Below are 71,750 nucleotides of genomic sequence, written 5' to 3'. Positions count from 1 at the left end.
AAAGAATATATAACAAAATATTGAGATGAACTTTTGTTAATGACTAGGGTTGAGCGACCTTTACTTTTATAGGATCGGGTCGGGTTTCACGAAACCCGACTTTCTCAAAAGTCGGGTCGAGTGAAATCGGCCGATCCTATAAAAAAGTCGGAGTCGGGGTCGGCCGAAACCCGAAACCCAATGCATTGCAATGGGTTACTATGGTTCCCAGGGTCTGAAGGAGAGGAAACTCTCCTTCAGGCCCTGGGATCCATATTTAAGTGTAAAAGAAAGAATTAAAATAAAAAATATTGCTATACTCACCCTCTGATGCGCCCTGGTACTAACCGGCAGTCTTCCTTCCTTAGAATCAGCGCTTGAAGGACCTTCGGTGACGTCGCGGCTTGTGATTGGTCGCGCGACGGCCCATGTGACCGCTCACGCGACCAATCACAAGCCGCGACGTCACCGAAGGTCCTTCAATCGCTGATTCTTAGGAAGGAAGGCTGCCGGAAAGAAGCAGGGCGCGTCCGAGGGTGAGTATATTCTTATTAGGCATATACTCACATATACCTAATAAGAATATACTCACCCTCGGACGTGCCCTGCTTCTTTCCGGCAGCCTTCCTTCCTAAGAATCAGCGCTTGAAGGACCTTCGGTGACGTCGCGGCTTGTGATTGGTCGCGTGAGTGGTCACATGGGCCGTCGCGCGACCAATCACAAGCCGCGACGTCACCGAAGGTCTTTCAAGCGCTGATTCTAAGGAAGGAAGACTGCCGGTTAGTACCAGGGCGCGTCAGAGGGTGAGTATAGCAATATTTTTAATTTTAATTCTTTCTCTTACACTTAAATATGGATTCCGATACCGATTTCCGATATTGCAAACATATCGGAACTCGGTATCGGAATTCCGATACCAGATTCAGAAGATCGCCGACCTCATGGCCGACCCCACACAGTTGCCAAAAGTCGGCAACTTCTGAAAATAAACGACCCGTTTCGCTCAACCCTATTAATGACCAAATACTGATTTTCCACCATAATTTGCAAAATAAATTTTGCCAAATGAGACAAGGTGATTTTCTGGATTTGTTTTCTCATTTTGACTCTCATTGTTGTGGTCTACCTATGATGTCAATTACTGGCCTCTCTCATCTTTTTAAGTGGGAGAACTTGCACAATTGGTGGCTGACTAAATACTTTTTTTCCCTACTGTATTTATAGAGGTCCACTCAGCTTCAGATTGTCACTGAACAATCTGTACAAGATTGTTCAGTGCACATGGGCTGTATCTAGAGATGAGTGAATCCGAACTTATGTGTCCGAACTTATGTGTTCGTTAGTGTCCAGTGTTAAACGTGAAACACAGACTTCTTTCGGAAGTCCTTTGCAATGTTTGGAGTTCGGTTACAGAGAGAGACAAAGAGAGAGATATTTCCAGATCAAAAGCTTGGATCTTCATTGTTTTCAATGCGGTTTGGGTTCTTGTTCAAGTTTGAGTAAAGTTTAGTGCCAGAACTGAACTTTGGAATAAAGTTTGGGTAGGGTACCTGAACCCGAACTTCCATACATAGCTGTAACTGATTGGGTAGTATGAATCACATTTACACAGGCAAAGATGCTAAAAACACTGATCTTTTGTGCAGCATTTCACCCAATGATTTTACTTGTTCGTCAGTCTACTAGCTGCCTGTTTAGACTGCAAGATTATTATGAAAGGAGCATTGCTCGAAGCTCGTACTCAATAATCTTGCAGCGTAACTGGACCTCAAGACAGCTCAAGGGGTTTCCAGTGGAGAAAGTGTCAATTTTTTAACTATATCGTTAAATATAACTAGTTACCAAGGTTCATTAAGTTCAACCTTTCTCCAATTAAATAGTTTATTATAGTTAGAATTCATTTGTATTGGTTTTGTTCATAAAAAACAACTTTCTAAAGAATCTTGAAGGCATAAGTGCTTGCCCTCCTGTTTGTTGGACATATTTAGCTTTGAAATTCTGCACCAACTATCCAGTGTCAATCAACATCCCATGTCAGAATAGGTGCAATATAAATCATGCTGCTTTGTTTGTCATCCATACATCATCGCAGCCAATTTACAGAATGAAAGACAAACAGCTGGAAACTTGTTTGTCCCTGTGAGTTCCCCTCACTTCATTGTTGTTTTGTATAAAATAACTAATTAGCTGACACATGCAGTTGGAAAGAATGGTACTTAGTGGTGTCTTGCAAGAAATACATATATTTTCATTGTCACCATTCGTGTTGTGATTTCTGTTTCCCTACTTTAGCTATTAGGTTGATGAATGAACCTTTCAAAACATATTCTCTCAGCATAATTACCATTTGTTTCAAACAAAAAATAACTTATAAATGGGTGTTTGTTTGTTTGCTAGGGTTTGGGATATGAAAAGAAGACTTATGTGGTTCATATTTCTCATTTTATACTAATAATTCTTGTTAGCACAATTAGATACACATGTGGTCAAAATTGTTGGCATCCCTCGTTTAATGACAGTAAAACCCACAATGGTCACAGAAATAACTTGAATCTGACAAAAATAATAATAAATAAAAGATCTATTAAAATGAACAAATGAGAGTCAGATAATGCTTTTCAACCATGCTTCCACAGAATTTAAAAAAAATAAAACTCATGAAATAGGCCTGGACAGAAATGATGGTACCCTTATCTTAATATTTTGTTGCACAATATTTTGAGGCAATCACCACAATCAAATGATTCCTGTAACTGTCAATGAGACTTCTGCAGCTCTGGAAAGGTATTTTGGCCCACTCCTCAAGAGCAAACTGCTCCAGTTGTCTTGTGTTTGAAGGTTGACTTTTCCAGATGGCATTTTTCAGCTCTTTCCAAAGATGCTCAAAAGAATTTAGTTTAGGTCAGGTCTCATAGAAGGCCACTTCAGAATAGTCCAATGTTTTCCTCTTAGCCATTGTTGGGTATTTTTAGCTGTGTGTTTTGGGTCATTATCCTGTTGCAAGACCCATGACCTGTGACTGAGACCAAGCTTTCTGACACTGAGCAGCACATTTGTCTCTAGAATCCCTTGATAGTCTTGAGATTTCATTGTACCCTGCACAGATTCTAGACACCCTGTGCCAGGGGCAGCAAAGCAGCCCCAGAATGTAACAGAGCCTCCTCTATGTTTTACACTAGGGACAGTGTTCTTTTCCTGATATGCTTCATTTTTCCGTCTGTGAACATTTAGCTGATGTGCCTTGCCAAAAAGTTCAATTTTTGTCTCATCTGTCCATAGGACATTCTCACAGAAGATTTGTGGCTTGTCAACATGTAGTTTGGCAAATTCCAGTCTGGCTATTTTATGATTTTTTTTCAACAATGTTGTCCTCCTTGGTCGTCTCCCATGAAGTCCACTTTGGCTCATATAATGATGGATGGTGCGATCTGACACTGATGTTCCTTGAGTTGGTAGTTCACCTTTAATCTATTTAGAAGATTTTCTGGGCTCTTTTGTTACTATTCATATTATCCATATCTTTGATTTGTCATCAATTTTCCTTTTGCGGCCACGTCCAGAGAAGTTGGCTACAGTCTCATGGCTCTTAAATTTCTGAATAATATGTGCAACTGTAGTCACAGGAACATCAAGCTGCTTGCAGATGGTCTTACAACTTTTATCTTTAACATGTTTGTCTATAATTTTCTTTCTAGTCTCCTGAGACAACTCTTTCCTTCGCTTCCTCTGGTCCATGTTTTGTGTGATACACACCACGTCATAAAACAGCACAATGAGTATCTTTAGCCCTATATACAGGCCCACTCACTAATTCCAAAATTGTAGACACCTGTGATGTTAGTTAGTGGACACACCTTGATTTAACATGTTCCTTTTGTCATTTTATTTTTTGGGGTACCATCATTTCTGTCCATGCCTATTTCATGTGTTTTATTTTTTTTTTTAGTTCTGTGGAAGCATGGTTGACTTTCATTTGTTCATTTTCACAGAACTTTTATTCATTATTACTTTTGTCAGTTTCAAGTTATTTCTGTGACCATTGTGGGTTTTTCTGTCATAAAACTAGGGAAATAATTTTGACCAAGTATGTATGTCCTTTCTGGGGATCTATGTTAAGACATATGTTTTAAATTTTATGAAACATGACCAGTTTAACTATGGGTAATATCTGGCTTATTTTCGCATTTAACAGAATTGTATCACAATGTTCTAAAAGGGTATATAGCATCATCTTGGGTCTTGGGGCTACCTTGATAAAAAGCTGCAAAGTTAGACAAAATGTATTCATGTTGTTCATGCTCTACATCATAGGGATATCTATTTTAATTATATAGGGCCCCATACTCTTTAAACTAAAGTTGACCAAACCTCCCAATATCAGAGGTATCGGCCTAAATTATAATGTACATGGGGAATTTAAAATGTACTCTGAAAGATGAAATTGTGGTGAAGAATGGATCTGGCCTGGTGAATCTTATGGCCAATACTTTTGTCTTACTTTGAGAAAAGCCACCGCTAGAGAAGTCTGACAGCAGCTCTTTCATAGAGAACCTGTAAACTCTCAGCTCAGCTTTCCTGTGTATGAGGGGATAAGAGAAATAGCTATCAAGTGTTTATGGGATCCTTAAATGGATTGTCCCAAATACAAAAGCAAGTTTGATTATTAGATCTTGGAATAAAAATAAGTTCCACAATTTGATGTGCTAGAAAATGTTTTTGTGCTGAGATAATCTTATAAATGTGCCCCTGCTATGTACTGTAAAATGGTTATGAAGAAACATGGTCTGAACTTACTACAGCTCCTGGTCAGAGGTGGACACGAAAGAGTATACAGACAGGACAGCAGGAGATTGCAGCAGATTCTTTCTGTGAGGTAAAACATTCTCATTTCTGCAAATTTATGTATTAAAACAATCTTTTTAAGGACACATTTAGAGATAATCAATCCAGGAGTTATATTTATCTATATAGATTCCTGTGTAACTCAGGACTAATAATACAGTAATTATACATACATTTTCAGAAATGAGAATCTCGCTATAATTATTAAAAGTTTTGGCACTAATCCTATTCTGCACATTACTTGACCCCTTAAAAGAGTACTTACATACTCACAATTTTGGATAGACTTGTATCAAATATACTCAGAAGCATTATTTCCCTGATCTTGACAGTATTTTGCGTGTTGACCCTAGACTCTTCTTACCCAAATCCATTATCATTAAAGGGAACCTGTCACTCCCAAAATCTGTCACCCCCATTGCGTTCCAGTCCGATGGGCGTTGTGGTCCGGTTGGGTCTCCCATCTCCTTACGATGACGTCCTCTTCTTGTCTTCATGCTGCAGCTCCAGCGCAGACGTACTTTGCCTGCCCTGTTGAGGGCAGAGCAAAGTAATGCAGTGTGCAGGTGCCGGGAAAGGTCAGAGAGGCCCGGCGCCTGCGCACTACAGTACTTTTCTCTGCCCTCAACAGGGCAGACAAAGTTTGCCTGCGCCGGAGCTGCAGCATGAAGACATGAAGAGGACTCTCATCGGATCTGACCGCCCCCCAGGTGAGTATAATGTAACCTCTTTTTCTCATCTTTCAGGATACATCAGGGGCTTATCTACAGCATTACAGAATACTAAAACCAAAATCACATGGGCCACCTGCATAGCGAACAAGTCTTTAGAAACTTGTTCACACCACCAAAGAACTTGAAGACATAAAAGCGCACAGAGAGGTCAAAAAATACTCTGCTGTAAAAAAAGTCACAGTAAATAAGCAAGTGCTAGTCAAAAAATGAAAAAAACAGGGTATTTAGTTAATATGTTTTTTTGCAAAAAAAAGTATGTTAAGCTGCTCCACCAATCGCCAAGGTATACCCATAATAGAGCAGTCCTGTCTAATGTGTATAATCCCTATCTGATGTATTTAAAAACCTGATCATCTGTATAGTACCTGTATGAACAGGGCTCAGAGAGAAAATATCAACGTAGAACATGCGAGATGGAACAGCTACAATGCAAATGACCCACAGAGGAGCGGTGAACTCCCCAGTCGTGTAGAAACAAGAGAACAATTATAAAACCAAAAACACATGGGCCACCTGCATAGCGAACAAGTCTTTAGAAATCTGTTCACACCACCAAAGAACTTGAAGACACAAAAGCGCACAGAGAGGTCAAAAAAACATTACAGAATGCTGTAGATAAGCCCCTGAAGCCAATGGGCTTAGCTCACCTTTGATTTTGGAGGTGACAGGTTCCCTTTAATCTATTTTGTCTTTGTACTGATATTTATTATTGCCTATGTCTAAAGAATATGTTGTATGATGAAATTAAAAATTCTTGTTCTTTTTACAGATAGACTATTTGACTTTATGTTTCTCAGTATTTAATGTTTAAAATAAGCATCAAATCAGCTGTGATTCCATGCTGTCTGTATACCCTCTTTTATGTCCACCCCTGGCCAGGGGATGTGATATCATCATACTATGTCCTTGAATGATCAGTACCAGCAATTGCACAGTACAAAGTGGGGCACATTTATAAGATTGTCTCAGAACATTAACATTTTTTTTCAACACATCTAATTGTGGAACTTATTTGTATTCCAAGATCTATTGATTAAATGTACATTGTTTGTTGGACAATGCTTTTAAGGATGATTTTAGATTCCCCAATGATAACAGGTTATTTCTATCGATTCAATACAGTGGAGCAAAAAAGTATTTAGTCAGTCAGCAATAGTGCAAGTTCCACCACTTAAAAAGATGAGAGGCGTCTGTAATTTACATCATAGGTAGACCTCAACTATGTGAGACAAACTGAGAAAAAAAAATCCAGAAAATCACATTGTCTGTTTTTTTAACATTTTATTTGCATATTATGGTGGAAAATAAGTATTTGGTCAGAAACAAACAATCAAGATTTCTGGCTCTCACAGACCTGTAACTTCTTCTTTAAGAGTCTCCTCTTTCCTCCACTCATTACCTGTAGTAATGGCACCTGTTTAAACTTGTTATCAGTATAAAAAGACACCTGTGCACACCCTCAAACAGTCTGACTCCAAACTCCACTATGGTGAAGACCAAAGAGCTGTCAAAGGACACCAGAAACAAAATTGTAGCCCTGCACCAGGCTGGGAAGACTGAATCTGCAATAGCCAACCAGCTTGGAGTGAAGAAATCAACAGTGGGAGCAATAATTAGAAAATGGAAGACATACAAGACCACTGATAATCTCCCTCGATCTGGGGCTCCACGCAAAATCCCACCCCGTGGGGTCAGAATGATCACAAGAACGGTGAGCAAAAATCCCAGAACCACGCGGGGGGACCTAGTGAATGAACTGCAGAGAGCTGGGACCAATGTAACAAGGCCTACCATAAGTAACACACTACGCCACCATGGACTCAGATCCTGCAGTGCCAGACGTGTCCCACTGCTTAAGCCAGTACATGTCCGGGCCCATCTGAAGTTTGCTAGAGAGCATTTGGATGATCCAGAGGAGTTTTGGGAGAATGTCCTATGGTCTGATGAAACCAAACTGGAACTGTTTGGTAGAAAAACAACTTGTCGTGTTTGGAGGAAAAAGAATACTGAGTTGCATCCATCAAACACCATACCTACTGTAAAGCATGGTGGTGGAAACATCATGCTTTGGGGCTGTTTCTCTGCAAAGGGGCCAGGAAAACTGATCCGGGTACATGCAAGAATGAATGGGGCCATGTATTGTGAGATTTTGAGTGCAAACCTCCTTCCATCAGCAAGGGCATTGAAGATGAAACGTGGCTGGGTCTTTCAACATGACAATGATCCAAAGCACACCGCCAGGGCAACGAAGGAGTGGCTTCATAAGAAGCATTTCAAGGTCCTGGAGTGGCCTAGCCAGTCTCCAGATCTCAACCCTATAGAAAACCTTTGGAGGGAGTTGAAAGTCCGTGTTGCCAAGCGAAAAGCCAAAAACATCACTGCTCTAGAGGAGATCTGCATGGAGGAATGGGCCAACATACCAACAACAGTGTGTGGCAACCTTGTGAAGACTTACAGAAAACGTTTGACCTCTGTCATTGCCAACAAAGGATATATTACAAAGTATTGAGATGAAATTTTGTTTCTGACCAAATACTTATTTTCCACCATAATATGCAAATAAAATGTTAAAAAAACAGACAATGTGATTTTCTGGATTTTTTTTTCTCAGTTTGTCTCCCATAGTTGAGGTCTACCTATGATGTAAATTACAGACGCCTCTCATCTTTTTAAGTGGTGGAACTTGCACTATTGCTGACTGACTAAATACTTTTTTGCCCCACTGTATATCGAACCCAAGTCTTCATTAGTAACCTGCCAGGCTCATTTCGTTTTAAAAAGTAATTTTGTTCTCTAGATAACTCCATATGTAAATTGTTGGACTAGATGTTGTGTGATCTAATGTTAGGTCAACTGATATATTGCGCATACAGAGAATGCTAATTTACATGAAATCATGGTATATGTTTAAGCTGGGTCATACTTGTTAAAGATGTGCTCATATATGTTTTCGCATACACTAGTGCAGCTCACTAACTTTCGTCTTCATGCAGGTATATTCTTGAGCTATAGGAGGGGTGCCATGTATTATTCACCAGCCTACTACAATTGGAAAATAAATAAAAGCTGAACATTTGATGAAAGAATTATGAAATGACAAAGTTGGGAAAACAGCTTCTATCTTTTTAAACTGCTTTCAGGATGATTATATTCCATCGAGAAGGAGAACTAAGAATACACACAATTGCTGGAATATATAAATGCTAAATGTTATATTTTAATTTTTTTTTTCCTTCATGTATGTACAACTTGCTGAAAATGTATAACTTACTGTAGCAATATTATGTATTTAAGTAGCATTAACTGGTGGAAAAGAGCTAACTAAAGGCTCACTTTGTGTTGGGGAGAATTGGTGGGCTAACGTGGGCTACATCAAGGGCAATGTTTATGTGTAAAATAGTCATACTTATTTTTTTATTAGGATTTGTATCTTCTCATTTGAATAGCATTGTGAAATACACATTTAATAGACGTTCTGATGTTTTTGCTGAAAGTACTTCACTACACTGTGTGCATAATTATTAGGCAAGTTGTATTTTAGAGGATTATTTTTATTATTGATCAACAACTATGTTCTCAATCAACCCAAAATACTCATAAATATCAAAGCTTAATATTTTTGGAAGTTGGAGTGTTTTTTTTTTAGATTTGGCTTGCTTAGGAGGATATCTGTTTGTGCAGGTAACTATTACTGTGCAGAATTATTAGGCAATTTAATAAAATCCAAATATACTCCCATCTCACTTGTTTATTTTCACCAGGTAAACCAATATAACTGCACAAAATTTAGAAATAAACATTTCTGACATGCAAAAACAAAACCCCCAAAAATTAGTGACCAATATAGACACCTTTCTTCATGATGACACTCAACAGCCTTCCATCCATAGATTCTGTCAGTTGCTTGATCTGTTTACGATCAACATTGCGTGCAGTAGCCACCACAGCCTCCCAGACACTGTTCCTAGAAGTGTACTGTTTTCCCTCCCTGTAGATCTCACATTTTATGAGGGACCACATGTTCTCTATGGGGTTCAGATCAGGTGAACAGGGGGGCCATGTCATTATTTTTTCTTCTTTGAGATCTCTACTGGCCAGCCACGCTGTGGAGTAGCTGGAGGCATGTGATGGAGCACTGTCCTGCATGAAAATCATGTTTTTCTTGAACAATACCTACTTCTTCCTGTACCACTGCTTGAAGAAGTTGTCTTCCAGAAACTGGCAGTAGGTCTGGGAGTTGAGCTTCACTCCATCCTCAAACCGAAAAGGTCCCATAAGTTCATCTTTGATGATACCAGCCCATACCAGTACCCCACCTCCACCTTGCTGGTGTCTGAGTCGGAGTGGAGCTCTCTGCCTTTTACGGATCCAGCCTCTGGCCAATCCATCTGGCCCATCAAGAGTCACTCTCATTTCATCTGTCCATAAAACCTTTGAAAAGTTAGTCTTAAGATATTTCTTGGCCCAGTCTTGACGTTTTATCTTATGTTTCTTATTCAAAGGTGGTCTTTTTTCAGGCTTCCTTACCTTGGCCATGTCCCTGAGTATCGCACACCTCATGCTTTTTGTTACTCCAGTAACGCTGCAGCTCTGAAATATGGCAAAACTGGTGGCAAATGGCATCTTGGCAGCTTCACGCTTGATTTCCTCATTTCATGGACAGTTATTTTGTGCCTTTTTTGCCCAACACTTGTGTTGAGCATTCCGATACCGCAAGTATCGGGTATCGGCCGATATTTGCGGTATCGGAATTCCGATACCGAGTTCCGATATTTTTGTGATATCGGGAATCGGTATCGGGATTAAGATTCATGTGTAAAATAAAGAATAAAAATAAAAAATATTGATATACTTACCCTCGGACGCGCCCTGGTTGTCACCGCTGCAACCGCCATGCTTCCGTTCCTAAGAATGAGCGCGTTAAGGACTTTCGATGACGTCGCGGCTTGTGATTGGTCGCTGAGCGGTCATGTGATTGGTCGCGTGAGCGGTCACATGACCGCTCAGCGACCAATCACAAGCCGTGACGTCATCGAAGGTCCTTAACGCGCTCATTCTTAGAAAGGGAAGCATGGCGGTTGCATCGGTGACAACCAGGGTGCGTCCGAGGGTAAGTATATCAATATTTTTTATTTTTATTCTTTAGTTTACACATGAATATGGATCCCAGGGCCTGAAGGAGAGTTTCCTCTCCTTCAGACCCTTGGAACCATAGAGGATACCTTCCGATATTTGTGTCCCATTGACTTGTATTGGTATCGGATATCGGTATCGGCGATATCCGATATTTTTCGGATATCGGCCGATACCATCCGATACCGATACTTTCAAATATCGGACGGTATCGCTCAACACTACCCAACACGCTTCTTGCAACCCTGTTGGCTATTTGATTTGAAACGCTTGTTCGGTGATCACGCTTCAAAAGTTTGGCAATTTCAAGACTGCTGCAACCCTCTACAAGACATCTCACAATTTTGGACTTTTCAGAGCCCGTCAAATCTCTTTTCTGGACCATTTTGCCAAAGGAAAGGAAGTTGCCTAATAATTAAGCACACCATATATAGGGTTTTGTTGTTATTAGACAACACCCCTCCTCATCACAGAGATGCCTATCACCTGATTTACTTAATTGGTACTTGGCTTTCAAGCCTGAACGGCTTGGAGTAGGACAACATGTATAAAAAGTATTATGTGATCAAAATACAACATGCCTAATAATTCTGAACATAGTGTATGAACAACCTGTAATAGATTGTCAAGCGTTCAAAGGCTGCCATTGTTCTCAGCAAGGAAGGTATTTACGCAGGATGATGTGCTGCTGAGAAACAATGATCTTTTTGGTTAACCAAAAGACCATTTCACCCAATGAACGTTTATTTGACTTGATTGTTGGGTGATTGGCCGCCTGTTTAGACTGCACAAATAAAATTACGTGAATGGTCATCATAAGATCACAATAATTGTGCAGTGAATATGCACTCAAGGTCCTATAGCCAACAGAGTGATGCAATGCTCTGTGTAAGATTCATTGCTTTCCATTGAACTTCTATAGAGGCTATAACAAAATAGCTCATCATCATGCACATACTGTTAGGGCTGGTGGAATGCACCAAATAATATAAAGGAAGACATAAGGTGCGTTCTCAGCCCGGGGTCCACTGTGCAGAGATGACACCTGCTGATCGGAAATGGCTGACAGTATATGGTGGTATAATGTGAACACACACAGGTTAGCTTTACCCGGTATGTAAGGAGGCAAACCCTGTTGTGTCACAGGGCCGCAATACCGCAAAGTGAACGCTAGTGTTTGGTCACTGGAATCTACCCCAACAACACAGGGTTAGAGTCCCTCTAGACCCACTAGTGGTCGGCACCGCAACTGCAGTGCCAGGAGAAAAATAAATGCTAATAGATTTAGCGCCACTATGGTGGATGCCACTAACCACCCTAACTAAGGACTGGTAAGTGCACTGGTTGCACATGGCGGTGCACTGGCGACCGCTGCTGAAATGACGCAGTATTTTGTGCTCTTGTGCTGGATTGCGCTATCTGGCGCTAGTCAGCTCCAAACACTCAACCACATACAAAAACACTAGGAAAGGGGTTCAATTAGGAGCTTTCATCAGATTGAATACACTCATCCACACATATGCGATTTTAGGTTTATACTAGCGCATGTCCGCTCGGCCATGCGGACCTTTTATAGCTATGTCCTTCCGGGAACTTCCTGGTGGTCCAATGAGGGCCGCTTCAAGTACTGAACATGTGACCCCTGACCTCCTTGAGAGGTCATCCCACGGGCATGCTCAGTTGACCGAAAGCAGGACTTATTCCCTGGAGCGTCTGCTCGCTGCTGATAACTGCTGGTCACAATAGCTGAACCTGGGAAGGCAGCAATAACCAGAAGCTCATCATCAGCTTGAGCAAGATGCTGGGAGTGACATCTCTGCTGAGCAGGTTTCTCTGCAGCTGGGTAAGAATAGGAGACCGCAGAGAGCATGGTTCGAGATTACCCCTGTGCAGCGGCAGGAACCTAAGGGTACCGTCACACTATACGATTTACCTACGATCACGACCAGCGATTTGACCTGGCCGTGATCGTAGGTAAATCGTAGTGTGGTCGCTGGGGAGCTGTCACACAGACAGCTCTCCAGCGACCAACGATGCCGAGGTACCCGGGTAACCAGGGTAAACATCGGGTAACTAAGCGCAGGACCGCGCTTAGTAACCCGATGTTTACCCTGGTTACAAGCGTAAAACTAAAAAAAAACAAACAGCACATACTTACATCTGGTGTCCGTCACGTCCCTTGCCGTCTGCTTCCCGCTCTGCGACTGCCGGCCGTAAAGTGAAAGTGAAAGCACGTCACCGCTGTGCTCTGCTTTCACTTTACGGCCGGCAGTCACAGTGCGGGAAGCAGACGGCAAGGGACCTGACGGACACCAGAATGTAAGTATGTGCTGTTTGTTTTTTTTTAGTTTTACGCTTGTAACCAGGGTAAACATCGGGTTACTAAGCGCGGCCCTGCGCTTAGTTACCCGATGTTTACCCTGGTTACAAGCGAACGCATCGCTGGATCGCATCACTAGATCGCTAGATCGGTGTCACACACACCGATCTAGCGATGACAGCGGGAGATCCAGCGATGAAAGAAAGTTCCATACGATCTGCTACGACGTACGATTCTCAGCAGGATCCCTGATCGCTGCTGCGTGTCAGACACAGCGATATCGTAACGATATCGCTGGAACGTCACGAATCGTACCGTCGTAGCGATCGAAATGGCATAGTGTGACGGTACCCTAACACATACCTAAATTAGATAGTGTTATAAAAAGCTCAACTTATTTACCACCTCTGTGTGCTGACACTAAACTGTACTTATCTTTTCCTGCTTCTATTGCATTCACAATCCACTCATTGATTAGCAGTTGGCTCTCTTTAGTCTGAAGTGGAGTCATCAGTAGAACTGAATAATCTCTGACTTTGAAGCAGACAAAGTTTTATCAGTGTTCCTGTGTTTTTCTCAATGTGTATAAGTCATGAGAGTGTCAACATTTTTATTGCCATACATTCTTTAGAGAAGCCTAACACAGACTTCACAGTAAGATTCAGAACATTACATTTCCATTTTAGTGAAAACAAATATAAATAGCACATCAATTTGTATCTTAATTATAGGGTGGAGAAGACAGGTTGAGCCTCACCTTGGTTCATCTGTTAACACATTGACTGGTTTTACACATAGTAATGTTGAAACTAGGACACAATCACAAAGTGATGTTTAAATTTTTTTGCTGATCTTTGAATTTCGCTTAATATATGATTTTATTAATTCACAAATTTGCTAGAAAAAGGAATGTAAATTAATATGTTATATGGAGAAGATCTATCCATGAAGTGTCAATTTTGATAAAAATTTCCTGAAATTCACAGGTCTCTGTAAATGTGAAAAATTTGAAAATTTGCAATTCGATACTTGAGGATGACAAAAAAATATCTGACTCCATTTCGCACACAGATGAAGAGTCATAGGGCGGACTAATAACATCAGTCATAGCCAGGTGCACTTCCAAATAATGTAATGTATGGTCTATTATAGCCAATAAATGGAGTTAGTTAGCACTGGTACTATAAGAGCTGAAAATCCACCTAGTGCCATTTTAGGCTGTGACAGTGTAGGGAGAGAGGTGCAAATATCATTCCACACAGGGACAGTAAAAAGCCTTACCTAACTGTTGTGTACTGTTGCAATGGTGAATCTTATTGAAAATATGTGTGTACCCTCAGTCTATGAATAATAATTCAAAGATTCAAGAGATATATAGCCAATTGCTGTCCTTGCATAGTAATAAACCATATTTGTGATAAAAGGGTTGTCTACTACTAGGACAACCCCTTCATGATCTAAATGTTTTCCTTGACAAAATCAAAAAGCTTATACTCACTTACCATGCATGCACTAGTCGAACAGTGTCAGCACTCGCGGTCTCGGGGCTCTCGTGTGGTTGTTGTGAGATGTGATCGCAATCACTGCAGGTGTCTCTGTCCCCACCTTTGAACAAATTGAACATTTAGAGGAAGTCAGAGAGCAGCCCCAGCCCTCACTTACTCTAGTTGTTCAATTTGAATGATGGTGGAGACAGTGACACCAGAGCTGATTGGGGACCGGGCTCATATGTCATAATAACTGCATGAGTGCACAGGAACTGCAAATGCCGACGCAGCTGGGATGGCAATGGCACATGAGGTGAGTATAGGCTTTTTTATTTTAGTAACGCCAAACATTAAGATCAAGAAGGGTTTGTCCTAGTAGTGGACAACCCTTTCAAAGTTCTCAAAAAGGTTCAGTATAGTCTTAGTAGACCTGAGGATGCTATACACATTTTTTTCCCAGCAATGACAGGATTTTCAGGACTGTAATTTCCAATTTATGGAGGAAAGCTTAGCAAAGCAGGCAAATTTGAATTTAAAATGAAACACCCAACTCTATCAATAAGTGTACATGTGTATTTCAGTGAGGGAAGGGAAAATCCCAAAACTACCATGGAAAAATAGACTTGGCCATGATGAAATATAGTATGTCAGATCTCCCTCCCATGAAACCTGCATGTAGTAGAATAGTAAGGAGGCCCCAATTATGTCTACTACATTTATATAAATATATATATATATATATTGTGACAGGGTCACTGGGGCCTTACATGATGGGAGATACTGCATGAGTCACAAAGGTTGCCTTGTGCAGGCATGTACTACGGAGGACAGAGAATGAACTTCAATCCAATATGCAGCCAGCGGGTAAGGAAAGAGTGAATCAAACACCCAAAAACCCCGCCTCTATGGCTGAAAATTGTTCCCTCCAAATTCAGGTGACAGAGTCCCTTTAAATGTTCAGCTAGCTTTTTTTTCCCTCTGTCTGTGTGTGCGGGAAGGAAGCCTCAGAGGGCTAGCTCCTGTAAAAGCTGCTACAGTATATGTGTTGTCCTAGAGGCACTGGACAGGACTGTGTATGAACTTTTTACTTTCTTTTGAGCCAGAAAGGCTGATTTTTGTCTGCTACCAGTTTGGGGTTTTGGTTTATGAAGTAATAAACCACCCAGATACTTTAACCAAATGTGGTCCTGTGTCTACCTCGAGGAACAGTTAAGTGAGCCGACCTTCCACTTTATATATATATATATACATATATATATATATATATTGTGACAGAGTCACTAGCACAGTATGTGAAGGAAGATAAGTGTCACTGCACATACTGCGGTCAACGATGTAAACCAGAGTGTTTTGCCTCTAGCAAGCAAAGTGAACATATGTTATGGGCTTGTTATAGTGGACATTTATAGAGCGGGTGGGTGGAGGTCCACCATTTCTCCACATGCAGAGTTCTGACAGGACCTGTGTGAGGTGCTTCCGCCCCCTACATTCGACAAACTGCACTCATCAAAGTGACCAAATAACCTTCTGACAGCAAAATGTAACGGTGACCACTCTGATCATTCTTCTTGACCTTTCTGCAGCTTTCAACACTGTTGACCACTGTCTCCTACTCTCTAGGCTCCAATCAATAGGCATTAAGGACACTGCTCTTTCCTGGTTCTCTTGCTACCTTTCTGATCGGTCCTTCAGTGTTTTGTTTGCTGGCACCACTTCATCTCCTCTTCCTCTCGCTGTCGGGGTACCTCAGGGCTCAGTCCTTGGCCCCCTTCTCTTCTCTCTCTACACGGCCCCAATTGGACAGACCATCAGCAGATTTGGCTTTCAGTACTATCTTTACGCTGATGACACACAACTATACACGTCATCCCCTGACCTTACCCCTGCTATACTACAGAACGCAAGTGACTGTCTGTCCGCAGTCTCCAACATCATGTCTTCTCCCTATCTCAAACTCAACATCAACCTCTTCTTCTGCTCCTGCCATCAACTAACCTCCCTAAATCTGACATTTCCCTCTCCGTAGGTGGCACCATAATAACACCCCGGCAGCAGGCGCACTGTCTGGGTATTATGTTTGACTCCAATCTCTCCTTCACATCCCATATACAATCTCTTGCCCGCTCGAGCTGCTTACACCTAAAGAACATTTCTAGAATCCGCCCTTTTCTCATTATGGCAACAACAAAAAACCCCACTGTTGCCCTGACCCACTCCCACCTGGACTACTGCAATGCTCTATTAATTGGCCTGCCCCTCACTCGACTTTCCCCTCTCCAGTCTATCCTTAATGCAGCAGCCAAGGTTGTCCATCTAGCTAATCAGTACTCATACGTGTCCGCTCTTCGCCAGTTGTTACACTGGCTGCCCATTCATTATAGAATCCAATTCAAAGTACTTGTTCTCACCCACAAAGCTCTCCACAGTGCGGCACCCCCTTACATCTCCTCTCTCATTTCTGTCTATCAGCCTAACTGACCACTATGCTCTGGAAACGACTTTCGACTAAACTCTGCACAATCCGTACCTCCCACTATCCACAATTTGCATAGTTTTAGGCGCTCCATCAAAACACATTTGTTCAGAGTGGCCTATCACATCCCCTAATCAAAGTCATTTAAGGTTTGTGTGTGAGTGTGTAGCCCATTAACTACTTCCATCTATCCCCATCCCCTGTAGATGGCTTGACCATGCATGATTGTAAATACACACCTGTACTTTGTATCTCCTCCACCTCATTGTAGATTGTAAGCTCTCATGAGCAGGATTGTCTTATTTTGCTTTAATTATTGTATTGTTAAGGTTGTTACTTATGACTGTTGTGTTTGAAACTGTTAAACTGTAAAACGCTGCTGAATATGTTGGCGCTATATAAATAAAAAATATTATTGTTATTATTATTATTATGTGACCATCTCAAATACCTGGCCAAGAGAGTCAGTGTGTGTTGTGTCTTGGGAAAACATGGAACTCATGTATAGTTCCTGGAGGTGCTAAGGACTGTGCGGGGTAACTGCAGGTGAACCTTGCAGGGAAGGGACTCATAAGGACGGTGTTTTTATTTGCTTTACCGTTATGCCAGCAGGGCTCTGTTTATTTTGCTGAAGCCTGGCAAGGTTTATGTCATCCCCAATAAACCAGCAGGTGATTTCTCTACCAGAACAGTTCCTGTGTGTACCTTAGGAAGCAGCTAAGTGTGCCAACCACTTACAATATTACAATATACACATGTGGTCAAAATTATTGGTACCCCTCATTTAATGACAGAAAAACCCAAAATAGTCACAGAAATAACTTGAATCTGACAAAAGTAATAATAAATGAAAAATCTATGAAAATGAACAAATGAAAGTCAAACATTGCTTTTCAACCATGCTTCCACAGAATTTTTAAATTATATATATATATATATATATATATATATATATATATATATATACACACATACGCACATATATATATATATATATATATATATATACTGTATGTACATTACTTGGTACTTTGTAGAATAAATGCTGCAAAGTAATACGTTTTACATAAGCATAGTTTATCTGTATCAATTAGAAAAATACAAAGTGATTGAACAAAAGCGAAGTTTAAGTCAAATTAATATTTTGTGTGACTACACTTTGCCTTCAAAACAGCATGAAAGCTTCAATTCTTCTAGCTACACTTCCATAAAGTCAGAGATATTGTAGAATTATAGTAAGGTATCTGAGTGACAAGTTATACCAAACAATAACAAACAGGTAATAAGGATAATAATTTTAATATTTTAAACAGTCATTAACTGAAACAGAAACAGTTGTGTAGGAGGCTTTAATCTGGTTCAGGAACAGCCAATCTCTGCAGTGGAAGACAGCTTCATATCTCATGTCATACACCAAGGCTGGGTAAAGCAACAAGACACAAGGTAGTTATACTGGATCAGTGAAGTTTCTCCGACTCAAACATTCTAAAGCAGACAGGGGTTAAGGATGTGCTGTTCAAGATCTTTGAAATAAGTACCAGGAAATGGGCAAGGTTGAGGACTGTTGATATAGTGTTGTTATATCCAGCAGTGCCATCAGCTTAAAACTGGAGTAAGCCAGTGGTACCACGCAACATCCAAATAATGTTCATTAAGTTCTGTCCAGAAGTGGCCTTCTGAAGGAATTGTGGCCAAAAAGACATACCATCGCCATGGAAAAAAGGCCTAATGACTCAACTATGGTAAACACAAAAGAATTGCTATTCAGAAAAATGGCAGCAGATGCTCTGGACTAATAAGTCAAAATGGAAAATAATATATGGCGGTAAAAAAGGCATGTGCTTGCCCAAGGGTTGAAGAATTGTAAAATAATGAATATATGCAGTCAACAGTGAAGTTGCTTGTTAGTTAGTTTAGGACTCATTTCTCTAAATAGAGTTGGGGATTTGGGAAATATCAATGCTATCAGTGGGGTACCGCAGGGGTCAGTATTGGGACCTGTTCTCTTCAACATTTTCATTAATGATCTGGTAGAAGGTTTACACAGTAAAATATCGATATTTGCAGATGATACAAAACTATGTAAAGCAGTTAATACAAGAGAAGATAGTATTCTGCTACAGATGGATCTGGATAAGTTGGAAACTTGGGCTGAAAGGTGGCAGATGACGTTTAACAATGATAAATGTAAGGTTATACACATGGGAAGAGGGAATCAATATCACCATTACACACTGAACGGGAAACCACTGGGTAAATCTGACAGGGAGAAGGACTTGGGGATCCTAGTTAATGATAAACTTACCTGGAGCAGCCAGTGCCAGGCAGCAGCTGCCAAGGCAAACAGGATCATGGGGTGCATTAAAAGAGGTCTGGATACACATGATGAGAGCATTATACTGCCTCTGTACAAATCCCTAGTTAGACCGCACATGGAGTACTGTGTCCAGTTTTGGGCACCGGTGCTCAGGAAGGATATAATGGAACTAGAGAGAGTACAAAGGAGGGCAACAAAATTAATAAAGGGGATGGGAGAACTACAATACCCAGATAGATTAGCGAAATTAGGATTATTTAGTCTAGAAAAAAGACGACTGAGGGGCGATCTAATAACCATGTATAAGTATATAAGGGGACAATACAAATATCTCGCTGAGGATCTGTTTATACCAAGGAAGGTGACGGGCACAAGGGGGCATTCTTTGCGTCTGGAGAAGAGAAGGTTTTTCCACCAACATAGAAGAGGATTCTTTACTGTTAGGGCAGTGAGAATCTGGAATTGCTTGCCTGAGGAGGTGGTGATGGCGAACTCAGTCGAGGGGTTCAAGAGAGGCCTGGATGTCTTCCTGGAGCAGAACAATATTGTATCATACAATTATTAGGTTCTGTAGAAGGACGTAGATCTGGGTATTTATTATGATGGAATATAGGCTGAACTGGATGGACAAATGTCTTTTTTCGGCCTTACTAACTATGTTACTATGTTACTATGTTACTATGTAATGCTGAAAAATACAGGCAGATACTTACCCATCATACAATACCATTAGGGTGGCAACTGACAGGCTCCATATTTATAATGCAGCAGGACAACGACCTAAAGCATACAACCGATGTCATCAAGAGCTATCTTCAGAGGAAAGGAAGATGAAGAGTCCTATATAAATATATGGTTTCTGCACAATATGTATAAAGTATTTACTATATATTCACAGTGTTGTGCAATTGTTTTAGGCAAGTATACAGTGCTGTAATTTATGTTTTTAAAAATAGAAGTGTTAATGTTTTGTTTTATCAGATAATGAGATGCAGAGTAAATTAAGAAATTTGAAACAAATCAATAATAATCTTCATTTTTATATAGCGCTAGCATATTCGACAGCGCTTTACAGTTTGCACACATTATCATCACTGTCCCCATTGGGGCTCACAATCTAAATTCCCTATCAGTATGTCTTTGGAATTTGGGAGAAAACCGGAGAACCTGGAGGAAACCCACACAAACACAGAGAGAACATACAATCTCTTTGTGGATGTTGTCATTAGTGGGGCTTGAACCCAGGACTCCAGCGCTGCAAGGCTGCTGTGCTATCCACTGCAACACCGTGCTGCCCATATATTTGATGTGAGCATGCTTTTTACTTTAAGACGGCATCAATGCATCAATTCTCCTAGGTACACATAAATACAGTTTTTTGTAAGAATTCAGTGGGGGTTGATTTAAACATTTTGTAAAAATGACACCAGATCTTCTTTGGATATAGGTTTGTACAAATCTTTCTTTCTGTTCATGTCATTCCACACAGACTCGATAATGTTGAGATGTTGAGATCAAGGATATGTGGGGATATAACTCCACTTCCAGGGTTACTTAATTCTCTTTCCTCTGATCGTAGTTCTTAACATTGGCTGTATGTTTGGGGGCATTATTCTGCTACATATACATTTTGAAAGTGCACCTGTCAGCCGGATTGTGCACAGTAACCTACAGACAGCGTCAGGTCGGCACCGTTAGACTGATTAAAATGATACCTTGGTTGATGAAATCCATCTTGTGGTTGTTCTTTAATCTTTATTTTAAGTTTTTAGTTAATGATATGCCTGTGCTGCGGGCGCAGTACCAGCTATCAGTGTGTATTAGAGATCCAATAGCGACTACACTCCCTGACAGAAGTTATGTCGCTTATCCATGTTATGTAAATAAAAGCTTATAACCTGATGTTAAATTCATCCATTGGTTGCATAAATTATTCTTTTGAAAGCTTAAACCCTCTGAAATATGGTTTAGGTTAAGAAAATAAATTGGCATCAATGACGAAATATTGATCAGTTAATGGACACAGAAGGGTCAGATTTTGGCAAGACAAAAGTTTTGTTGCCTGGTCATATAATGCACCCAATCCTAGTTTACATCCTGACTTGTGCTCAGTAAATGATCAGTTAATTAGTGTGCGTATAAAAAGAAACTCAACACCCCAGACCTTCACTTGAACTGCAACTTGAGCTCTGACAACATGCCAAAAATCCACCCTGCGACCAAAGCCTGGATTATCAAGAGGCTGAAGACCAGATCCACTGCAGAGGTGGCTGGCACCTTTAATGTGTCTCATTGTCAAGTACAAAGAATTAAAATGAGATTTGAAGAGATTGGAGATGTATTTGGGAAGCCCTGGTCTGGCACACCCCGCAAGACAACTGCTCAGGAGGAATGTTTTTGGTTAGAAAATCCAAACCAAGCCCCTCTTCCACTGCAGCAAAGTTCCAACAGGCATGGTCACCTTAAGTCCCTTTGTCAACTAGAACAGTTTGTAGGATTATGTCTCGAAATGGCCTCCATGGTCGAATCAGTGCCCAGAAGCCAGCATTAAACAAAAGGCAAATAAAAACTTGTGTGACATTTGCAAAGTCCCACAGCCTGCTAAATAGATGGACGCTGGAAAAGTGGCAGAAGGTCGATTTCTCTGATGAATCTTCAGTAGAATTACACCACAGCCGCCGCAAATACTGCAGGAGACCTACTGGAGCCCATATGGATCCAAAATATACCCAGAAAACAGTTAAATTTGGTGGTGGAAAGATCAAGGTCAGGGGTTACATTCAGTATGGGGGTGTGCAAAGTTCTCCAGGCAAAAAAGATCAAGGTGCTCAAGGACTGGCCAGCCCAGTCATCAAACATGAACATCATTGAGCATGTTTGGGGTAGGATGAAAGAGGAAGATTGGAAGACAAAACCAAAAAATCTAGAAGAACTCTGGGAGGCATGGAAGACTGCATTATTTGCTATTCCTAATGACTACATTAATAAATTGTATGAATCAATGTTGAAACGCATGGATGCAGTCCTTCAAGCTAATGGAAGTCACACAAAATGTTAAATATGACTCTAATGGCACCACAACTTCATTCACCAATGTTATGCAACATATATTTTTATTTTAAGTTAATTATTTGTTTGAATATCACATTACTTTCTGTGGGCAACAAAACTTTTGTGTTGCCAAAATCTAACCTTTCTGTGTCCATTAACTGATCAATATCTCTGCATTGATGCCAATTTATTTTCTTAATCTAAACCACATTTCGGAGAGTTTCAATTTTCAAAAGAATAATTTATACAACCAATGGATGAATTTAACATCAGGTTATAAGCTTTTATTTACATAACATGTATAAGCGACACAACTTCTGTCAGGGAGAGTATTGCGCAGACAGTGCAATTCTTGCTGGAAAAGAAAAAAATCCTCCTTTCTATGCCCCCATACTGGAGGAGGATTTTTTTTTCTTCAGCAAGATGGCGCTGCTGCTGCAGTAGCAGCTATCGGATGTCTATATGCACTGATAGCTGCAACTGCGCAGGGGCCATTTTCAAATATACATTTTTTTTTATACTTGCACAATAACATCTAGAATACTTATTAACTGGACACTAACTATGCGATTATGATGCAGCGCAGAAGCCACGGACGGCGCCTGCCTGCAAAAGCGTTTTGTTGGGTTTTTTTTTTCAGTATGTACAGATATTCATTATGTAAACCAGGGGGCAGGTCAGTGAGGGATTGGTGACCAGGCAGCAGTCTGCATTATGAATAGCTAAGCAGAGCACCACATGAAGACCCCCCCCACAGGCCGCCCCAGAGCACGGGCATATAATTAACTCAAAACTGCAAATAAGAAATAAACAACAACCACAAGAGAGATTTCATCAACCAAGGTGTCATTTTAATCAGCATAATGGTGCCAACCTGACACTGTGTGTAGGTTACTGTGCACAACCCTGCTGACATGTTCCCCTTAAGTATTTTTTTAATTAATATGATTTCCATGACAGTGCCATTAATTCAAAGTAATATGTTTAAAGTTAAAAAATTGTTAGGTCCAATGGTAGAAAGAGCCATCTTGACAGATAATAATATTATTAATTTTTATTTCTATTGTGCTAGAATATTTTGCATCATTTTACAATTCAGAGGTTACATGCACAAGCATTGTAAGACATTATAAAGTAACATATATTTCAACAAATGCTAAGAGAAAGAAAGTATATGAAGAAACAGAGGTGACACAAAAAGTAAAAAAGTGCTTGTCATGTATGGGCCAGCCATCAATAAAATATACAGGGATATTTACATAAAGCTGCATGAACCAGTTATCAGTCAGTATCTGTACAATTACAGAAACTGTGTGCTAATGAATGTATGGAGGGTCAAAAAACATGATTCAGAAGGAAAGTTCAGAAAGGAGAACAGGGAATAGTTATATCAGGGGTTAGACCAATGAAAAGTGCACACTTAAAACTAAGGATACTGGGAATTAACCCGATTGTTTGGGCTAGTGCATTCCAGAGCACTGGCACACCACAAGAGAAGTCTTGTGTAGACGGGAGTGGGAGGTACCACTTTATAGAGGATGTTAGTCTTAGGTCATTGGAAAGGAGAGCACAGCTAGAGTGGCATACAGAGATGAGGGAGATATAGTGGTTTAAAACTGTGAAAAGCTTTGTGGAGAGCATGATAGTGGAGATGACATGAGCGAGCTAATGATTGGATATAGGGAGTAAAGAAAGGATCTGAGTCAACTGAGTCTAACATAATACTAAGGTATTGAGTGTGCTGTTTGGGAGTTAAGGGGGAGACAACACAAGGAGTTCAGTTTTGGAAAGATTCAGTTTTAGATTCAGTGATGACATAATGTTAAAGAGCATACAGACAATCATTGGATTTTTTTAGTAATGTATTGGTAATATCAGGAGATGTGTATAATTGGGTACTATCAGCACAGAGATGGTACTGAAAGCCAAATCAGCTGGTGGTTTGCCCAAAAGTGGGGATGTATAGAGAAAAGAAGAATGGGCCTAGGACTGAACCCTATGGAACCCAAACAGTAAGGAAAAGAGGAGGAGAATATGAGCTAGTAAATTATACACTGAAGGATCTGTCAGTGAGGTAGAAAGAGAATCAAGGCTCGAGGAGTATTCTTTACATTGATAAAGCAGAAAATAGTGAGAAGGAGTTGGTGATCCACAGTGTCAAGCTGCAGAAAGTTCCATGAGAAAGTGATGAGAGTAGTATTGTCCGTTTGCTGTTAGTAGATTGTTAGAGACCTTAGGAAGAGTAGTTTCTGTAAAATGTTAAGAGCAGAATCTGTATTGTAAACGGTCAAGAAAAGAGTTATCTCAAAGATAGTGGATTAGATGAGAGCAGACCAAGCATTGCAGGATTTTAGAGATGAAATAAAGGTTAAAGACCTGTCTGCAGTTAGTAGAGCAGGGATGTTTGTTTAGGAACATGGCTATGATGGCATATTTGAAGGAGGAGGGAAAGATACTGGATAAAAGAGATGTTCAATATTTCACTATTTCACTAAGCAATCTCTGAAGCAGACCAGGTCCAGTATACCACTGTCTGCATATGCAGTATAGGAGAGTTAAGGTACCTTCACACTGAGCGACGCTGCAGCGATATAGACAACGATACGACCAAAAGGCGATCGCTGGAGCGTCGCTGTTTAGATCGCTGTAGAGACGTCAAACACACCAACGTTCGAACGATGCCGGAGCGATACAGTGACGTAACAGCGACTCACGGATCGTTGTCGCTGGTTGCTTGCTTCACGTCAAACAGCAGTGGTTAACGATCCGATGAATTGGCAGCGTAGTCAGATAGGTGTCACCCAGGTGGGTGACACCCAGATAGGTGTCACCCAGGATGTGACGTCCCGGCGTCTCAGAATATAAACCGCGACTCTACAGCGATTGATTCACATTGTTCGAGAGCTGCGTATGCCTGTTTTTCCTGCATTTCTAGCGTCCTGTCCGGAACGATCCTTCTCCAGCTACGATCCTCTTCTACCGTGAACGTTCTGTTCGGAACGCCGTACTCCACTGCCGGCGTCTTCATCGGTTCTTTTATTGCTCATCAACGGTATGTTCAATTTTTTTTTTTTTTTGTATAGTAATGGCTGTGTAGTAATGCTAGACGCAATGCTTATCTAAGTATATGGTATAGTAATGTATAAAACATATCTGGCAGCTATCTTGTGCATCTGGTAAGCGGACACACAAGATGGAGGCACTTTCAGATGCAGTTTGCAAACTATTTGGCGCTGTGTAGCATTTTTTGCGCAAACTATATGGTAAGGCCAACCAACTCTTTTGTGTCTACCTTGGCTTAGCTGTCCCTGGCCTGCTCCGCAAGTAAATAAAAACAGCTCACAACTGGTAAACTAATTTTTTTTTTTTCACAAACTGACCTTATTTTTTTTTGATCAAGAGACAATCACTGTCACGCTATCTATATTCATCAAGTACGGTGTCAGAAAAAATGAATTCATGATAAACATATACAGGCTCCTGAATTCACTATTTCTGACACCTGGCAGGTGAGCATAGATATGTACCGTGTGACAACCATTGTCCCCTCAATTTGTGTGATTATGGAGATGCATGTAATATTTTTGGCCCACCTCATATCTGTATACTACAGACACACCAAGCTGCAGTCTTTTCATTTTTAACTACTGGAGATATTATGTGGGCCAAAAAGTGTGTGTGGCGACGTTTCTTGGCGCACGGTGTGTTGCCGGTGGCTATAGACACAATAAACCAAACATAATTGTGTCAAATCAAACTTTTTTTATGTTGTTAACTGAAAAATAACAAGTAACAGAACAATATCCCAAACAATGAAAGAAAAAAAAAAAAAATCAGAACCTCCCACGCCTCAAGAGGTGTCGCAGCGTGCGGCCATGTTGCTGTACTTGTTGCAGCATGAGCGCTGCTGTCCGCTCCAGGCGGTCTTGCTTGGCCAGCAGCTCTCTCACGGTGTCCGGTTCTGTGATAGAAGAGGTTGGAGAATGGACAGTGATTAAGCTGCAACGGTGGCATGTGTTTACATAACCAGCAATTTTACGGTACCGTCAAAAATAACGATTTTTGTAACGATATCTTTGATTTCTGTGAAGTTGCAACGATATTGTTAACGCAATCGTTCTGTGTGACAGCGACCCAGCGACCACACAGTGACTTACCAACGATCACGACCAGGTCGTATAGCTGGTAATGATCGTTAGTAATTCGTTTATTGTAAAATGGTACTTGTAACTACATACTCAATTTTCTACTGCCCCAGAGGGCATTTTTTAGGTTCAATGTTTTAGGGTCCGTTTAGTCGTTGTCAAATGTGACATCCCACCGATAACCCCCTCCCACTTTCTCAATACTTACGGAAAAGGGACGCCTGTTGCTCATCCGCGGAGCTGCTGACCACCCATCCCCTGGCTCGGGCCACAGCTCCTGCTGCTGAAAGGAAGCAAATACATATCTGGTTAACAATTGAACTCACTGTGGTGAAGCGCTCGCTGGTTTTGTCACTTACGAATGCTTGTCGCTGGAGAGAATGACGCCGACCCGGGGGAGGAAGATGGGTGTTGAAAGGGCGGGGTTGTGGCCTGCGGTGGGGTTACTGCACCTGTAATGTACACAATATTTAACCTCCCTACTAATGGCCCGTATGGCGTCATTAAATTCTAAAAAAGGGTGGTTAACTTACGTGACGACACTGGCTGTGGGCTTCCGCTGCTAGCCGCTGTACTGCTGGCTGCAGTGGGTGCTGTCCTCTGCCGGCGGCGTCTCTCTACACCCCAAAAAAAGACACGCAAGGTTTAGACACCAGAAGTACAGAGCTGTAGACTTAAATAAAAAATTAAGTAGGCGCCATCGCAATTGCCAGACATGAGGGGTAACTTACGTGACGGCCCTGGCTGTGGGCGTACGCTGCTGGCCGCTGTAGTCCTCTGCTGGCGTTGTCTCTCTATACACAAAAAATAAAGAAACACAATGTTTACACACCAAAGTACAGAGCTTCCGACACCCCCACAAATAACAAACCTAGGCCAGTGGCATAAAGGAATAAAATTTAAATTTAACTCCCCAAATCGAGGTACATATATAGAAGGTGGGAAGCGCCACACGGCAGTGCGAGTGTCCCTATTCCCCCCTCCCGATACTGTGTGTCTCCCAATTACACTATACTGTTACTTGCCTTGCCTGGTCTCTGCCCGCAACGTTGCCAGATAAAGTGGCTGTTTGTACCGGAGGTCGGCCCACTTTTTGCGCAGCTGCAGCGCACTGCGCCGGATGCCGAACCTCCGCTCCATCTTCTGGGCAATGTGGCGCAACACCTCATTCTTGTGTAGATTTGGGTGTGCTGGGCGACTCTCCCGGCCCTCATAGTCCATGGCATCCATTTTTTTTTACAAAAAAGCGGACCTCTGTCTGCCCCAAAGGAGGACATCGCTGTCTCGCCGCCATTTTAGCAAGAGAGACGCTGTATGGCACCACCCAGCCACGCCCAGAGGAGGTCCTTGATTCTACCGTTCTGGCGCGCAATTCGCAACGCTATAGCGTCTCCATTTATGCACACCGTCGCGGGTGTGACGTCGGCTCCAGAAGTCACTATTTGGCGTTCCCGTTATAAATCAGCAGCGCTCATCGTCCTGTTTGTTTCAGTGGATGGTACATTTAATGGAGGGTATCTATGGGGTATGGCTGTTGTGTTAACGTTGCTTACAATTAGCCATGTATATCTCTGTGTATGTATATATGTATGTGTGTGTATGTATGTGTATATATATATATATATATATATATATATATATATATAGTACCTTACATCCTATGTTAACATTTTTGTCAAATGGTGCAGCATCGGTGACGCAACGGAGAATGCATTACAGTATTGGATGTCTTGTGTAAGTTTTGAAAATGATATGTAGTAATTTTTTTTTTTCTTTTTTACTTTCTCAGGTTGCCATGTCTCATTCGGATGTACCTGTGATTGTTGCGGCCGCGTTATTGGTAGAAGCTCACAACCAGCTGGAGGTTCAAGCGCGAAACAATCGTGTAAAGCGTCAGCGCCGCATGTGGACCAAACAGTGGCTGCAGAAGAGGAATCAATTGTCCCATATGGGCCTTATAAGGGAACTGCAGGATAACAACCCGCATGATTTTCGTAACTACCTGAGAATGTCGGAGGACTCATTTAATGTCCTACTTGCAGCTGTAGAACCTTATATCAGGCGGCAAAATACACAGATGAGAGCAGCTGTCCCTGTGGATGAGAGGCTGGCTGTCACGCTGCGTTTCCTGGCGACTGGCAGGTCTATGCAAGACTTGCATTACAGCGCAGCTATATCCCGATCCCTACTCAGCGTCATCATCCCAGAGACATGCAAAGCTATTGTCTCAGTTTTACACCGCAGTTACATGCCTTTCCCACAGACCCCGGATGACTGGAAAGAGATTTCTAGGGGATTTGAGGAGCAATGGCAGTTCCCTAATTGCGGTGGGGCCTTGGATGGCAAACATGTACGCATCACCCAACCACCACACTCTGGCTCCTTTTATTATAACTATAAGGGATATTTCAGCATAATTCTCATGGCCCTCGTAAATGCTAACTATGATTTCATAAGTGTGTCTGTTGGGATTAACGGGAGAGTATCCGATGGAGGAGTTTTGGAGCACACAGATTTTGGGGAACGCTTGAAAAATAATAAACTTGCCTTGCCGCCCAACAGTGACACAACAGAAAACATGAACTTTGTCTTTGTCGGAGATGAGGCTTTCCCACTGCATCCCAACCTTTTGAAGCCCTTCTCCCAGAAGACTCTGACACCGGAACGACGAATCTTTAATTACAGACTTTCAAGAGCTAGACGCGTTGTGGAAAATGCATTCGGAATTATGGCAAACCGATTTCGGGTTTTCCACACAGCACTAAACATGAAACTAACGTCTATTGACTCTGTGGTGCTTGCTTGTTGTGTCCTCCACAACTTTCTACGTCGCCGTGATGCCACTGCATACAGCCCTCCACAGTATGTAGACTCTGTGGACCAGGGTAACGGAGATGTAACCCAGGGCGAATGGCGTCTAGACGCGCACAGGGTTTGTGGTTTGGAAAGTCTGGGTTCTGGAAGGTACTGTGATGATGCAACTAATAGCAGGGACAAATACTCTGACTTTTTCAATGGGCCAGGGGCTGTCCCATGGCAGTATCAACAGCTGTAACGTAACTGTTGGCATAACTTATACCATGTATTATGGATGATATTGTTGGGGGGTTCAAGTGCTCTTGTGTAAAAGTGCTCATTTTTAACAATTTTTGGATGACCCATGATACTCCTTTTTCTGTAATAAATGTGAACATAACGATATATCTATTTGTTATTTCTTATTATTTTACATACATACCAATACATACCAATAAACATATATATCTATGAACATACTCTACTTCTGTATCAATCATATGAAACCTGTGAGTCTGCAGCATCCTATGCACTAGTGATTTCCTGATGTGTGTGTGTATATATATTAGTAGATGTTCACCATATTCTAAAGGTACCTTCACACTCATCGACTCTGCAGCGATACCGACAATGATGTCGATCGCTGTTTGGTCGCTGGAGAGCTGTCACACAGACAGCTCTCCAGCGAGCACCGATCCAGAAGTCCACGGGTAACCAGGGTAAACATCGGGTTACTAAGTGCAGGGCCGCGATTATTAACCCGATGTTTACCCTGGTTACCGTTGTAAATGTTAAAAAAAAATTACAATACATACTTACATTCACGCTGTATAGTCATGTCCCTCGCCTTCAGCTTCCAGCACTGACTCAGCGCCGGGCGTAAAGTACAACGGTGATGTCAACGCTGTGCTTTACTACCGGACGGCGCTCACCAGTCAGTGCGGGAAGCCGAAGGCGAGGGACTTGACCATACAGCGGGAATGTATGTACTGTTTGTTTTTTTAACATTGACAACGGTAACCATGGTAAACATCACGTTACTAAGAGTGGCCCTGCACTTATTAACCCAATGTTTCCCTTGTTTCTTGTGACGACATCGCTGAATCGGCGTTACACATGCTGTGTGTAACGCCGATTCAGCGATGTCAGCGGGAGATTCAGCAACCACAAAAAGTGCTGTACTTTCCCCAGCGACCAATGATCTCCCAGCATGGGCCTGATCGCTGGACGCTGTCACACAACAATTTAGTTAACGATATCGTTGCTACGTCACAAAAAGCAACGATATCGTTAACAATATAGTTATGTGTGACGGTAATGTATTGGGTATTCTAGCATTTGCATGTCCCCGTCGCATATTGCCCAGCAACGTAGTATATTGACCAGCGGCGTCATTTATTGCCAAGCCAAAGAGACACGTAGTACATACACAAATTTAAGAAACCAAAAATTTTATTATTTGTATTAAAAATTTTATTATTTGTTATTACAATACTTTTTTAATGTTGATGAGGCATAGGGGATTAATGACCGGGTGCCAGGAGGATGCCTGCAGGGGAGAAGGCATAGGGGATTACTTGTGGAGCATCTAAAACACAAGTCTCATTTATTTCAACTACAACACTACAAATTTTGGTAGTAAGTGTCCATCTCACTGTAGTGGTGCGTGGCCATAGGAGGTCCTTGTGATAAGTCACCAAAAGAAGGGGGTGCAGGTGGTGTCCGGAACTGAGAATTATGTGGCCCAGGTCTGCGGACAGGAGTGCTGTGCATGGGCTCCTGTTGGTGTCCCCAATAAAAATGGGCACTGGGCTGACGGACGTCAATGCTCAATGTTGATGTGTCGCATAGTTTTCCTGCGGCTGCCGCGTTCATAACGTCAAACATTATTCTCTCCGCGTGAGATCTTTGGGTATCATCCAGTCTGTTTAAACGTTCCTCAACCAAGGATGCGAATGGGGAGAGTTTGGTTGTGACGTGCTTGGACAAGATGCTGTTGGCCGCTGCCAGGAGATCCACAGGTGTGGCTGCTGTTGATTTTCTTTTTCTAGATGGGCGCAGTGGACATGTCTGCTCCTCGACAGACGGGCTACTGGAGGACTGAGGGGACTGGACATTGTTCGCTTCCGTTGTTTCCCGCTGTTGCAGAGGCACCTGCAATGACATGAAAAAGAAAAATTTAAAATAAATAACATACAAACGACTCTGCCACACAGCCCTAGAGAGCCCACACCTCCCCAAACACCTCTATGCCCATTGGAACCTATGAGGAACAGTTACCTGGGTTAAAAAACAAAGGGGTTAAAGAGCTGTGCTGAACTACATTGGCCGGCAATAGTGTACGAATGTGCGGAAGACACAATGTTAATTACGGACACAGGAAGTGGCAGCTGTTATCATCAGGGGGATTAAACATGAACGTGACTCACTATTACTGGAAGCCATGCAGTCTCATAAACATACAAGACACACGGCATGCTACAAGAAGGGAAGCTTGGGGCTACTTACATGGTCGTCAGGAGACTCAGGCAGGATATCTTCGGGCGATGGCTCACAAAGGCTAGTCACAGTCTGGCACGGGCGAGGGATCTCTTGGTCTCTAGTGAATGCCATCAGGTCGTAATACCACAGCCTGGGCACATAGACTTCCTCAGTTCCGGCCCCAGACTTCTTAGAATTTTCCACTTTGTTGACCTCTTTTTTGAAAACTGTGCGGAGAGCCTGGATCTTTTTCCTCACAATGTTTTCATCCACGGTCTCTGTGGGATGATACTCCCTGTAGACGGCCACCAGCTTCTCATACGCTTCTCTCTTCATGTAACGGTTGCTATAATCCTTAGATTTTATCTTCCACAAACAGGGCAGGGAGCGGTACATCTCTATGAGTGCCCGAACACAGTCCTGCTCATTTGTAGACATCTTTAAAAAATAAAAAAATAAAAGTTAAGAAACAGCAAAAATTAAAAGTTTGATGAGCCGTATGCCGTTCCTATTGTTATCAGTCATTTTTTGTATGAGATGGTCCGTGGGACTATTTCCACCATTTAGGGGATGGGATGGGGGCCGTTTGTGTGTTTTCCCCATAGCCACCATTTGGGGATGGGATGAGGGCTATTTTTATCCATTTTGAGCGTTGAAAAATTTGTAAATTCTATTGGCTGCTATTTTGTCAATGGCCAATTTCATGTTGGTGAAACACACCATACTACAAAATCGTTTGCATTACCACTTAAAATGGAAATACTACGACGCTAAAGCGTCTTTGGTTATAAACGTGAAAGCTCTAAAAAAAAATCACTGCTGAGATGTAGTATACATCTATTTCTAGACACATAAATTAGTATTGCTGCATGGCAAATGAATACAGCACAAGGATATACTCACCGTAGATGTACTAATTGAAAACGCTGCAGAGTTGAAGATCTACAAACAGGTCGCTCAAAAGTTACAGCCAAGACGCCCACGAGTTGATGGAGAAGGAACACGATGGATTTCGAACCAAGACGCACACGAGATGCTCGTGGATGGCAGAGTACGCACAAGTGATTGAAAAGTTGTAAAGTCGCGGTTTATATTTCGGAACGCAGGTACACATGACCCCGATGTGACCTATCAGCGTTCTCAGTGAGACGTAACAACAAAGCCATTTGAAATATATAACGTTATGGCGTCACCTTTTGTAATGTAATAATTTGATTTAAAGGGGTCTTCTTTTGTAATAGTAATGCATTGTAAATACGCCCTTACGTAAAGTTCACACCTACCTCCTAGGCTGTCGTGACAGTTGGCGTCACCTTTTGTAATGTAATGTAAAGGGGTGCCTTTTTCAATGTAATAATGTGATGTAGGCATCACCTTTTGTCTTTGGAATGCATTTGGGAGTATGGTGATAATTACATTACTATAATAATGTTCACACCACCTCCCAGGCCATTATGACAGATGGCGTCTCCTTTTGTAATTTGTAATATATTGGGATCTTCGAAATAATTGCGTATCTATCTACGAGCGACATTGCTAAATTTAAAGGCGTCTCCTTTTGTAATGCATAACGCCTACCTGGCCACAACAAGACGCTGCGACGGCCCCTTTCATCGTTGCTGACGTCGTTGCTTTTCATGTCAAACACAACGATTCAGGCTGATCTAACGACCAAATAAAGTTCTGAACTTTCGGCAACGACTAGCGATGTCACAGCGGGATCCGGATCGCTGCTGCGTGTCAAACACAACGATATCGTTATCCAGGACGCTGCAACGTCATAGATCGTTGTCGTTCTCGTTGCAATATTGCTCAGTGTGAAGGCACCTTTAGTAAATTGTGAAAGGCCTAGATAGGAAGTTCAAAACAGATAGGGAAAGTGAATTAAGAATGGATTAAGTGTGTGTTATATTTCTTCCTTGCAGACAGCAAATACATATACCTATGATATGTATAGTAATTTATTAAATAATAAGTATAATAACTGGCTTCCAAGTCTGTTTGTTTGCTCATCTTTGAATATTATTTGTTATTCCAAAGTATAGGGAAGTTTGTACTTAAATTCAGGTGTAGTATAACTTTTTTAAACAATAAACTGACTTTAGATGAGGAGGCGATACGCAAAAAAAGCAAAACAAAAAATCAAATTTGCAGGCCTGTAAACTAGATAAACTTAAAGCATCTTTTGAACAGACACCAGAAAATACATACCATAGCTATGATTAAGAGTTTTTCTACCTGAAACACGTAAGCATTATGGTTATTTTTATATTTGTACATTTTGCCAATATTTTATGTTACAGTGGGGACAATAAGTATTTGATACATTACCGATTTTGCAAGTTTTCCTACCTAACAAGAATGGAGAGGTATACTTTAACTGTGAGAGACAGAATCTTAAAAAAATTCCAGAAAATCACATTGTATGATTTTTACATAATTAATTTGCATTTTATTGCATAAACTAAGTATTTGATACAATAAAAAACAGAACTTAATATTTGCTACAGAAACCTTTGGTTGCAATTACAGAGGTTGCACGTTTCCTGTAGTTCTTTCACACATTCCAGTAGGGATTTTGACCCATTCCTCCATACAGATCTACTTTTCAGGTTTTGGGGCTTTCGCTTGACAACATTGAGTTTCAGCTCCCCTAAAAAAATTTCTACTGGGTTCAGGTTTAGAGACTGGCTAGGCCACTCCAGGACCTTGAAATTCTTCTTGTGGAGCCACTCCTTAATTGCCCGTCTCTGTGTTTCAGGTCGCTGTCATGCTGGAAGACTAAACCATGACCCATGTCGATGCTCTTACTGAGGGAAGGAGGTTGTTGGCCAAAATCTCGCTATACATAACCCTAACTATCCTTCCTTCAATACCATGCAGTCGTACTGTCCCCTTTGCAGAAAAGCACCCATATGAAGGGGTATATCGTGCACCCATAGCTGTATACCTGACTTACCTGTAATAGACCCGATCGAAGATGAAATAATTTTTGTCCAGTATAAATAACAGCAGATCCAATAGGAACGAATCATGTTTTCTGTCACCCGATGTATTTTGGTCCAAAAAAAGGGACACGTCCTGAATCCCCAGGTCATGTTGTATGCAAGTGTAGAGCAACTCTACATCCAGAGTGATGTACCAAGGGACTAGACAGAACGGATAGTAGGGGCCAAGCAGAGATCAATACTAAATGGACAAAGAAAGTACAGAGACAGAATCCAACAAACGGTATCCAGAGAACAGACCGAGTCAAAAACCAAGAAAAACCAAGGAATCAGGCAAACCAGCATGCGGCACAAAACATACTCAGGCAGGAGTCAACATACTCAGCCAAGGGCGAAAGTATCAAAGGAAATTCCCAAATGGAGGCTATAAAAAGTCCACTCAGGATCAGAGTGAGGCTACAGGAATTAATCCTAGAAGTACCGACTCAGACAAACCATGACACCCCTTAAGGGAAGAAAAACCAGTGTGTCGCCCCCTCGTATACACAGCTTAAGTAAGCGGTACAGAAATACAGCTTCACAACCACCATCAGTTCAGGAATGCATCACTAGAAGCACTAACAGTACAAGTATACAGCACCAGTTCTGACCCAAAAGCACTAGAAAAGTTATCATCATTATAGGATACAAATTTCATTTTTGTGAGATCCTGGTTTGCAGAATGGAATCCCACAAGACTCTTCAGCCTTCTTATTGGCAAAGCGCAGCATGTAATCTCAAGATTTCATGTTTTGAAATAAAATTGTCGTACATTACTTTCACAGCATTTATCAGACAGTAAGAAATATAATGATATAACTGAATAGAAATAATTGACAGCACCGTTTAAGTTGAGCTGGACAAGCTCTTGAAGCTCATTAAGAGAATGCCAAGAGTGTGCAAAGCAGTCATCAAAGCAAAAGGCGGCTACTTTGAAGAACCTAGAATATAAGACATAATTTCAGTTGTTTCACACTTTTTTGTTAAGTATATAATTCCACATGTGTTAATTCATAGTTTTGATGCCTTCAGTGTGAATGTAAAATTTTCATAGTCATGAAAATACAGATAAATCTTTAAATGAGAAGGTCCAAACTTTTGGTCTGTACTGTATATAGTGCTGGACAGCCCGCCTGCTAATACTATGGGTGTGATCAATAGGTTGTCCAGACACTGTGCATCACATTTATCTGTGTGAATAGTGTCTTATGCAAGCCTTACCTGTGTGCATTTATTCTACTAGGCAGTCAACCCCTCTAATTTTTGGGCGAGTGAGTGGTTGCTCTCATCAGTAGCTTGCACCTGTGCTGCTTTAGCATTTATTATCAGGGGCCTCCTGCACCCTGCGAGTGCATTTGTCACTTGACAAGTTTTGGTGAGTCTGCTCTTCATGTTGTGTTTTTTTGAATTTTTCTCTATTAGTTGTTTCTGATATTAGAGTAGGACTCGCAAGTTTATGAGGACCCTTGACGTTGGGTTGCAAGCTTATCCATTTTGGCCAAAATTGTAACTAATACCTCATCTAATGTATTATATACATTATTTAATTTTGCATCTTTTTTGCACTTTTTTTCATCTTTTGCAGGGTACGGCAGGGCCCCTTTATTTTGTCCCTTGTGCGTTGCATGTATATATATAGTGCTGGATGGCCCGCCTGCTAATACTATAGGCGTGATCAATAGCTTGCACCTGTGCTGCTTTAGCATTTATTATCAGGGGCCTCCTGCACCCTGCGTGTGCACTTGTCATTTGACAAGTTTTGGTAAGTTTGCTCTTCATGTTGTGTTTTTTTGAATTTTTCTAATTCCTTAATAACCAGCAACATTTTTTTAAAATCTGACCATTGTCACCTTATGTGGTAATAATTCTGGGACGCTTCAACAAGTCCCCCTGATTCTTAGATTGTTTTTTTTATGACATATTGTTCTTCATGATAGTGGTATATTTTGGTCCATATGATTTGTGTATATTTATGAAATTTTATGATAGTTATACCACACAAAATAATTAATTAATTACATTTACTGCATGTCTACTTTACATCAGCACAATTTTTGAAATATTATTTTTTGTTAGAAAGTTATAAGGGTTAAAAGTTGACCAGCAATTTCTCAATTTTCCAACAAGATTTACAAAACTCTTCTTTTAGGGACCACATCACATTTTGAAGTGACTTTGAGGGGTCTGCATGACAGAAAATACCTAAAAGGTGACACCATTCTAAAAACTGTGCTTAAAGTACTCAAAGCCACATTCAATAAGTTAATTAACCCTTCAGGTTTTTCACTGGAATTAATGGAATGTAGAAAGGAAAAATGAAGATTTAATTTTTTTTCACAAAAAATTAGCTTGAGCCAAAAAAAATTACTTTCACAAGGGTAATAGGAGAAATAGGAGCCCAAAATCTGTTGTGCAATTACTCCTGAGTACGGTGATACTGATATGTTGGGGGAAACTACTGTTTGGGTATTTGGCTCGTAAGGGATTGAGCGCTGTTTGGCTTTTTGAATGCAAAAATGGCTGGGATGGACAGCGGACACTGTGTTGCGTTTAGAGAGCCCCTGATGTGCCTAAACAGTGGAAACCCCCCACAAGTGGCCGCGTTTTAGAAACTGCACTCCTTAAGGATTTTATTCAGAGGTATAGTGAGGATTTTAAACCCAGAGGTACTACACAGAATGTGATAACATTAGGTCATCATATTGAATATGTTGTTGAATCGGAGTATTTGGGTATGTATCGTCGCAGGTGCTTGAGCGATCCAATGCAAACTTAAGTAGCGAGCACCGGCCCTAATAGTGTTCTTCAGAGTCTCAGCTACACCTGATTCCTGAAACCCCAGAAAATTTCCGCTATATGCTTATTTCCGATCGCTGTTTTAAAACAGTAATGAGGGAATAAGGCCCCTTATTGGCCGCCATTTTAATACGTATCAGCGGTCGGTAAGGCATCAAGCCTGAGTGGTTGTATTCACTAAGAGATTGTACTTTTGCTCTCTGTATGATTTACTATCTAATAACATTCACTTGCACTTAAAAAATAGTCAGCTAATTATGTGCCAATTGTTTGTTAATATCTCCGCAATGGAGAGGCTTAATAAAAAATATTTTGATAACAGTAATTGTTTTATTCAATTTTCCAGCCACTATAACATAGTGTGCCAATTCAATGTGAACAATTTGATGAAACTTCCTCTTTGAATAGGTAAGATCTCTCACTTTTCCAGTGAAGGGGGCTGCTGAGCGTTGTGCGATTCCGCTCTGCATGCCCAGATCTCCTAAACCCTAAGTTCAGACAAAACTTTGGCTAAAAAGTTGCATCTTTTAAAATGGCATTATGAGTACTTCTGAGCTTTGTTTCTGATTATTGTTAATTACTGTATATACTCGAGTATAAGCTGACCAGAATATAGGCCGAGACCCCTAATTTTGCCACAAAAAACTGGGAAAACATATTGACTGAGTATAAGCCTAGGGTGGGAAATGCAGTTGCTACTGGTAAATTTCAAAACTAAAAATAGATACCAATAAAAGTAAAATTGATTGACACATCAGTAGGTCAAGTGTTTTTGAATATCCATATTGAATCAGGAGCCCCATATAATGCTCCATAAAGTTCATGATGGGCCCCATAAGATGCTCCATACAAAATATGCCCCATATAATGCTCCATAACGTTTATGATGGGCCCCATAAGATGATCCATATTAAAACATGCCCCATATAATGCTGCACAAAGGTTAATAATGGCACCATAAGATGCTCCATAGAAAATGTGCCCCATATAATGCTGCATAAAGGTTGATTATTTCCCTATAAGATGCTACATAGAGACATTAGCCCCATGCAATGCTGCACAAATGTTGATTATGGCCCCATAAGATGCTCCATTGAGACATTTGCCCCATACAATGCTGCATAACGGTTAATAAGGGCCCCATAAGATGCTCCATACAGACATTTGCCCCATACAATGCGGCACAAATGCTGATTATGGCCCCATAAGATGCTCCATAGAAACATTTGCCCCATATGCTGTTGTTGCGATTTAAAAAAAACATGACATACTCATCTCTCGTTGCTCAGGGCCCCGGCACTTTCAATATTCACCTGTCCCCATTCTACCTCAGGGCGCTGCTCTGTCTTCCGCGTCCTCTGCTGTGACTGTTCAGGCAGAAGGCACGTACTATACATGTCATCGCGCCCTCTGACCTGAACAGTTACTGCAGAGGATGCGGAAGACGCAGCAGCGCCCGGCGGTGGAACAGGTGAATATTGTGCAGTGCTCACAGCACGATCCCTATTTCTTTCTTACAGATGGTCTCTGGGTGCTGATAGCTTCTTCCTACGTTCAGCGGTCGCGTGGTACTGCGCATTACAATAATGAATATGCAGCTCCACCCCTATGGGAGTGGAGTCCCGTCCATATTCATTACTGTAATGAGCGGTACCATGTGACTGCTCAACACAGGAAGAAGCTGTCAGTGCCTGGAGACCATAAGATGCAGGGACCTCACCGGGAGCAGGTGAGTATGTGAAAGCCACCGCTCCCCCTCCCCCGCCGACAATGACTCGAGTATAAGCCGAGAGGGGCATTTTCAGCCTAAAAAAAGGGATGAAAATCTCAGCTTATACGCGAGTATATGCGGTAATAAAATCACCTCTCTGTGGCTGCCAAAAGTTTCTTAAATAAAAAGGACAATCCAAATGTTGTTAAAATGCCTTTTGGAAAACAATTTATGTTGATTGTACAAGGAAAATAAGGAATATAAAGAAAAAATGACAGTATATTTTCCATACTTCAGTTTTCTGTGATTAATTATCCTTTAGATGTAAATTGTATGCATAGTTTTATTTCTTACTGTGTCTGGTACATTTTGTTGTTTTCACCACCCGGCAGCAAAGCGAACGTCACAAATGTCTCCATGTCAAGTTTTATGTACTTGTAAAAATATACAGTACTGAAGGTCTGTTTCTTCCATTTGTCTTCCTCCAGGACGAAAATATAATTAAAAATATAAACATCTGTCAGTCTTCCTTGAGCAGCTTTCCTTTCAAAAGGCACATTACAGTGTAAAAGTACTAATAAAATTGAAATGGCTTCTACTTAAAGATGTACCATATTTGCATTTTCACAGCTTAAGGGGGCAGAAGAGCAGCCATTATGAAGAAATAAGTTAACATGGTAAACTTGCAAGATCTATTGAATGTATAAAATTTTATTGGCTAAGTATACTACACAGCATAATGTAGTACTTTTTCCCAAATCAACTATAAAAAGTATTCAGAACTCATAAGTACAGTCAATTTTATGTGAATCGTTAACTTAATATGCTACACAGGAGATGTGCACTGTTAAAGGGAACTGAAATTGCTTAAGGGGATTAATGTATTTACATATGCTGTGCAGACCTAATTCATAAAGCATACTTAAAACATGACACTTTTAAGAGAAGAAATTTAAGAAATTTGCTTTGTTTATTAGAAGAAAATAGATCCTGCAATATTTTTTTAAGTGGTTTTGGAAAAGGTTAAAATGCTTATTGAGAAATTTGCTTGTCTTTCACTGCAGTAATATGATTCATGTAAGGCTGGTTTCACATTTGCGTTTAAAAACGCAGCGTTTTAAACCCAAACGCATGTGGTGAAAAAAACGCATGTGGTAAAATGCCGCGTTTTTTAGACGCATGCGTTTTTGCATGTTTTATTACAAATGTGGCGTTTTGACGCGTTTACATGCATTTTTTCATGCGTTTGTGTTTTTTAAACGCATGATGAGAAGTGTGTGACAGCTTGCCAATCATCAAAATCAACAAGAAAACCCACTATAAACAGAAATAGCTAGGGTTAGGGTTAGGGTTAGGGTTTGAATCCCTAGTAACCCTAGGGATCCTAACCCTAACCCTAAACCTTACCCTAACCCTAATCCTAAGGGATCTTAACCCTAACCCTACCCCTACCCCTAACCCTACCCCTAACCCTAACCATACCCCTAACCCTACCCCTAACCCTAACCCTACCCCTAACACTAACCCTAACCCTAAGGGATCCTAACCCTAACCCTAACCCTAACCCTACCCCTAACCCTAACCCTAAGGGATCCTAACCCTAACCCTACCACTAACCCTAAGGGATCCTAACCCTAACCCTACCCCTAACCCTAACCCTAAGGGATCCTAACTAGAGTTGAGCGACCTTGACCTTTTTAGAGTCGAGCCGGGTTTCGCGAAACCCGACTATCTCAAAAGTCGGGTCGAGTGAAATCGGCCGATTATGACGTAAAGTCGGGATCGACCGAAACACGAAACCCAATGCAAGTCAATGGGGCAGCATAGTCGGCAGTGAGTGGGGGCCAGGAAAACACCTAGAGTGCCCATTTTAATGTCAAAACCATCCATTCTTCTTAATGAAGCTTGTCAAGCGTAATTTACCTTATAATAATTGGAAGGCATTTGAAATTGGGGGTCATTTGGCTAAAGTTGTGGTGGGTAGGGCTGGTTCAAGTAATTAGTGGGCCCAGGAAATCTGGACCACGTCACGGCAGTGGAGCAGGGAGAGGTAAGTATTTCAACTTTGCAAGTGCTGTGAACCTGAGCAAGCAGGGGGGGCCCACTCGTTGGCAGTGGCACTGGCACAGGGCCCCTCAAAGTACAGCGGTGTGTTTGCACGGCGGGGGCGCCTCCCACCGGCAGCAACACTTCTGCGTACCATGAGAGGCCCTGTGCCAGTGACGTCGCCAACTAGTATTCCTCCCCCCACCTGATGAAGGAACCTGCACTTTCATCTGCACCTTCCTGTTTGTCCCCGTGTAAGGTGGTATGGTATGCGGGAAGGGGGACCTGACTTTCAGCAGGGTCACAATCTTGCAGTGTAGCGTGCACGGGAAATGTTGCGTTATGGGTAGTGTTGAGCATTCCGATACCGCAAGTATCGGGTATCGGCCGATATTTGCGGTATCGGAATTCCGATACTGAATTCCGATACTTCCCGCGTATCGGATACCGGAATCGGAAGTTCCCAGAATTCAAATTGAACGCAGCAGCCAATGAGGAATGAATGAAAGTGTGGGCACATCCTGTTTAGCATGGTGGGCATGTAAGTACTGGCAAGGCTTGGATTGGCTGCTGAAATGATGTCACTCTGCACTATAAAAAAGCGCTGCCGCCATTTTGCGCTCACTCTGCTGTGATTTCAGTTAGGGACAGGACGCTGTGTTCTAACTGAGGGCCAGTTGAGCTTGCTAATTGCTTTATTTTCCTTTCCAAAGGCTAATTTAGCAAAACGCTGTGTGTTCTTCACTGTTCACCTTGCTCTTGCCTTGCAGCGCTGTTTTAACAGCGTTCTGCAAGGTCTCTGTGTGTGTGTGTGTGTGCAGCTCACTCTGTAGTCTGTGTGCAGCCATATACCCGGTTGTATTCAGCTCAGGGGGGGTTCACACTGCCTCACACAGTTGTTCTTTTTTGCTCTTAGTGCAGCCTGCTGCACATTTTTTCTCAAATTTCCTATTAGTGTTTTTCCACCAGTCTCCAGCTCTATTGTGGAAAAACACTACATAGGATAACCTAGAGGGGGGATTTTGGGCCTTGCAGCGCCGTTTACGGCTGTCTGCACGGTCTCCGTGTGAGCCCAGCTCGCCCTGTAGTCTGTGTGCAGCCATAGCCGGTTGGATTCAGCTCAGGGTTCGTTACTGGCTCATACCTTGAGAAAAATTTTCCTTTTTTTCAAATAGTGCAGCCTGTTTAAAATTTGAAAAAAAAAAATCCTATTAGTGTCTTTCCACTCGTATCCAGCTAAATAGTGGAAGAACACTATATAGGATAACCTAGAGGAGGGTTTTTTGGCCTTGCAGCGCCGTTTACGGCTGTCTGCACGGTCTCCGTGTGAGCCCAGCTCGCCCTGTAGTCTGTGTGCAGCCATCGCCGGTTGGATTCAGCTCAGGGTTCGTTACTGGCTCATACCTTGCGAAAAATTTTCCTTTTTTTTCAAATAGTGCAGCCTGTTTAAAATTTGAAAAAAAAAAATCCTATAAGTGTCTTTCCACTCGTATCCAGCTAAATAGTGGAAAAACACTATATAGGATAACCTAGAGGAGGGTTTTTTGGCCTTGCAGCGCCGTTTACGGCTGTCTGCACGGTCTCCGTGTGAGCCCAGCTCGCCCTGTAGTCTGTGTGCAGCCATAGCCGGTTGGATTCAGCTCAGGGTTCGTTACTGGCTCATACCTTGAGAAAAATTTTCCTTTTTTTCAAATAGTGCAGCCTGTTTAAAATTTGAAAAAAAAAAAATTCCTATTAGTGTCTTTCCACCAGTCTCCAGCTCAATTGTGGAAAAACACTACATAGGATAACCTAGAGGGTTTTTTTGGGGCCTTGCAGCGCCGTTTACGGCTGTCTGCACGGTCTCTGTGTGAGCGCAGCTCGCCCTGTAGTCTGTGTGCAGCCATAGCCGGTTGGATTCAGCTCAGGGTGCGTTACTGCCTCATACCTTGAAAAACAATTTCCTTTTTTTCAAATAGTGCAGCCAGTTTAAAATTTGAAAAAAAAAATTCCTATTAGTGTCTTTCCATTTGTATCCAGCTAAATAGTGGAAAAACACTATATAGGATAACCTAGAGGAGGGTTTTTTGGCCTTGCAGCGCCGTTTACGGCTGTCTGCACGGTCTCCGTGTGATTTAAACTAGCTCTGTAGCCCGATCTGCACCAAAAAAAAGGTTAAGTTCACCAAACACAACTTAACACTTGTGTAGGCCACATTTGAAAAATAATAAAGTTTAGTCCACAATTTACAACATTAGTGTTTCTTACACCTGTTAGGAGGAGCATTACAGGAATAAGCACACTAAGGCCTTAGTACTTTTCTGCTTATCTTTATCTGTCAACCAAGATGAAGAGGGCAGGGAGTAAGGCACGTGGGCGTGGGCGCGGAGCAGGGAGAGGAGCAGGGAGAGGACGTGGTGATTCTGTGCCTGCTGCGGGCGCCGGTGACTCGTCGTCACTCAGTTTCAGCAGGGAACAGTCCTTCATGCGCAGCTTTGTCGGAGAGCGCCGTGCACCGCTGCTGCGTGAAGACCAAATTGAAGCCGTTGTCGGGTGGATGGCAGCTAACGCCTCGGCATCGACTTCAGTTAGTGCCACATCCTCTCAGGCACAGAGCACTGGAGAGCAGCCATCTGTCTCTTCACCACCTGCCAAATTGGCCAGGCAGTCAGAGAGCCCAGGACAGGAGCCGTCTCTACTTCTGTTCTCTGAATCTCTTGGCTTGGAAACAGGGGGCCAGCCAAGCAGCATTGGAGAAATGGAAGAAGAGGCAGTGTGCAGTGATGCCCAACACCTTTTTCTCTCTGACTCTGAAGAGGCAGGTGGGCCAGTGCCTCCGGTGACCACAGCGCAGTACGCATCTGATGATGAAACTCAGGTGCCGCTTTCTCGTGCGTACTGTGCTGCTGAGACTACCCAGGAGGAGCAGTTGGTGGCAGAGGGTAGTGGAGATGATGAGGTCCTTGACCCATCGTGGCGTGAGGAACAGGAAGGTGGTGGGAGCAGCTCAGAGGAAGAGCTTCCTCTTACGGGCCAAAGAGGGAGAGGGAGGGGGAAGACTGCGGAGCCTGTAGCCTCCACTTTGGCACCCGTTAGGAGCCTGTCTCTTTCCAAAGCCAAAAAGGGCGCTCCCAAGACTTGCAGTGCCTGGTCCTTTTTTGACACAGTTGCAGATGACATTTGTTTTGTCAAATGCAAGCTGTGTCATCATAAAGTAAAAAGAGGGAAAAATGTCAGCAACCTCAATACCACAAATATGTGGAAACATGTGCGGACCAGGCACGCGGTGGAGTTACAGAAACACACTGAAGATGTAGGCCAACCAACAGCGGCAGCTACCACCTCTTCAGCTCGTGTTGCCTCTTCCTCCAGCTCACGCACAGCTGGTTTGGCTTCCTCCCAGAGACCTTGTGTAATTCCACCCACAGCACCACCTTCCCAGTCATCCTCACACTCCCAGTCTACTCTACAGCCATCGGTAGTACAGGCATGGGAGAAAAGGCGGGCATTCTCGGCCAACCACCCCCGAGCACAGGCTCTGAATGCAGGCATTGCCAAACTGTTGTCCCTGGAAATGCTCTCGTTCAGGCTGGTGGAGACTGACAGCTTCCGTGACTTGATGGCATTGGCAGTCCCACAGTACAAGGTGCCCAGCCGCTTTTACTTCAGCAGGCAGGCTGTCCCTGCCCTGCACAGGCATGTTGAGGCAAACATAAAACATGCGCTACTGAACGCCGTCAGTAGCAAGGTCAACCTCACCACCGATGCGTGGACCAGTCAGCATGGACAGGGGCGATATGTTTCCCTCACTGCCCATTGGGTTAATGTTGTTGAGCCAGGTACAGATCGTGCGAGTGGCGCAGGACGTGTCCTGCCCACTCCAAGGATTGCAGGAATCCAGTCTGTACGCATCGACTCCTCCTCTTACACCAGTTCCTCTGATTCCTCTCTGCAGGATCCGTCACAGTCCACCCCCACATGGACCCGTGAACGTTTACCTATGACCGACATGAGCACAGCCGTGGCCAAACGTCAGCAGGCCGTCTTGAAACTAGTTTCATTGGGGCATCGAAGCCACACAGCGCAGGAGCTCTGGAATGCCATAAAGCAGGAGAGCGATGTGTGGTTACTGCCAGCGAATCTCCAGCCAGGCATGGTAGTGTGTGACAATGGCCGAAATCTGGTGGAAGCTTTGGCCCTTGGCAACCTCACTCACATCCCATGTCTGGCACATGTGCTCAATTTGGTTGTGCAGAGTTTTCTGAGGGACTATCCGGATCTTGATGCCCTGCTGCACAAGGTCCGCCTAGAGTGTGCTCACTTGCGGCGTTCCAGCTTGGCCAGATCCCGCATTGCTGCTCTGCAGCGCCGATTCCGCCTTCCGGAACACCGCATCATATGTGACCTACCTACCCGGTGGAATTCCACGTTACATATGTTGGAGCGGTTGTGTGAGCAGCAGCAAGCAGTTATGGAGTACCAGCTGCATCAGGCGCAAAGAAGTCGCAGTCAGCGCCGATCAGACTTCACAACCACAGAGTGGGCCACTATGAAGGACGTCTGCCAGGTTTTGCGTCCTTTTGATTATTCCACGCGGATGGCAAGTGCAGATGATGCACTAGTCAGCATGACTGTCCCCCTTATCTGCTTGCTTCAGCAAACTTTGCAAGGGTTAAGGGATGATGTGGTGGAAGAGGTGGAGGATGAGGAGTCACCTTTTCCATCAGCTTCTGGAGAGTCAGCGCCACGTGGTTCCTCACAAAGGGGTACGCAGGGGCCAATTTGTGAGGAGGATGAGGAGGAGTCAATGGAGGAGGAAGAGCTCCGTCCAGAGGAGGGAGCGACACAATTGTCCAGTGGTCAGTGTGTACAGCGAGGGTGGGGTGATGACGAGCGGTCAGAGATCATGTCTCAAGCAGGGGACAGCGTTTCTGGGCCAGTTGGCACTCTGCAGCACATGGTGGATTTCATGCTGCAGTGCCTGAGAAACGACCGCCGCATCGACCACATTCTCAACATGCCTGATTATTGGGTGTTCACCCTCCTCGATCCTCGCTACCGGGACAACGTCCAAAACCTCATCCCTGCGTTGACCCGGGAGCGTAAATTGCGGGAGTACCACGACACACTGGTGAATTCCATCATCTTCTCCTGTCCAACTGAGAGGAGTGCTGCTAGTGCTTTACAAAGCAGCTCAGTGCGTCGAGGCAGTGGGGGAGGCTCTGCCCAAAGAGGGAGCAGAAGCAGTGCCTCTGCCCAAGGCAAGCCCAGTATGGCACAACTCTGGCACACTTTTGTGTGCCCGCCCCAAATGTCTACACCATCACCGGCGGCTCCAGTCAGCAGGAGGCAACGGTTCCGTCAGATGGTGACAGACTACATGGCTTGCCCTCTTACTGTACTCCCAGACGGCTCTTCCCCGTTCAAGTTTTGGGTCTCTAAGCTGGATACATGGCCAGAGCTAAGCCAGTATGCATTGGAGGTGCTGGCTTGCCCTGCGGCTAGTGTCTTATCGGAACGTGTCTTTAGTGCCGCAGGTGGTGTACTAACAGACCGTTGCATGCGACTATCCTCCGATAACGTTGACCGGCTTACTTTCTTGAAAATGAACCAGGCCTGGATCTCGCAGGAATTTGCCACTCCTCTGCCTGATTAAGTAATTGGGTGTCATCCAGGTCTCCTGCTGTGTTCATCTTTCTACCACCTGAACTGCTATTCCTGGGCTCCAACACCGCCAGTTGCGGCTCAGAAGTGCAGGCTGCACAGTAAAAACATACGACCCAGTGTTATTGGGTTTCAGTAACGTCAGCTGATCCCCAGCTGTGTAGCCGGCAATGTGTCCTGCGACCGCCACGCTGGCACAACAACCTAAATGTAAGGGAACCTGTCCCCCCCCCCCCGTCATTTGTTATTGAAAGAGCCATCTTGTGCAGCAGTAATGCTGCACAAGGAAAAGGTAGCTCTTTTTTTTAGCTCTTTGCACACGCAGAACTTAACACTTATAAAATGTGTTCACTGATACCGTTATACCGTCCCGGAGCTGGGACTTTCCTTTGTAATGTGACGCAGCACAGCCGTCATTCCTACCCCCTTGGTGCCATGCGCTGCCTCCTCAGCGTTGTTTTAAGCTGTCACGGAGCCTGCGCTGTTCTGTTATCCCTTGGGCATGCCCTATTTGCGCTGCCTGTCTTCTGACAATTTGGTGTCAGGCTGGCTGCGCCTGTGCGGCCGCGGTGCCCGAGATCCCGCCTCGCAGTGTCTTCTGATTGAGTCACACTGCGGGCCTGGGATCCATGGGCATGCGCAGTGCATATCTTCCCCTCGGGCTCTCGCTCATTTCCCTCCGCCTTCTTTAGACTGTGCGCCGTCAGCTGATCCCTAGCATGCCACGGCCGTGACACCGCACAGTCTGAAGAAGAGGGAAGGAGGGGAGTGAGAGTCGAGGTTATGCACTGTGCATGCCCATGGTTCCAAGGCCCGCAGTGGGATTACGTTAGATGAGACTGCGAGGTGGGATCTGGAGCAGCGTGGACGCACAGGCACTGACAGCCTGACACCAAATTATGTCAGAAGACAGGCAGCGCTAATTGGGCATGGCCAAGGGCTAACAGAACAGCGCAGGCTCCGTGACAGCTTAAAACAACGCTGAGGAGGCAGCGCACGGCATCAAGGGGATAGGAATGACAGCTGTGCTGTGTCCCATTACGAAGGAAATTCGCACCTCCGGAACGGTTTAACGGTATAAAGGGACACATTTTTAGTGTTTACTTCGGTGTTTGCAAGGAGCATAATTAAAAGAGCAACCTTTTCCTTTTGCATCCTTAGTGCTGCACAACATGGCTCTTTCAGCTACAAACGTCTTGGGGGGGGGGGTTAAAGGTTTCCTTTCAACTTGCTCCAATCAGGCTTCGGCCTACACTCTGTTCCTCTGCTCCTCCTGCTGTCCCTGGGCTCTAACACCGCCAGTTGGTGCCTGGAAGTGCTGTGTGCACAGTCAACAGTCGCTCCTCTGTTATTGGGGTTCAGTAACGTCAGCTGATCCCCAGCTGTGTGTGCGGCAATACCTCCAATCTGCTCCTCCTGCTGTCCCTGGGCTCTAACACCGCCAGTTGGTGCCTGGAAGTGCTGTGTGCACAGTCAACAGTCGCTCCTCTGTTATTGGGGTTCAGTAACGTCAGCTGATCCCCAGCTGTGTGTGCGGCAATACCTCCAATCTGCTCCTCCTGCTGTCCCTGGGCTCTAACACCGCCAGTTGGTGCCTGGAAGTGCTGTGTGCACAGTCAACAGTCGCTCCTCTGTTATTGGGGTTCAGTAACGTCAGCTGATCCCCAGCTGTGTATCCGGCAACGTGTCATGCGACCGCCACGCTGGCACAACTAAAATGTAAGGGGACCTGTCCCCCCCCCCCCAGGCGTTTGTTACTGAAAGAGCCACCATGTGCAGCACTAATACTGCACAAGGGAAAGGTCGCTCTTGAAATTATGCTCCTTGCAAACGCTGAACTATACACTCATGTAATGTGTCCCCTCACACCGTCCAACCGTCCCGGAGGTGGGACTTTCCTTTGTAATGTGACGCAGCACAGCCGTCATTGCTACCCCCTTGGCACCGTGCGCTGCCTCCTTAGCGTTGTTTGATTCCGTCATGGACCCTGCGCTGTTATGTTATCCCTTGGCCATGCACAGTTTGTGCTGCCCGTCCTCTGACATCATTTGTTGTCGTCCTGGCTGCGCCTGTGCGTCCACGCTGCCCGAAATCACACCTCGCAGTGTCGTCTAATGTGATCCCACAGTGGGCCTGGTATCCATGGCCATGCGCAGTGCATATACTAGCCTCTCACTCCCCTTCTTCACGCTTCTTCAGACTAGGCGGCGTCAGCTGATCCCTAATAGCATGCTACGGCCGTGACGCCGCACAGTCTGAAGAAGCAGGAAGGAGGTGAGTGAGAGGCGATGATATGCACTGCGCATGCCCATGGATCCCTGGCCCGCAGTGGGACTACATTAGATGACACTGCAAGGTTGGATCTCGGGCAGCTTGGACGCACAGGCACTGCCAGCCTGACACCTACATGATGTCAGAAGACGGGCACCGCTAACTGTGCATGGCCAAGGGATAACATTACAGCGCGGGCTCCGTGACAGAACCAAACAACGTTGAGGAGGTGGCGCCCGGCACCAAGGGGGTTGGAATGACGGCTGTGGTGTGTCACATTACAAAGGAAAGTCCCACTTCCGGGATGGTTTGACGGTGTGAGGGGACACATTATATGAGTGTGTACTTCAGCGTTTGCAAGGAGCATAATTTTTGGAGCCATTTTCCATGTGCAGTATTACTGCTGTACAAGATGGCTCTTTCAGCAACAAATGCCTGGGGGGGGGGGTTAAAGGTTCCCTATCAACTTGCTCCACTGCAGGCTTCGGCCTACACTCTGCTCCTCTTTGATTCCCTGGGTTTCAACACTGTCAGTTGCCACCTGGAAGTGTTGTCTACACAGAAAAAACACTAGGTGATGTGTCAGTGGGGTTCAGCACCGCCAGCTGTTCCCCTGCTGTGTAGTCGGCAACGTGTCCAGCACAAGCCACGCTGGCACAACAGAACAAAAGCTGCCACCAGTGCAGGCTTCGGCCTACACTCTGCTCCTCTCCTCCTCCTGCTGACCCTGGGCTCAAACACCGCTAGTTTTTGCCCGGAAGTGCTAGCTGCACAGAGAAAAACACCAGCCAATGTGTTAGTGGGGTTCAGCAACGCCAGCTGTTCCCCTGCTGTGTAGCCGGCAACGTGACCTGCAAACGCCATGCAGGCACAGGAACTGAAATTAAAAGGGAACCTGGCCCCACCCCCCCAGGTGTTTCTATGTATAACAGCCACCTAGTACAGCAGTACTGCTGCATTTGTACAAGGTGGCTGACTTTTTCTCCTTGCCCACGTGGAACTCAACACGTACAAAATGTGTCTCATTGAGACCATTCCACTGTCCCTGAGGTGTGACTTTCCTTTGTAATGATATGCAGCACCCCCCTTGGTAGCGTTTCCCGTCTTTTGTCATCATGGTTAGCTGGCTGCGCCTGTGCATCCGCCCTGCTAGAAACAACGCCCCTCGTTGTCATATTTATTTTGTCAGCGAGGGTGTGGTTTATGGGCACGAGCAGTGCATATGTTCGCCTGTCTTAACTCATCTCCTTCCGCCTTCTTCAGACTGTGCGGCCTCCTGGCCGTGGTAGGCGATAAGGGATCAGCTGAGGCCGCCCAGTCTGGAGCAGGTGTAAGGACATGTGTAAGCGGCAAACCTATTTACTGCACAAGGCCACGAATCCCAGCCACGCAGTGTGATTTTTTGAAAACACACTGTGGGTCTGGGATTCATGTCCATCGCTAACCGCAACGGCCGACCTGAAATGAGGTCAGAAGACAGGAAGCGCTCACAGCGCATGGCCAAGGGATCACAATAGCGCAGACTCCTGTACAGCAAATAACAACGCTCAGGAATCTGCGCCCAGTACCTAGGTGCAAATTTTGACACCTGTGCTGCGTCTCGTTAAAAAGACAAGTCACGCCTCCACAACTGTTTGACAGTATAATGGGCTAAATAGTGTACGTGTTTTAGTCAGCGTGTGCAAGGAGCAAAACAAATAGAGCAACCTTTTACTTGTGCAGCATTAATGCTGCACAAGGTGTGGCTCTTGTACCTTGCAACACCTGAGGGGGGTTAAAGGTAACCTTTGAAATTGGTTCAACTAGGCTTCAGCCTACACTCTGCTCCTCTACTGCTCCTGCTGACCCTGGGCTCAAACACCGCTAGTTTTTGCCCGGAAATGCTAGCTGCACAGAGAAAAACACCAGCCAATGTGTTAGTGGGGTTCAGCACCGCCAGCTGTTCCCCTGCTGTGTAGTCGGCAATGTGTCCAGCACAAGCCACGCTGGCACAACAGAACAAAAGCTGCCACCAGTGCAGGCTTCGGCCTACACTTTGCTCCTCTCCTCCTCCTGCTGACCCTGGGCTCTAACACCGCTAGTTTTTGCCCGGACATGCAATCTGCACAGAGAAAAACACCAGTCAATGTGTCAGTGGGGTTCAGCAACGCCAGCTGTTCCCCTGCTGTGTAGCTTGCAACGTGACCTGCAAACGCCACGCAGGCACATGAACTGAAATTGATGGGAGCCTGCCCCCCACCCACAGGTGTTTCTATGTAAATCAGCCACCTTGTACAGCAGTACTGCTGCATTTGTACAAGGTGGCTGACTTTTTCTCCTTGCCCACGTGGAACTCAACACGTACAAAATGTGTCTCATTAGAGACCATTACAATGTCCCTGAGGTGTGACTTTCCTTTGTAATGACACGCAGCACCACCCTTGTTAGCGCTGCCCGTCTTTTGACATGATTGGTTAGCTGGCTGCGCCTGTGCATCTCCCCTGCTCGAAACAACGCCCCTCGGTGTCTTATTTTTTTGGACAGCGAGGGTGTGATTGATGGGCATGTGCAGTGCATATGTTTGCCTGTGTTCACTCATCTCCTTCCGCCTTCTTCAGACTGGGTGTCCTCATGGCCGTGGCAGGCGATAAGGGATCAGATGAGGCCGCCCAGTCTGAAGCAGGTGTAAGGACATGTGTGAGCGGCAAACATATTTAGTGCACCATGGCACGAATCCCAGCACCGCAGTGTGATTTTTTAAAAACACACTGTTGGTCTGGGATTCATGTCCATCGCTAACCGCAACGGCCAACATGAAATGAGGTCATAAGACAGGAAGCGCTCACAGCGCATGGCCAAAGGATCACAAGAGCGCAGACTCCTGTACAGCAACTAACAACGCTCAGGAAGCTGCGCCCATGCAAAAAGGTGTTGTTTTTGACACCTGTGCTGCTTTTCTTTAAAAAGACAAGTCACGCCTCCACTACTGATTAACAGTATAATGGGCTAAATAGTCTACGTGTTGCATTCAGCTTGTGCAAGTAGAAAAATTAATAGAGCAACCTTTTACTTGTGCAGCATTAATGCTGCAGAAGGAGTGGCTCTTGTACTTTGTAACACCTGATGGGGGGTTAAAGGTAACCTTTGAAATTGGTTCAACTAGGCTTCGGCCTACACTCTGCTCCTCTCCTCCTCCTGCTGACCCTGGGCTCTAACAACGCTAGTTTTTGCCCGGAAATGCTAGCTGCACAGAGAAAAACACCAGCCAATGTGTTAGTGGGGTTCAGCACCGCCAGCTGTTCCCCTGCTGTGTAGTCGGCAACGTGTCCAGCACAAGCCACGCTGGCACAACCGACCAAAAGCTGCCACCAGTGCAGGCTTCGGCCTACACTTTGCTCCTCTCCTCCTCCTCCTGCTGACCCTGGGCTCAAACAACGCCAGTTTCTGCCCGGACATGCTAGCTGCTCAGAGAAAAACACCAGCCAATGTGTTAGTGGGGTTCAGCACCGCCAGCTGTTCCCCCGCTGTGTAGCCGGCATCGTGTCCAGCACAAGCCACGCTGGCACAACCGACCAAAAGCTGCCACCAGTGCAGGCTTCGGCCTACACTTTGCTCCTCTCCTCCTCCTCCTGCTGACCCTGGGCTCTAACACCGCTAGTTTTTGCCCGGACATGCAATCTGCACAGAGAAAAACACCAGTCAATGTGTCAGTGGGGTTCAGCAACGCCAGCTGTTCCCCTGCTGTGTAGCTTGCAACGTGACCTGCAAACGCCACGCAGGCACATGAACTGAAATTGAAGGGAGCCTGCCCCCCACCCACAGGTGTTTCTATGTATATCAGCCACCTTGTACAGCAGTACTGCTGCATTTGTACAAGGTGGCTGACTTTTTCTCCTTGCCCACGTGGAACTCAACACGTACAAACTGTGTCTCATTAGAGACCATTACAATGTCCCTGAGGTGTGACTTTCCTTTGTAATGACACGCAGCACCACCCTTGTTAGCGCTGCCCGTCTTTTGACATGATTGGTTAGCTGGCTGCGCCTGTGCATCTCCCCTGCTCGAAACAACGCCCCTCGGTGTCTTATTTTTTTGGACAGCGAGGGTGTGATTCATGGGCATGTGCAGTGCATATGTTTGCCTGTGTTCACTCATCTCCTTCCGCCTTCTTCAGACTGGGTGTCCTCATGGCCGCGGCAGGCGATAAGGGATCAGATGAGGCCGCCCAGTCTGAAGCAGGTGTAAGGACATGTGTGAGCGGCAAACATATTTAGTGCACCATGGCACGAATCCCAGCACCGCAGTGTGATTTTTTAAAAACACACTGTGGGTCTGGGATTCATGTCCATCGCTAACCGCAACGGCCAACATGAAATGAGGTCATAAGACAGGAAGCGCTCACAGCGCATGGCCAAAGGATCACAAGAGCGCAGACTCCTGTACAGCAACTAACAACGCTCAGGAAGCTGCGCCCATGCAAAAAGGTGTTGTTTTCGACACCTGTGCTGCTTTTCTTTAAAAAGACAAGTCACGCCTCCACTACTGATTAACAGTATAATGGGCTAAATAGTCTACGTGTTGCATTCAGCTTGTGCAAGTAGAAAAATTAATAGAGCAACCTTTTACTTGTGCAGCATTAATGCTGCAGAAGGAGTGGCTCTTGTACTTTGTAACACCTGAGGGGGGGTTAAAGGTAACCTTTGAAATTGGTTCAACTAGGCTTCGGCCTACACTCTGCTCCTCTCCTCCTCCTGCTGACCCTGGGCTCTAACAACGCTAGTTTTTGCCCGGAAATGCTAGCTGCACAGAGAAAAACACCAGCCAATGTGTTAGTGGGGTTCAGCACCGCCAGCTGTTCCCCTGCTGTGTAGTCGGCAACGTGTCCAGCACAAGCCACGCTGGCACAACCGACCAAAAGCTGCCACCAGTGCAGGCTTCGGCCTACACTTTGCTCCTCTCCTCCTCCTCCTGCTGACCCTGGGCTCAAACAACGCCAGTTTCTGCCCGGACATGCTAGCTGCTCAGAGAAAAACACCAGCCAATGTGTTAGTGGGGTTCAGCACTGCCAGCTGTTCCCCCGCTGTGTAGCCGGCATCGTGTCCAGCACAAGCCACGCTGGCACAACCGACCAAAAGCTGCCACCAGTGCAGGCTTCGGCCTACACTTTGCTCCTCTCCTCCTCCTCCTGCTGACCCTGGGCTCTAACACCGCTAGTTTTTGCCCGGACATGCAATCTGCACAGAGAAAAACACCAGTCAATGTGTCAGTGGGGTTCAGCAACGCCAGCTGTTCCCCTGCTGTGTAGCTTGCAACGTGACCTGCAAACGCCACGCAGGCACATGAACTGAAATTGAAGGGAGCCTGCCCCCCACCCACAGGTGTTTCTATGTATAACAGCCACCTTGTACAGCAGTACTGCTGCATTTGTACAAGGTGGCTGACTTTTTCTCCTTGCACACGTGGAACTCAACAAGTACAAAATGTGTCTCATTAGAGACCATTACAATGTCCCTGAGGTGTGACTTTCCTTTTTAATGACACGCAGCACCCCCATTGTTAGCGCTGCCCGTCTCCTGACATCATTGGTTGGCTGGCTGTGCCTGTGCGTCCCCCCTGCCCGACACAACGCCCCCCGTTGTCTCATATATTTTGACTGCGAGGGTGTGATTGATGGGCACGAGCAGTGCATATGTTCCCCTGTTTTCACTCCCCTCCTTCCGCCTTCTTCTGACTGTGCGGCCTCATGGCCGCGGCATGCGATAAGGGATCAGCTGAGGCCGCCCAGTCTGAAGCAGGTGTAAGGACATGTGTGAGCGGCGAACATATTTACTGCACAAGGCCACGAATCCCAGCACCGCAGTGTGACTTTAGGAAAAGCCACTGTGGGTCTGGGATTTATGGCCATCGTTAACCGCAGCGGCCAACATGAAATGAGGTCATGAGACGGCCTGCACTAACAGGGTATTGCCAAGGGATAACACAAGAGCGCAGTTTCCTGTACTGCAAATAACAACGGTAAGGAATCTGCGCACAGCACCTAGGTGTAAATTTGTACACCTGTGCTGCGTCTCCTTAAAAAGACTAGTAGTCACGCCTCCACTACTGTTTGACAGTATAATGGGCTAAATAGTGTACGTGTTTAATTCAGCGTGTGCAAGGAGCAAAATTAAATAGAGCAACCTTTGACTTGTGCATCATTAATGCTGTTCAAGGTGTGGCTCTTGTACCTTGCAACACCTGAGGGGGGGGTTAAAGGTAACCTTTGAAATTGGTTCAACTAGGCTTCGGCCAACACTCTGCTCCTCTACTCCTCCTGCTGACCCTGGGCTCAAACACCGCTAGTTTTTGCCCGGAAATGCTAGCTGCACAGAGAAAAACACCAGCCAATGTGTTAGTGGGGTTCAGCACCGCCAGCTGTTCCCCTGCTGTGTAGTCGGCAACGTGTCCAGCACAAGCCACGCTGGCACAACCGACCAAAAGCTGCCACCAGTGCAGGCTTCGGCCTACACTTTGCTCCTCTCCTCCTCCTCCTGCTGACCCTGGGCTCAAGCAACGCCAGTTTCTGCCCGGACATGCTAGCTGCTCAGAGAAAAACACCAGCCAATGTGTTAGTGGGGTTCAGCACCGCCAGCTGTTCCCCCGCTGTGTAGCCGGCATCGTGTCCAGCACAAGCCACGCTGGCACAACCGACCAAAAGCTGCCACCAGTGCAGGCTTCGGCCTACACTTTGCTCCTCTCCTCCTCCTCCTGCTGACCCTGGGCTCTAACACCGCTAGTTTTTGCCCGGACATGCAATCTGCACAGAGAAAAACACCAGTCAATGTGTCAGTGGGGTTCAGCAACGCCAGCTGTTCCCCTGCTGTGTAGCTTGCAACGTGACCTGCAAACGCCACGCAGGCACATGAACTGAAATTGAAGGGAGCCTGCGCCCCACCCACAGGTGTTTCTATGTATAACAGCCACCTTGTACAGCAGTACTGCTGCATTTGTACAAGGTGGCTGACTTTTTCTCCTTGCACACGTGGAACTCAACAAGTACAAAATGTGTCTCATTAGAGACCATTACAATGTCCCTGAGGTGTGACTTTCCTTTTTAATGACACGCAGCACCCCCATTGTTAGCGCTGCCCGTCTCCTGACATCATTGGTTGGCTGGCTGTGCCTGTGCGTCCCCCCTGCCCGACACAACGCCCCCCGTTGTCTCATATATTTTGACTGCGAGGGTGTGATTGATGGGCACGAGCAGTGCATATGTTCCCCTGTTTTCACTCCCCTCCTTCCGCCTTCTTCTGACTGTGCGGCCTCATGGCCGCGGCATGCGATAAGGGATCAGCTGAGGCCGCCCAGTCTGAAGCAGGTGTAAGGACATATGTGAGCGGCAAACATATTTAGTGCACCAGGGCACGAATCCCAGCACCGCAGTGTGATTTTTTAAAAACAAACTGTGGGTCTGGGATTCATGTCCATCGCTAACCGCAACGGCCAACATGAAATGAGGTCATAAGACAGGAAGCGCTCACAGCGCATGGCCAAAGGATCACAAGAGCGCAGACTCCTGTACAGCAACTAACAACGCTCAGGAAGCTGCGCCCATGCAAAAAGGTGTTGTTTTCGACACCTGTGCTGCTTTTCTTTAAAAAGACAAGTCACGCCTCCACTACTGATTAACAGTATAATGGGCTAAATAGTCTACGTGTTGCATTCAGCTTGTGCAAGTAGAAAAATTAATAGAGCAACCTTTTACTTGTGCAGCATTAATGCTGCAGAAGGAGTGGCTCTTGTACTTTGTAACACCTGAGGGGGGGGTTAAAGGTAACCTTTGAAATTGGTTCAACTAGGCTTCGGCCTACACTCTGCTCCTCTCCTCCTCCTGCTGACCCTGGGCTCTAACAACGCTAGTTTTTGCCCGGAAATGCTAGCTGCACAGAGAAAAACACCAGCCAATGTGTTAGTGGGGTTCAGCACCGCCAGCTGTTCCCCCGCTGTGTAGCCGGCATCGTGTCCAGCACAAGCCACGCTGGCACAACCGACCAAAAGCTGCCACCAGTGCAGGCTTCGGCCTACACTTTGCTCCTCTCCTCCTCCTCCTGCTGACCCTGGGCTCAAACACCGCTAGTTTTTGCCCGGAAATGCTAGCTGCACAGAGAAAAACACCAGCCAATGTGTTAGTGGGGTTCAGCACCGCCAGCTGTTCCCCTGCTGTGCAGCTTGCAACGTGACCTGCAAACGCCACGCAGGCACATGAACTGAAATTGAAGGGAGCCTGGCCCCCACCCCCAGGTGTTTCTATGTATAACAGCCACCTTGTACAGCAGTACTGCTGCATTTGTACAAGGTGGCTGATGTTTTCTCCTTGCCCACCTGGAACTCAACACGTACAAAATGTGTCTCTTTGAGACTATTCCACTGTCCCTGAGGTGTGACTTTCCTTTCTAATGATACGCAGCACCCCCCTTGGTAACGCTTCCCGTCTTCTGACATCATTGGTTGGCTACTTGCGCCTGTTCGTCCGCCCTGCCTGAATAAAATGCTCCTCGTTGTCTTAATTATTTTGACTGCGAGGGTGTGATTGATGGTCACGAGCAGTGCATATCTTCGCCTGTCTTAACTCATCTCCTTCCGCCTTCTTCAGACTGTGCAGCCTCATGGCCGCGGCATGCGAGAAGGGATCAGCAGAGGCCGCCCAGTCTGAAGCAGGTGTAAGGACGTGTGTGAGCGGCCAAAATATTTACTGCTCAAGGCCACGAATCCCAGCACCGCAGTGTGGCTTTATGAAAAGACACTGTGGGTCTGGGATTTATGGCCATCGTTAACCGCACCGGCCAACATGAAATGATGTCATAAGATGGGCAGCGCTAACAGGGCATTGCCAAGGGATAACACAAGAGCGCAGACTCTTGTACAGCAAATAACAACGCTCAGGAAGCTGCGCCAAGCACCAAGGCGTTATTTTGGACACCTGTGCTGCGTCTCATCAAAAAACCAAGTCACGCATCCACTACAGTTTGACTGTAGAATGGGGTAAATTGTGTATGTCTTTCATTCAGCGTGTGCAAGTAGACAAATTAATAGAGCAACCTTTCACTTGTGCAGCATTAATACTGCACAAGGTGTGTCTCTTGTACTTTGTAACACCTGAGGGGGGGGTTAAAGGTTTCCTTTGAAATTGGTTCAACTAGGCTTCGGCCTACACTCTGCTCCTCTCCTCCTCCTCCTGCTTCAACACGGGCTCTAACATCGCTAGTTTTTGCCCGCAAGTGCTAGCTGCACAGAGAAAAACACACGCCATTGTGTTAGTGGGGTTCAGCAACGCCAGCTGTTCCCCCAGTGTGTAGCCGGCAAAGTGTCCTGCAAACGCAACGCAGACACAAAGCTGCCTCCAGTGCAGGCTTCGGCCTACACTCATCTCCCCCTGCTTACCCTTTGCTCCAACACCGCTAGTTGGGGCTCTAGGAAGACAATCTTTAATGGGCAAGGCAACGCATCTGGGTTCCAGCACCGCCAGCTGGTTCTCGGCAGTGTTCTTGTCACAGGTACTCCCTCGTGCCAAGCCTGGTTTCAGCACCGTCAGCTGTTTCCGGGTTGTGTCAACTTCACTGAGACGCCTATGCTTGCCCCGTCGTGGTGCGGTCGGGTTAGCCAACTCCAGGGTGCCTCCAGTTTAGGAGCTTCCTATGTGGGCTGCGTGAACTGGTAGTCAAGGCTGGTTCTGTAGTGCCAGTAGGCCCAGCTCCCCCTGTAGGACTGTTGGGGTTCGGTAACTGCGGCTGCCTCGCGGCCTAGCTGTTCTCTCCTCTCCTGTGGGCCTTGGGGTCCACCACCTGGTTCCAGCACCGTCAGCTGGTTCCGGGCCGAGCCTTTGGCTTAGGTGCCTCCTCCTGGGTATCCGAGTTCCGCCAACGCCAGGCGGTCCTTGGTAGTGCTTTTAAGCGCGGGCACCTACAGCTTAGTAACCGGGTTCCAGCACCGTCAGCTAGTCCTCGGTCGTGCCATTGGCTCTTGCACACTGGGGCAACGCATCCGGGTTCCAGCACCGCCAGCTGGTTCTCGGCAGTGTTCTTGTCACAGGTACTCCCTCGTGCCAAGCCTGGTTTCAGCACCGTCAGCTGTTTCCGGGTTGTGTCAAGCTCACTGAGACACCTATGCTTGCCTCGTCGTGGTGCGGTCGGGTTAGCCAACTCCAGGGTGCCTCCAGTTTAGGAGCTTCCTATGTGGGCTGCGTGAACTGGTAGTCAAGGCTGGTTCTGTAGTGCCAGTAGGCCCAGCTCCCCCTGTAGGACTGTTGGGGTTCGGTAACTGCGGCTGCCTCGCGGCCTAGCTGTTCTCTCCTCTCCTGTGGGCCTTCGGGTCCACCACCTGGTTCCAGCACCGTCAGCTGGTTCCGGGCCGAGCCTTTGGCTTAGGTGCCTCCTCCTGGGTATCCGAGTTCCGCCAACGTCAGGCGGTCCTTGGTAGTGCTTTTAAGCGCGGGCACCTACAGCTTAGTAACCGTGTTCCAGCACCGTCAGCTGGTCCTCGGTCGTGCCATTGGCTCTTGCACACTGGGGCAACGCATCCGGGTTCCAGCACCGCCAGCTGGTTCTCGGCAGTGTTCTTGTCACAGGTACTCCCTCGTGCCAAGCCTGGTTTCAGCACCGTCAGCTGTTTCCGGGTTGTGTCAAGCTCACTGAGACACCTATGCTTGCCTCGTCGTGGTGCGGTCGGGTTAGCCAACTCCAGGGTGCCTCCAGTTTAGGAGCTTCCTATGTGGGCTGCGTGAACTGGTAGTCAAGGCTGGTTCTGTAGTGCCAGTAGGCCCAGCTCCCCCTGTAGGACTGTTGGGGTTCGGTAACTGCGGCTGCCTCGCGGCCTAGCTGTTCTCTCCTCTCCTGTGGGCCTTGGGGTCCACCACCTGGTTCCAGCACCGTCAGCTGGTTCCGGGCCGAGCCTTTGGCTTAGGTGCCTCCTCCTGGGTATCCGAGTTCCGCCAACGCCAGGCGGTCCTTGGTAGTGCTTTTAAGCGCGGGCACCTACAGCTTAGTAACCGGGTTCCAGCACCGTCAGCTAGTCCTCGGTCGTGCCATTGGCTCTTGCACACTGGGGCAACGCATCCGGGTTCCAGCACCGCCAGCTGGTTCTCGGCAGTGTTCTTGTCACAGGTACTCCCTCGTGCCAAGCCTGGTTTCAGCACCGTCAGCTGTTTCCGGGTTGTGTCAAGCTCACTGAGACGCCTATGCTTGCCTCGTCGTGGTGCGGTCGGGTTAGCCAACTCCAGGGTGCCTCCAGTTTAGGAGCTTCCTATGTGGGCTGCGTGAACTGGTAGTCAAGGCTGGTTCTGTAGTGCCAGTAGGCCCAGCTCCCCCTGTAGGACTGTTGGGGTTCGGTAACTGCGGCTGCCTCGCGGCCTAGCTGTTCTCTCCTCTCCTGTGGGCCTTGGGGTCCACCACCTGGTTCCAGCACCGTCAGCTGGTTCCGGGCCGAGCCTTTGGCTTAGGTGCCTCCTCCTGGGTATCCGAGTTCCGCCAACGTCAGGCGGTCCTTGGTAGTGCTTTTAAGCGCGGGCACCTACAGCTTAGTAACCGTGTTCCAGCACCGTCAGCTGGTCCTCGGTCGTGCCATTGGCTCTTGCACACTGGGGCAACGCATCTGGGTTCCAGCACCGCCAGCTGGTTCTCGGCAGTGTTTTTGTCACAGGTACTCCCTCGTGCCAAACCTGGTTTCAGCACCGTCAGCTGTTTCCGGGTTGTGTCAAGCTCACTGAGACACCTATGCTTGCCTCGTCGTGGTGCGGTCGGGTTAGCCAACTCCAGGGTGCCTCCAGTTTAGGAGCTTCCTATGTGGGCTGCGTGAACTGGTAGTCAAGGCTGGTTCTGTAGTGCCAGTAGGCCCAGCTCCCCCTGTAGGACTGTTGGGGTTCGGTAACTGCGGCTGCCTCGCGGCCTAGCTGTTCTCTCCTCTCCTGTGGGCCTTGGGGTCCACCACCTGGTTCCAGCACCGTCAGCTGGTTCCGGGCCGAGCCTTTGGCTTAGGTGCCTCCTCCTGGGTATCCGAGTTCCGCCAACGCCAGGCGGTCCTTGGTAGTGCTTTTAAGCGCGGGCACCTACAGCTTAGTAACCGGGTTCCAGCACCGTCAGCTAGTCCTCGGTCGTGCCATTGGCTCTTGCACACTGGGGCAACGCATCCGGGTTCCAGCACCGCCAGCTGGTTCTCGGCAGTGTTCTTGTCACAGGTACTCCCTCGTGCCAAGCCTGGTTTCAGCACCGTCAGCTGTTTCCGGGTTGTGTCAAGCTCACTGAGACGCCTATGCTTGCCTCGTCGTGGTGCGGTCGGGTTAGCCAACTCCAGGGTGCCTCCAGTTTAGGAGCTTCCTATGTGGGCTGCGTGAACTGGTAGTCAAGGCTGGTTCTGTAGTGCCAGTAGGCCCAGCTCCCCCTGTAGGACTGTTGGGGTTCGGTAACTGCGGCTGCCTCGCGGCCTAGCTGTTCTCTCCTCTCCTGTGGGCCTTGGGGTCCACCACCTGGTTCCAGCACCGTCAGCTGGTTCCGGGCCGAGCCTTTGGCTTAGGTGCCTCCTCCTGGGTATCCGAGTTCCGCCAACGTCAGGCGGTCCTTGGTAGTGCTTTTAAGCGCGGGCACCTACAGCTTAGTAACCGTGTTCCAGCACCGTCAGCTGGTCCTCGGTCGTGCCATTGGCTCTTGCACACTGGGGCAACGCATCTGGGTTCCAGCACCGCCAGCTGGTTCTCGGCAGTGTTTTTGTCACAGGTACTCCCTCGTGCCAAACCTGGTTTCAGCACCGTCAGCTGTTTCCGGGTTGTGTCAAGCTCACTGAGACACCTATGCTTGCCTCGTCGTGGTGCGGTCGGGTTAGCCAACTCCAGGGTGCCTCCAGTTTAGGAGCTTCCTATGTGGGCTGCGTGAACTGGTAGTCAAGGCTGGTTCTGTAGTGCCAGTAGGCCCAGCTCCCCCTGTAGGACTGTTGGGGTTCGGTAACTGCGGCTGCCTCGCGGCCTAGCTGTTCTCTCCTCTCCTGTGGGCCTTCGGGTCCACCACCTGGTTCCAGCACCGTCAGCTGGTTCCGGGCCGAGCCTTTGGCTTAGGTGCCTCCTCCTGGGTATCCGAGTTCCGCCAACGCCAGGCGGTCCTTGGTAGTGCTTTTAAGCGCGGGCACCTACAGCTTAGTAACCGGGTTCCAGCACCGTCAGCTAGTCCTCGGTCATGCCATTGGCTCTTGCACACTGGGGCAACGCATCCGGGTTCCAGCACCGCCAGCTGGTTCTCGGCAGTGTTCTTGTCACAGGTACTCCCTCGTGCCAAGCCTGGTTTCAGCACCGTCAGCTGTTTCCGGGTTGTGTCAAGCTCACTGAGACACCTATGCTTGCCTCGTCGTGGTGCGGTCGGGTTAGCCAACTCCAGGGTGCCTCCAGTTTAGGAGCTTCCTATGTGGGCTGCGTGAACTGGTAGTCAAGGCTGGTTCTGTAGTGCCAGTAGGCCCAGCTCCCCCTGTAGGACTGTTGGGGTTCGGTAACTGCGGCTGCCTCGCGGCCTAGCTGTTCTCTCCTTTCCTGTGGGCCTTGTGGTCCACCACCTGGTTCCAGCACCGTCAGCTGGTTCCGGGCCGAGCCTTTGGCTTAGGTGCCTCCTCCTGGGTATCCGAGTTCCGCCAACGTCAGGCGGTCCTTGGTAGTGCTTTTAAGCGCGGGCACCTACAGCTTAGTAACCGTGTTCCAGCACCGTCAGCTAGTCCTCGGTCGTGCCATTGGCTCTTGCACACTGGGGCAACGCATCCGGGTTCCAGCACCGCCAGCTGGTTCTCGGCAGTGTTCTTGTCACAGGTACTCCCTCGTGCCAAGCCTGGTTTCAGCACCGTCAGCTGTTTCCGGGTTGTGTCAAGCTCACTGAGACACCTATGCTTGCCTCGTCGTGGTGCGGTCGGGTTAGCCAACTCCAGGGTGCCTCCAGTTTAGGAGCTTCCTATGTGGGCTGCGTGAACTGGTAGTCAAGGCTGGTTCTGTAGTGCCAGTAGGCCCAGCTCCCCCTGTAGGACTGTTGGGGTTCGGTAACTGCGGCTGCCTCGCGGCCTAGCTGTTCTCTCCTCTCCTGTGGGCCTTGGGGTCCACCACCTGGTTCCAGCACCGTCAGCTGGTTCCGGGCCGAGCCTTTGGCTTAGGTGCCTCCTCCTGGGTATCCGAGTTCCGCCAACGCCAGGCGGTCCTTGGTAGTGCTTTTAAGCGCGGGCACCTACAGCTTAGTAACCGGGTTCCAGCACCGTCAGCTAGTCCTCGGTCGTGCCATTGGCTCTTGCACACTGGGGCAACGCATCCGGGTTCCAGCACCGCCAGCTGGTTCTCGGCAGTGTTCTTGTCACAGGTACTCCCTCGTGCCAAGCCTGGTTTCAGCACCGTCAGCTGTTTCCGGGTTGTGTCAAGCTCACTGAGACGCCTATGCTTGCCTCGTCGTGGTGCGGTCGGGTTAGCCAACTCCAGGGTGCCTCCAGTTTAGGAGCTTCCTATGTGGGCTGCGTGAACTGGTAGTCAAGGCTGGTTCTGTAGTGCCAGTAGGCCCAGCTCCCCCTGTAGGACTGTTGGGGTTCGGTAACTGCGGCTGCCTCGCGGCCTAGCTGTTCTCTCCTCTCCTGTGGGCCTTGGGGTCCACCACCTGGTTCCAGCACCGTCAGCTGGTTCCGGGCCGAGCCTTTGGCTTAGGTGCCTCCTCCTGGGTATCCGAGTTCCGCCAACGTCAGGCGGTCCTTGGTAGTGCTTTTAAGCGCGGGCACCTACAGCTTAGTAACCGTGTTCCAGCACCGTCAGCTGGTCCTCGGTCGTGCCATTGGCTCTTGCACACTGGGGCAACGCATCTGGGTTCCAGCACCGCCAGCTGGTTCTCGGCAGTGTTTTTGTCACAGGTACTCCCTCGTGCCAAACCTGGTTTCAGCACCGTCAGCTGTTTCCGGGTTGTGTCAAGCTCACTGAGACACCTATGCTTGCTTCGTCGTGGTGCGGTCGGGTTAGCCAACTCCAGGGTGCCTCCAGTTTAGGAGCTTCCTATGTGGGCTGCGTGAACTGGTAGTCAAGGCTGGTTCTGTAGTGCCAGTAGGCCCAGCTCCCCCTGTAGGACTGTTGGGGTTCGGTAACTGCGGCTGCCTCGCGGCCTAGCTGTTCTCTCCTCTCCTGTGGGCCTTCGGGTCCACCACCTGGTTCCAGCACCGTCAGCTGGTTCCGGGCCGAGCCTTTGGCTTAGGTGCCTCCTCCTGGGTATCCGAGTTCCGCCAACGTCAGGCGGTCCTTGGTAGTGCTTTTAAGCGCGGGCACCTACAGCTTAGTAACCGGGTTCCAGCACCGTCAGCTAGTCCTCGGTCGTGCCATTGGCTCTTGCACACTGGGGCAACGCATCCGGGTTCCAGCACCGCCAGCTGGTTCTCGGCAGTGTTCTTGTCACAGGTACTCCCTCGTGCCAAGCCTGGTTTCAGCACCGTCAGCTGTTTCCAGGTTGTGTCAAGCTCACTGAGACACCTATGCTTGCCTCGTCGTGGTGCGGTCGGGTTAGCCAACTCCAGGGTGCCTCCAGTTTAGGAGCTTCCTATGTGGGCTGCGTGAACTGGTAGTCAAGGCTGGTTCTGTAGTGCCAGTAGGCCCAGCTCCCCCTGTAGGACTGTTGGGGTTCGGTAACTGCGGCTGCCTCGCGGCCTAGCTGTTCTCTCCTCTCCTGTGGGCCTTCGGGTCCACCACCTGGTTCCAGCACCGTCAGCTGGTTCCGGGCCGAGCCTTTGGCTTAGGTGCCTCCTCCTGGGTATCCGAGTTCCGCCAACGCCAGGCGGTCCTTGGTAGTGCTTTTAAGCGCGGGCACCTACAGCTTAGTAACCGGGTTCCAGCACCGTCAGCTAGTCCTCGGTCGTGCCATTGGCTCTTGCACACTGGGGCAACGCATCCGGGTTCCAGCACCGCCAGCTGGTTCTCGGCAGTGTTCTTGTCACAGGTACTCCCTCGTGCCAAGCCTGGTTTCAGCACCGTCAGCTGTTTCCGGGTTGTGTCAAGCTCACTGAGACACCTATGCTTGCCTCGTCGTGGTGCGGTCGGGTTAGCCAACTCCAGGGTGCCTCCAGTTTAGGAGCTTCCTATGTGGGCTGCGTGAACTGGTAGTCAAGGCTGGTTCTGTAGTGCCAGTAGGCCCAGCTCCCCCTGTAGGACTGTTGAGGTTCGGTAACTGCGGCTGCCTCGCGGCCTAGCTGTTCTCTCCTCTCCTGTGGGCCTTCGGGTCCACCACCTGGTTCCAGCACCGTCAGCTGGTTCTCGGCAGTGTCTTTTGCTCTTGTACCTTCTGCTCCCCATCCTGGTTCCAGTACCGTCAGCTGGTTCCGGGCAGAGCCTTTGGCTTAGGTGCCTCCTTCTGGGTATCCAAGTTCCACCAACGTCAGGTGGTCCTTGGTAGTGCTTTCAGGCACGGGTACCTCCTGCTTAGTAACCGGGTTCCAGTAACGTCAGCTGGTCCTTGGTAGTTCCATTGGCTCTTGGACCTTCGGCTACCCATCCGGGTTCCAGTACCGTCAGCTGGTTCTCGGCAGTGTCTTTTGCTCTTGTACCTTCTACTCCCCATCCTGGTTCCAGTAACGTCAGCTGGTTCCGGGCAGAGCCTTTGGCTTAGGTGCCTCCTTCTGGGTATCCGAGTTCCGCCAACGTCAGGCGGTCCTTGGTAGTGCTTTTTAGCACGGGTACCTCCTGCTTAGTAACCGGGTTCCAGTAACGTCAGCTGGTCCTCGGTAGTTCCATAGGCTCTTGAACCTTCGGGTAGCCATCTGAGTTCCAGTTCCATCAGCTGGTTCTTGGCATTTTCTCAGCCTTCTTGTACCTTCTGCTACATTTCCAAGTTGAAGACCCTAACGTCGACGACCCGGAAGACCACCCCGATGACGACGACCCGGAAGACCACCCCGATGACGACGACGACGACGGCGGAGACGACGACGGCGGAGACGACGACGGCTGAGACGACGACGGCGGAGATGACGACACTGGAGACGACGACCCTGGAGACGACAACATGGAAGACCGAGAAGCAGAACAAGAGGCTGCAGAACAAAGAGCAGAAGAACATTAAGCATAAGACTTAATATCAGAGCAAAAGATATTATCTAAATTATATGCAGAAGAAGACTAAGCAGTGTATGGGGGTGAGTCCGTTCCTCCTCGTGGTGCCCCTGGATAAAGCCTGATGCTGCAGGCCAAACTGAACGCGGACAAATGTAACTTTTGTGACTGGCAGAACGGAAGGTGTAATCTTCCAACTTTTATAGATAACAACTACGGGAATGCCTGTCACAAATGAGAATATGATGAAGAAGTAGAATAGGAAGAATAATAACAGTGGAATAAAAAGAATATGTAGAATAGGAAGAATAATAATAGTTGAAGAAAATGAATATGAAGAATGTAATAAAAAAAAAAAAATAGGTAGAAGATGAAGAAGAAGATGAATAAGGTGAAGAAGTTGATGTCAAAGATGCTGATGATGATGAAGATGAAAGTGTGGGAAAAGGAAAAAAAAGAAGGGGAAGGTCGTGGAATAGTGAAACATCAATATCTGACAAAATAAAAAAAATTTACATAGTCAATATCTTTTTCAATCCGAACGTCTTTAAAAAAAAAAAAAATCATGCTATTCTATTTGATTGGACTAATCCTCATTGCCTTTAATGTCTCCGCCACCTCCCCCATACATCCTACATTATTCTTAGTTGTTTTCCTTCATGTAGAATGAACCTACAAGGAAAGAAAGGGTTTATTTTAATTCCGATATTTTGGTCCCATTGACTTGCATTGGGATCGGGTATCGGTATCGGCGATATCCGATATTTTTTGAATATCGGCCGATCCAAACCGATACCGATACTTTCCGATATCGGAAGGTATCGCTCAACACTAGTTATGGGTCAATGTACCAGCAGACTCATCTATCACTGGCTGGGCAATGGGCAGGATGAGGAGGAAACACAGATATAGGCCCAAAGAATAAAGTGGGCTAAATGCAGTTCAAAACTGGTAACACAGGACTAATCAGGGGGCATTGCAGTGGAGGACAACTGGAATGAGAGGCTGACACAGAGAGTAGGCCCAAATCAGTAAGTAGTCGAAATGCAGTTCAAAATTGGCAACAGTAGTAAACAGGCGGCACAGCTTTGTTCAGTGAAGGAGAACAGCAAGGAGTGGCAGACACCGATAGTAGGCCCCAACCCAACTAGTAGGGCAAATGCAGTCTAACATTAACAACTACTTAACGAGCGCCTGAAAACGGAATTTCAGGACAGGAAACCAGGAGAACAGCAAGGAGCGGCAGACACCGATAGTAGGCCCCAAACCAACTAGTACGCCAAATGCAGTTGTTCCGTTTAACCACAATTTAATGAGAGCCTGAAGATAGAAGTTCAGGAAAGGCAACCTGGAGAACACCTTGGAGTGGAACACACCATCTCTCTACACCCCATACCCAATTTGTAGGCCTAATGCAGCGTAGTTTCCAACAACTACTAAACGAGAGCATGATGATCGAAGCATTGGCGAGGAAACCTGGGGAACACCTTGGAGTGGAACACACCATCTCTCTACAGTGGAACACACCATCTCTCTACACCCCATACCCAATTTGTAGGCCTAATGCAGCGTAGTTTCCAACAACTACTAAACGAGAGCCGGAAGATCGAAGCAATGGAGAGGAAACCTGGGGAACACCTTGGAGTGTAACACACCATCTCTCTACACCCCATACCCAATTTGTAGGCCTAATGCAGCGTAGTTTCCAACAACTACTAAACGAGAGCCGGAAGATCGAAGCTCAGGAAAGGCAACCTGGAGAACACCTTGGAGTGGAACACACCATCTCTCTACACCCCATACCCAATTTGTATGCCTAATGCAGCGTAGTTTCCAACAACTACTAAACGAGAGCCTGAAGATCGAAGCAATGGAGAGGAAACCTGGGGAACACCTTGGAGTGTAACACACCATCTCTCTACACCCCATACCCAATTTGTAGGCCTAATGCAGCGTAGTTTCCAACAACTACTAAACAAGAGCCGGAAGATCGAAGCAATGGAGAGGAAACCTGGGGAACACCTTGGAGTGTAAAACACCATCTCTCTACACCCCATACCCAATTTGTAGGCCTAATGCAGCGTAGTTTCCAACAACTACTAAACGAGAGCCGGAAGATCGAAGCAATGGAGAGGAAACCTGGGGAACACCTTGGAGTGTAACACACCATCTCTCTACACCCCATACCCAATTTGTAGGCCTAATGCAGCGTAGTTTCCAACAACTACTAAACGAGAGCCGGAAGATCGAAGCTCAGGAAAGGCAACCTGGAGAACACCTTGGAGTGGAACACACCATCTCTCTACACCCCATACCCAATTTGTAGGCCCAATGCAGCGTAGTTTCCAACAACTACTAAACGAGAGCCGGAAGATCGAAGCAATGGAGAGGAAACCTGGGGAACACCTTGGAGTGTAACACACCATCTCTCTACACCCCATACCCAATTTGTAGGCCTAATGCAGCGTAGTTTCCAACAACTACTAAACGAGAGCCGGAAGATCGAAGCAATGGAGAGGAAACCTGGGGAACACCTTGGAGTGTAACACACCATCTCTCTACACCCCATACCCAATTTGTAGGCCTAATGCAGCGTAGTTTCCAACAACTATTAAACGAGAGCCGGAAGATCGAAGCAATGGAGAGGAAACCTGGGGAACACCTTGGAGTGGAACACACCATCTCTCTACAGTGGAACACACCATCTCTCTACACCCCATACCCAATTTGTAGGCCCAATGCAGCGTAGTTTCCAACAACTACTAAACGAGAGCCGGAAAATCGAAGCTCAGGAAAGGCAACCTGGGGAACACCTTGGAGTGTAACAAACCCTCTCTCTACACCACGGAAGGGCTGATTCTTAGGAAGGAAGGCTGTCGGAAAGAAGCAGGGCGCGTCCGAGGGTGATTATATTCTTATTAGGTATATACTCACCCTCGGACGCGCCCTGCTTCTTTATTTGTAATGAATGTTTATTTGCAATGTGGTTTTGACTTACTCTATTTTTTTGGTAAATAATGATTTTATTATTTTCATTGTTTTGCATCTTCTTGGCAATAATATAAAGAAGACGCGACAGGACAACACTCGGTGGATGCCATATCTGTGTTTAAAATTGAAAAAACCTTTCAGTTAACTACTTGCAGGAGAAAGTTATTGTAGCTGGTGGCCATTTTTAGTACTGTACCAGATTTTTGTTGTATGTGTTTGTTTTTAATGTTAAAATGTCTGCATTTGATATCTCTCCAGTATTTTCTTTTTTATAAGCAAAATACTTATTTTTATATTTTCTGATGTTGGTTCCAGGGGTACACGGGCAGCAGTGGTGTGGTCAGTGGAGGCATAGTGGAAGGAGTGACCGCAGACAGGCATCGAAGGCCTAAAATAATAACACATGGCTGTAGGCAATTTTAAATTGGTTCCAGGGGTACACGGGCAGCAGTGGTGTGGTCAGTGGAGGCCTAGTGGAAGGAGTGACCGCAGACAGGCATTGAAGGCCTAAAATAATAACACATGGCTGTAGGCAATTTTAAATTGGTTCCAGGGGTACACGGGCAGCAGTGGTGTGGTCAGTGGAGGCCTAGTGGAAGGAGTGACCGCAGACAGGCATCGAAGGCCTAAAATAATAACACATGGCTGTAGGCAATTTTAAATTGGTTACAGGGGTACACGGGCAGCAGTGGTGTGGTCAGTGGATGCCTAGTGGAAGGAGTGACCGCAGACAGGCATCGAAGGCCTAAAATAATAACACATGGCTGTAGGCAATTTTAAATTGGTTCCAGGGGTACACGGGCAGCAGTGGTGTGGTCAGTGGAGGCCTAGTGGAAGGAGTGACCGCAGACAGGCATCGAAGGCCTAAAATAATAACACATGGCTGTAGGCAATTTTAAATTGGTTACAGGGGTACATGGGCAGCAGTGGTGTGGTCAGTGGATGCCTAGTGGAAGGAGTGACCGCAGACAGGCATCGAAGGCCTAAAATAATAACACATGGCTGTAGGCAATTTTAAATTGGTTCCAGGGGTACACGGGCAGCAGTGGTGTGGTCAGTGGAGGCCTAGTGGAAGGAGTGACCGCAGACAGGCATCGAAGGCCTAAAATAATAACACATGGCTGTAGGCAATTTTAAATTGGTTCCAGGGGTACACGGGCAGCAGTGGTGTGGTCAGTGGAGGCCTAGTGGAAGGAGTCACCGCAGACAGGCATCGAAGGCCTAAAATAATAACACATGGCTGTAGGCAATTTTAAATTGGTTCCAGGGGTACACGGGCAGCAGTGGTGTGGTCAGTGGAGGCCTAGTGGAAGGAGTGACCACAGACAGGCATCGAAGGCCTAAAATAATAACACATGGCTGTAGGCAATTTTAAATTGGTTACAAGGGTACACGGGCAGCAGTGGTGTGGTCAGTGGAGGCCTAGTGGAAGGAGTGACCACAGACAGGCATCGAAGGCCTAACATAACAAAAATGTCAATACAATGGTATTGTCAGTGGCAGGCATTGAAGGATGTCAGCGCATAGACTAAACATTGGTGGAGCTGTGAGATAATTTTGCAAGTGGTAGAGCACTGTTTGAGCTGGGGTGGGGGGAAACTGTCTTGTGGCCGGCGGTACAGGCCCAGGGCCCCTCATATTACAATGGTGTGTCTGACGTTGGGTGCGCACCACCACCACCAGAGACACTTTATTGTACTAGGAGGGACCCAGTGGCAGTGCCGTCGACCAAAAGCGGGCTCACCCACCTCTTCAGACATACTGCACTCTCACGGGTGCTGTCGCCAAGTGTCGATACCACGGCCCCGTGTGGGGAGTTTGGCCATTTAGTGAGGTGTAAACATGTCGTATGCTGGACAATCAGGTGCAGAAAATTACGAGATTGGAAAAGGCATTCAGAATAGTCCACAGGCAAGACCTTTTCATAGGAAAGCTAGGTGTCAGCCGGGCAAGGTGGGGCAAAAGATTTCGAAATCCAGTTGTGGTTCATTTTAATGAAGGTTAGATCATCTACATTTTGGGTAGCCAGACGAGTCCTTTTTTCTGTTAGTATTGAACCTGCAGCACTGAATACTCTTTCTGATAGGACACTAGCTGCCGGGCAAGCAAGCTCCTGCAATGCATATTCTGCCAATTCTGGCCAGGTGTCTAATTTTGATGCCCAGTAATCAAATGGGAATGACGGTTGAGGGAGAACATCGATAAGGGATGAAAAATAGTTTGTAACCATACTGGACAAATGTTGTCTCCTGTCACTTTGAATTGATGCTGCAGTACCTGTCCTGTCTGCGGTCATAGCAAAATCACTCCACAACCTGGTCAGAAAACCCCTCTGGCCAACGCCACTTCTGATTTCTGCCCCTCTAACTCCTCTGGTCTGCTGGCCCCTGCAGCTCGTGTGAGAACGATCACGGGCGCTGTGTGCAGGGAATGCCAGAAGCAAACGGTCAACAAGAGTTGATTGTTTGGTTGCTAATATTAGTTCCAAGTTCTCATGTGGCATTA

At 46.3% G+C, this 71,750-nt stretch overlaps 3 protein-coding genes across 3 annotated transcripts; 1 reads left to right on the top strand and 2 right to left on the bottom strand.

Moving 5' to 3' along the window:
- Nucleotides 1-24,905: 24,905 nt before the first annotated feature.
- Nucleotides 24,906-29,683, top strand: LOC138670531 (uncharacterized). The gene is made up of 2 exons (XM_069757944.1): nt 24,906-25,389; nt 28,272-29,683. Exon 2 carries the CDS (start codon nt 28,278-28,280, stop codon nt 29,535-29,537), a length of 1,260 nt encoding a protein of 419 aa, XP_069614045.1. The 5' UTR covers nt 24,906-25,389; nt 28,272-28,277; the 3' UTR covers nt 29,538-29,683.
- Nucleotides 25,891-27,776, bottom strand: LOC138671689 (uncharacterized). The gene is made up of 6 exons (XM_069759848.1): nt 27,763-27,776; nt 27,214-27,491; nt 27,016-27,099; nt 26,842-26,934; nt 26,691-26,765; nt 25,891-26,298 (listed from the first exon to the last, which is right to left on the bottom strand). Exons 1-6 carry the CDS (start codon nt 27,774-27,776, stop codon nt 26,171-26,173), a joined length of 672 nt encoding a protein of 223 aa, XP_069615949.1. The 3' UTR covers nt 25,891-26,170.
- A 1,029-nt stretch (nt 29,684-30,712) lies between the features above and the next one.
- On the bottom strand, nt 30,713-32,275 carry LOC138670530 (uncharacterized). Its single transcript, XM_069757943.1, has 2 exons — nt 31,787-32,275; nt 30,713-31,432 (listed from the first exon to the last, which is right to left on the bottom strand). The coding sequence occupies exons 1-2, from the start codon at nt 32,195-32,197 to the stop codon at nt 30,902-30,904; spliced, it is 942 nt and encodes a 313-aa protein (XP_069614044.1). The 5' UTR covers nt 32,198-32,275; the 3' UTR covers nt 30,713-30,901.
- Nucleotides 32,276-71,750: the final 39,475 nt, after the last annotated feature.

The sequence above is a fragment of the Ranitomeya imitator genome, chromosome 3 (genome assembly GCF_032444005.1).
Source record: "Ranitomeya imitator isolate aRanImi1 chromosome 3, aRanImi1.pri, whole genome shotgun sequence".
In the NCBI taxonomy this organism is placed as follows: Eukaryota; Metazoa; Chordata; class Amphibia; order Anura; family Dendrobatidae; genus Ranitomeya; species Ranitomeya imitator.
The sequence above is the reverse complement of the archived record's forward strand: the minus strand, read 5'-3'. Positions and strand labels throughout refer to the sequence as shown.

Excerpts from the sequence above, each read along its gene's own strand:
- LOC138671689 (XM_069759848.1), bottom strand. Across the intron at positions 27,100-27,213 it reads CCCACAGCCAGGGCCGTCAC|AGAGACGCCGCCGGCAGAGG; the intron begins GTAAGTTACCCC and ends TTTGGGGTGTAG. Across the intron at positions 26,299-26,690 it reads GCAACAGGCGTCCCTTTTCC|AACCGGACACCGTGAGAGAG; the intron begins GTAAGTATTGAG and ends CTTCTATCACAG.
- LOC138670531 (XM_069757944.1), top strand. The coding sequence starts at position 28,278 with ATGTCTCATTCGGATGTACCTGTGATTGTTGCGGCCGCGTTATTGGTA.
- LOC138670530 (XM_069757943.1), bottom strand. The coding sequence starts at position 32,197 with ATGTCTACAAATGAGCAGGACTGTGTTCGGGCACTCATAGAGATGTAC. Across the intron at positions 31,433-31,786 it reads CTGAGTCTCCTGACGACCAT|GTGCCTCTGCAACAGCGGGA; the intron begins GTAAGTAGCCCC and ends ATGTCATTGCAG.